The sequence below is a fragment of the Struthio camelus genome, chromosome 32 (assembly GCF_040807025.1).
Source record: "Struthio camelus isolate bStrCam1 chromosome 32, bStrCam1.hap1, whole genome shotgun sequence".
NCBI classification, from domain to species: domain Eukaryota; kingdom Metazoa; phylum Chordata; class Aves; order Struthioniformes; family Struthionidae; genus Struthio; species Struthio camelus.
This window is the reverse complement of record NC_090973.1, coordinates 2,817,647-2,886,782: the sequence shown is the minus strand read 5'-3', so window position 1 is coordinate 2,886,782 and position 69,136 is coordinate 2,817,647. Positions and strand designations below refer to the sequence as shown.

At 58.2% G+C, this 69,136-nt stretch overlaps 2 long non-coding RNA genes across 2 annotated transcripts; one reads left to right on the top strand and one right to left on the bottom strand.

Annotated features, from left to right (window-relative positions):
- The first annotated feature begins 34,755 nt into the window (after window positions 1-34,755).
- LOC138063496 (uncharacterized) lies at window positions 34,756-35,293 on the top strand. Its single transcript, XR_011137075.1, has 3 exons — window positions 34,756-34,815; window positions 35,064-35,170; window positions 35,249-35,293. It is a non-coding gene; the product is annotated as an uncharacterized lncRNA (long non-coding RNA).
- Window positions 35,294-46,430: 11,137 nt separating this feature from the next.
- On the bottom strand, window positions 46,431-56,619 carry LOC138063552 (uncharacterized). Its single transcript, XR_011137088.1, has 3 exons — window positions 56,367-56,619; window positions 52,210-52,273; window positions 46,431-46,597 (listed from the first exon to the last, which is right to left on the bottom strand). It is a non-coding gene; the product is annotated as an uncharacterized lncRNA (long non-coding RNA).
- Between the last annotated feature and the right edge of the window lie 12,517 nt (window positions 56,620-69,136).

Below are 69,136 nucleotides of genomic sequence, written 5' to 3'. Positions count from 1 at the left end.
GTGGGTGGCAGAAGGGGGCTGGCTCGCTGGGTGTGGGAGGGGGCTGCTGCTGGGGTCACCCCTTCCCTCCTCGCTCTGCATCCAGGCCCCAGGGCTGACCGCAGTGCAGGCGTTGGAGGGGACATCAGCCCTGGGCCTTGGGCACTTGGAAACAGAGAGCACCAGGCAGCTCCCCCATGGCAGATATCGCAGAGGGCAAAGGCCTGAGGGTGACAGCTTGGCACCATGGGCAGGGGGGTCCCACGGGACGGGGCAGCTCTCTGCACCCACCCTGCACACCCCAGACACAGCTCACACAGCAGACCCCTTTGATGGTGGAGACCAATGATGTGCTCCTTGCTCACCTGGGGAGGAGGGCCTCCACACAAGGCAGAAGCCACTGCTTTTCTTCCCTCGGGCAGTGGTGCTTTGAGAGGCAGGCTGTCGCTCTCCTCGCAAGGGCCTCCAGCCAAGAGATGGGCCTCTGGCACAGCTTCTGCTGCAGAGGCAGGCACTTTTTCCTCTGCCTCCTGAGGGTCTCCAGCTGCAGGCCAGGCCTCTGGCTTTGTTTCTGGTCTCTCTGATGGCGCCAGAGACACGCTGTCCCCTGCCTCCTGAAAGCCATCCCCCAAAGCACATGCCCCTGCTTCGGCTCCTCCGAGCACTGCTGGCTCCAGAGGCATGTTCTCCATGTCACCGGCTGCCTCCCTGGCAGTGTCTCCGGCCTTGACGCTGGGCGAACAAGGCACCTTCTGGGGGCACGTTTCCTCGTCTGCTAAGAGGCTCCTGAGGCTAGGTCTGACCCAGATCTCGCGCAAGGACGTGTTTTCCTCCAGCTCCTCCCTTTGCAGAAGCTCTTCATCTGCCTCCTCCTCCTCTTCCTCAGGGCTCCAGTCCCCTTGCTCTTCCTGCGCCGCTCCCAGCACTCTCTTCCTGGCTCCCACCTCCCGCTCCCTCCTGGGGGCATGGGCATACAGCCGCTCCAGCACCTCCCACTTGCACCTGGCATCCTTCAGCAGCTCCACTCGCGTTATCTCTGGTTTCCACAAGTTGTAGAAGGAATTTCTGGCGAGCAGCTAAAAGAAGAGAGGCACATTTGTGAAGGGCGCTGCTTTTCCCACCACAAAAGGCCTCCCGGGGCCCTGCTCCCACTGGGACAGTCGCACTGCTGCAGTGTGGCCCAGCAGCTGGCCCCAGCGCAGGCAGGGTTACCACCTGGCCCAGCCCATCCTTGGCACTCACCTCCTTGCGTTTGACGTTGAGGGATCCTGACGCTGTCAGGGAGAAACGTTTCCCCTTGGCCTCCTCGCCCTCGCTCTCCTGCAGGCTCAGCTTCTTCCTCTGGAAACAGGCTTCTCGCAGCTGGGCCAAGGTGTGCCCGGTGCGCGCCAGGCTGCTCCTCTCGAGCTCCTCCAGCGGCTCTGTTTTGATGGAGAGCACCGCGAGATACTGCGAGGTGTTGTCGGGGTGCACGCGCAGAGGCTGTCCTTGCACATGGCAGATGATGCCCAAAGGCTGCTGTTTTGGGCCCTGCCCTGCCCGGGGGCATCGTGGTGTCCCTGGCGCACCGCCCTTGCCTGGGGAAGCGGGTGCACCGGCCCCGCTGACCTCCCTTTTGCCCCCACCAGCACGGGCATCAGGTCCTTGCTGAGCTGCAGGGGCTGTGCTTTTGTCCTGCTCTGTGGGCTCGTCCTGGCCTGGGCTTGCTGGTATCGCTGGACTGCTGGTTTGTGCTGATGATGTCCTTTTGGGCACGGCTGCACTGAGCTCCTTCGTGGCTTCGTTCACATCAGGCTGTGCTGGATGCCAGCCAGGTCCAGGGCTCCTGTCATCAGGACGGCTCAAGGCAGCAGACTCCAGCCCCAGGCCTGCACCCTGCACAGCCCCAGCAGGCGGGGCAGGGCCCTGTGGGGCAGGGCCCTGGCTCTCAGCCATCATTTCCAGGCCTACTCCTCCAGGGATGTTCTGCACAAGGCTGGCAGGCTCAGGCACGGAAGGCGATGGTGGGGCCATGTCACTGTGGGAGATGGCAGGGATGTCTTCTTCAAAGCCAGGTGACACCTCTGCACAGCAGCGGATGGGGAGTCCAGCTTCCTCTGAAACACCTGTGGCTGTTGTCGCACACTGCAGGGCATCACCCAGGGCAGGAGAGGCTGTTTCTCCCTGGCACGTCTCAGTGCGGGGCACTTGCAGCTCACGAGGCTGCAGGTCTGCACCTTGGGACACTGAGGACTTGCTTAGCACCAAGTCCTGCCTCTGCACCAGCGTGCCTGAACAGTGTGCCTTGACCTCCTGCCCACAGGCATCTCCGGGAGCAGAAAGCAGCTCGTCCCGCTCCTTGTATGCTGGTGTGCTTCGCATCTCCCTTTCAGGAATGGCCTGTGCTGCTGGGACAAAGGAGGAGCTTCCGGAGAGTTGCTGGCTTGTCAGGGGAAGAGTTGTCCTGGTACTGTTGTCTAGCAAGAGCCTTGCTTTTCCCAGGGCTGATGCACAAGAGCCAGGCCTGGGCTCAGGCAAGCAGTGGACGAGCTCTTGCATTGCCCGGGTGGGACCGTGAGCTTCCTGCTTGCGTTTTGGAAGGGGAGGCAAGGAAAGAGGGCATGGCTTTAGCTCTTCCTCTGCCAGGCTCTTCCCTGAGTCCACAGCCTTCCCAGCAGCACTAACAGGTGGGAAGGGTTCCCTGGCAGCAGCTGTGCTGGAATTCACTGCCAGCTTCTCTAATCCTTTGGTCTCTCTCTCCAGGGTTCTCCTGGCCACCCCTTTGGTGTCCATGGCATTGGCCCTGCCTCGGGGAGAAGACCTGCAGGATGCTTCTAGAGCAGGCAGCTTGCTTTGCCTTGTAGATCCTGCAGTTTTAGCTGCAGAGGTCTCCAGGCCTCCATGGGCCTGCTGAGCTGCCTTGGTTGGGAGAGGTGGTAAGCCAGGCAGATGTGGTGTCCCTGCTCTTGCGCGAGTTCTGCCAGGCGCTGTCTCCCTGTGCCCCAGAGGAGCCTTCCTTACAAGGCCGGTGGAGGGATGCAGAGCTTGTGCCACAGTGGGAACGTCCCTGGCAGTGTCCTCCACCACCTGCAATCAAAGCCCATGGGAAAGGCTAAGTTCCTGCCATCCTCCCCCCTGCCCTCCATCCTTCCCACATGGAAACTTCCTGTGGCCCCGATGCCCTCGCCAATGGCTGCACTCTCCCATGTGGGCGGCTGCTGCTCTGCTCCCAAAGGCCAGGTGGGGAGAGGGTTTGTCACTGTGGGGCAAGAGACAGGCAAAGGCAGCTCCCTCGGACACCCCAAGGCATCTCTTTGCAGACTGCTGTGCAGAGCAGGTGATCAGCCTGCTGGGGGCAGAGACCTCCCAGTCTCTCCCAGCACTTCCCACCCGCTTCTTGGCACCTCCGGGGAGTCAGGCAGAGGCTTTGCCACCATCGCCGCTCAGCTCTGTACCTTTGCAACGATGCCGTGTTCAGAGGCCCACGAGCTCTGTGGGCCGGGGAGCGAAGGCAGCCTGTCCCTTTGGTGGGACGAAGCCGGGGTCCGGCTGCGCTGCACCACTGTGTGCAGCTCCTGCTGGCCCACCTGCGGGAAGAAGGGGGCACATGATGGAGGTGGTTGTGTTGGTACGAGCAGCCCCTGCAGCACAGGAAACCCCAGCCCCATGTCAAAGGAAACCTCATGGCCACGCATGGCCCAGCTGCGCTTGGCCCACAGCTTCTCCCTGCCCCTCAGTGCAGAGCTTACAGGGTCCCTGTGGGCCTTGGAGTATCCAGGCTGGTGTGTGCTTTATCTGAGAGAAAATCCCCAGGGCCACGAATAAATGCCCCCTCGCTGGGCGAGCTCATGCCTGGCTGTCTTGCCCCACCTCCCCTTCCCCACCATCCTCGTGCTCTCCACGCAGGTCCCAGCCCTGCTGCCTGCCTCTCCCTCCAGCCCCACCACTCACCTTCCTCCTGCACTCCTGTGTGCCTGGGTGTCCGTCCGTGGACTGGGAGCAGGCGTTCGCCTGCCGCTCTTTGTCCATCTCCGGGATCCACTCGTGAGGACTTGCTACTCTGGCACCAAGGGGAGGTGCTCCCTCCTGGTCGAGCTGCTCTCCTCAGAGTGGCCACCCCTGGGGGCTCTGGTCTCAGTAGGGACACGGTCACCATGGGGACCGCCCCATCACAATGGCCTTGTGGCCATGATGCCACCTCCATCACAAAGCCCTGGTGGTCGCCGTGGGGACCCCATCACAGTGCCTTGGTGGTTGCCATAGAGACCCCCATCACAATGCCATGGCGGTCCCCCTGGGGACACACAGCACCATGCTATTGCCTCCATGCCTCCGGTCTCAGTTTCTGAGCCTGGCTGAGAGCTGGTGTCTGGGGAGCAGGAAGAGTTTTCTTCTCCTCAACTCTACACTCCTCAGGCCTTGCAGAGGCTGCCCCTCTTCAGGCAGTCCATAGCACACATCCACTACAGGGCTCCACCCCTCTTGGTCTGCCTGCTAATCCTCACTCATAGCTCTCGACAGGCCCATCGTCCATCCCTAGGCAGAGCTCCCTGCATTCCCACTGCTCTCTCTCTGGTGTTTCTCTTGTCCACATCACCCTGCACCTTTTCCTTGCCAGCCCAGGCCAGCATTTCCTCCCTCTTTTTTGACTCACCCTCTCCCCGCAGTTGCTCCCACTTTAAGGCTTTCCTCACCAGCTCCGCCACCTGGTTGACCATCAGGTCAGCAGATGGGAACAGTCTCCTTCCAAATCAAGTGAGACAACCCGCAGCCTCAGTCCCTTGCTGTGGGCTCGGCTTTCAGCACCTCCTCCAGCTGCTAGAACCCCAGGCCAGATGGGGAGCTGCCCTCTCCTCTCTCTTCCTGCTCGTGGGGCTTTTTTTCAGCTAGAAATCCCTCTCACCACAAAACTGCAAGGACTGTCACAAGCTAAGAGCAGGACTGTAGGCAACAGACCATGCACTGCTGCAGCATGCCTTTACCTCCCCTCAGCCCCATGTGACACCAACCCCTAACCCGACACCATAACAACAGACAAAAAAGCTCATCTCTAGTGCAGAGGTTCATGGAGCTGTTTCTCCCCACACTCCTTTACTACCCCCAGCCCCCTGCCCTGGGGCTGCACTCAAGAGCCAGCCCAAAGCCCCTTCACTCTGCCCTTTCCCATCGGGCCCCTGGCACACTCCGAACGAAAGTCAGCCCTGGAGTGTGAAGGACGGGGGAATGGAGTTAATACCATGAATTAATTGCAATTAATAGGCAACCTACTGACTTTCCTTTCAGAAAAAAAGGTTCTTTTCTGTTCTGCCCCTCAATTTCCTGCTGTGTCCCATAACAAGAAAGCAGAAAATCGGGATCTTTGAACAGGATTCCCCAGTTTTAAATAGCTGCCTTCTGCTCCTTTTAAGCAGCCCCCCTCTCCCCTGCCTCCCACACACACACACACCAACCCGAGTTTCTTTCCTTTGCTTCAGCAGCATGCTAAGGTTCAGAAAGCATACATGGGGGGGGCGTGGGGGGAAAAGAGACACAGGAACGAAGAGCAGAGGGAAGAGAAAAGAACATGATGTAAGACAAGGCTTGCAAGCCGTGTCAGACACACACAAGTCAGGAGGCACCTGCTCTGTGGCCAGACCTCCGGCAGAGGAGAGGGGCATCGCTCCTGCTGCGGGCCTGGCTCCCGCCGCCCCAGCACGGGGCTGAGAGCGACGGCCCTCGACGGCTCCGCGGGGAGCTGGGGGGCGCTGCGGGGGGGGGCCCGGCTGTCCCGAGGGCCTGTCTGCCTCTGCCCCGGGCTTCCCCCAGCAGCAGCATCCCAGCGCTTCCCCTCGCTCCTCCCTGGCTGCGCTGCTCGGGGGCTTCCTCTGGAAATCTCTACTGCAAAATACTACCTGCAAATCTCGCCAATCAGGATTATGATTTTCTATTACTGTTTCTAAAACTTTAACTACTTAATCTGGATCCTCCCTATGGTTTCCTGCCATTTCCTTCCAAGACCCTCAATCCATTGTGGAAAAAGGGACTTTCACATGCACTGCATTTCCGCTGGGTCCTCCAGCCTGTCTCCGGAGTGCTAGCAGAACCGCACCTCCTCTCCGAGGACGCCTTGCTACAGGGCTAGACAAATCATCCTCCCCATCAGGATCACTCTTCTCTGCAGGAGGGCGGTGGCGCCGCTTCCTCCTCTTCCTTTTCTCCACCAACCCCGGCTCTGCCCCTTCTTCTCGGAGCTACCAGGAATTCAACATCCTCTTCCTCCTCGGGATGGTCTTTCAGCTTTTTACACCTTTTCCCAATACTGCATGCAGAACAACAACGCTTTGCCATTCCTCTGTCTCCTTCGTTCTCTAAAACTAACACATTCGTCTCTTTTGCCATTAATCCACATTTTTTCCTGCTCTTGTAATCATTTCGTAACTCAAAGAACATATCAACATACGGTACTTCATCCCATTTTCCTCTCTGTCTATAGAACAACATCAACTGTAAAATGGTATTATAAGTCCAAGCTCCATTTTTAGGCCATTTCTCCTGATCTTCCACAGCGGCTATAACGGCCACCATTGATTACAATAAGTAAGTAATTTTCTACAATTCCACAAACCAGGCACACCTCATTACTACACAGCCGACACTTCATACAGTTTGAGCTACGGTTATCAGGACATTTTACAACTCCATTCAGTCATCCTCTTTCCCATTGGTTCCTGCTACGTCTCATCTTCCTTTAACATTACAGTATCCTCCTTTTCTGCTACGCACGCATGCTCCATGGGGAAGGGGCTTTGGTTGTTAGGGGGGCTTCCCTGCTCCTGGATGGGTGCTTTACTATGCTAATTCGGAGAGTTCCCCCGCAGTTCAAGCAGTTTTCTTTGGTTTATCAGCTGTCTTTGTTCTCTTCAAGCTCATGTGGATACTCCCTTATCTGGCCGACTTATGGTGTCATCTTGCTGCTTTCTTCAAGGCCTTGTTTTGTTAACTCTCTGTGAAAGACTGAGTAATGAGCTTCTTCCTGGAGCTGTGGGTGCTCAGCCAAGCATTATCTACAACAATTACACCTGGTTACATCCTCAGGTCTTTCAAATGGCATTTCTCACACAGACGCATCACTGGGAAGCCAAGCTCCAGTTGCTGCCTCGTGGCTTGCTCCGTGTTTGGAGGGTTCTGGATGTGGCAGTGGAGAAGGCTGCGAGGCCTCTCTGGTCGCCCGCTGCCTGGGGGGGTTTGGCTGCTGCTAGAGCAATGCCTTGTGGTGCCCCGCTCTGCAGTGGGGTCTTTGGCGTTGCCCTTGCTGATCCCTTGGGCTCACAGGCAGTCCCAGGAGACAAAGTGTGACGCAAAGTGGCTGTTCTCTCTGTGGTGGAAAGCACTCGTGTTGGTGCCGGTTACGTGTGGGCAGCCTGCAAGGGGTTTGTGGAGTGCTTTTGGCCTGTGCAGGTGAGAGAGAAGCGTGGAGGGCAGGGGGAGATGTTCCTTGCCTGCACCATCACTCGGAGCCTCGCAGCAGTCCAGGGTCAGGTTAAGCCATGGTGTACGTGCTCTGCCTGCCTGCTTGCAGAGCTGCTTGGTTTCTCTTCACAGTTTCACTGAACAGAGCAGGGGTTTGGGACCAAGGTCGTGCCCATGTGTGGCCAAGGCAAGGCGAGCTGCGGGTGCTCGACCTTTAGAGCTCTCGGCTCTTGCCTGGGGTGTGCAGACTTTGCTTCAGAGATGCCGGACTCTTCCTTAAGGTTTTTTTGGGGGGAGGGGCAGGGTTGAGGGGTTGGGGGGTGAAAAGAGTGAAAATGTGACTCTGCCATCTTAAAAGTGAATATGGGAATGGCGTTAGAAATCATCTGAGGATGAGCTCTCCTCCTCAGCTGGGCCTTTGGGCTTTGGGGGTTGGGTTTTTTAGGGGGGGGAAGGAGGTGGTGGTGACGGGGGAGCAGTTAATGCCTGAAACTCCTTCTTCCAACCAGTGATTCCCCTCTGCCATTTCTTCCCAGCCTGCATGTTTCCGGTGAGTGCTGCAGCAGAGGGCTGGAAGGGAGCCAGGGGATTTTGTTCCCCTGCCAGCAGAAGGGAAGGTGCGTTTTTTTTGTCCCTCTCTTTAGCTCTGGAGAGTCAAGTCCCACCTGCAGCAGTGCTGCTGTTGCTGTGCACAGTGAGACCTGCAGCTAGAAAGCAAGAGCGCTGGACTCGGCCCGCACTATCCTGCAAGGCCAAGAGGAAGGAGAGGAGGAAGGGTGGTGCTTTGGGGCAGGGGCTTCCCTGAGGCCCAGCCAGACGTGTCCTACCTGCGGCTCGCTCAGGTGTGCTGTGTTCTTGCTGCCCTGCCTGGAGGTGCTGTGCTGGGAGCAGAGGTGGTGCCTCAGCTTCTCCCTGGCTCAGCTCTGCCAGGCACGGGCGGCCAGCTGGCTGACGGGCAGGCCTGCCATGGCGAATGGTCTTGGAGCAGCCGGGAGCGCGGGTGCTGGAGCAGGGCTCGTGCCTGCAGGAGCCCCTCTGGCAGGCAGGGTCCCCCTACTGCAGCATCCCCATCCTGCCGGCTGAGCCCCTGCAGAGGAGTGAGGGCTCGGGAGAGAGGCAGTGATGTGCTCAGGACATCTGTTTGCTCTTTTCAGCCAGCTTCCCTTACTTCAGAGAAGGTGCCCTGCACCTCCTTGTCCTCAGCAGCCCTTCCTTATCCTCATGAGCATAGGGCAGGCAGAGTGATTTCAATGCTTCCTGAGCCACCTGTGTTCAGGGCTAGGAGCATGCTGGAGAAGTGCCTGTCAGCAACAACAGGGTTCACGCACCTGCAAGACTCCTCCGAGGTGTCATACAAACCATGGTTACGTGCCTGAGCAGCCTGACGGCTCGGTCCCAGGCCTGGCAGGACAGCAAAGGTCGACTACAGGTTGGTTTTGGGGTTTGCCTGGCGCCTGGTATGTGCAAGGGAACGTGCAGTGTGAGAGCCCCTGGGACCTGGTTCAGGGTCCTGCTTAAGGCCTGGTTCAGTGTAAAGGACAGGCCAAGTGGCAGGGAAGTGCTGAACATGCAGCTCCATAGCCCTACTGAGCCGAGATGAGGGAGGCAGTGAGGAAGAGCTGAACTCTTGGGCCCTGCTGGCTGGGCCATTGCAGAAACTGCTCCAGCTCGAACCTAAGGAGAGTGGGCCTGAACCTGGCGACTGATCTGAAGGGGAAAGACAACTGAGGTGAGTATGTGGGACAGGGGAAAACAGAGGGGAGGGGGGGGATGAAAGGGGTCAGTGGTGTGGAAGCAGCTGCTGGTGTTACTCTTGTCCGACTGAGGCCTGAGCCTGATCCCTGCAGTCTCTCCTCTGCTCTTAAACTCTTTGTGGAAGAGTGTTTTCCTGTGTAACCTCACTCTCTCCCATGTGAGAGTGCTGCAAGGTCTCAGTGCCAGCAACAGGCCTGGTGGCCTGACAGAGCAGCTGGTGCTTTGCAGCAGAGACAAAGTGTGTGAGGATGTGTTGTGCTGTGCCGGGCTGCGGGGAAGAGCGGAGGGCTCCTGCCCCTTTCAGGGCGATGCTAGTTTGTTGCAGGGCTGCATTGTGCCCCTTGCCTTTGTCTCCCTAAAGAAATGACAAGCCCACGTGGTAAAGAAACAGGGCTGCTTCTCTGTGGAAAGCACAAAAGCCAAGGGGTGAAGGGGGAGCTTGGTGATGGGGCGGGATGTGCCTGCGGCATGCCGCTGTCCTGTGGGCAGGGCGAGATGCCAGCCAGGAGCCAGTGTGCCCAGCACAGGGAGCCAGTGTGTCCCAGCGGGCAGCAGCAGGGCATCAGGAGCAGAACGGTGCCACCTGTCCCACCCTCTCTGGATCCAGGAGCGCAGGGCTTGCAGCTTGGATCCTGATGGGGACTTTTTCCCTGGAGATGTCAGGATCAGGATGGTCTGTGTCGCCAGGGAACGCATGGCGGGTTGGCTGTCGTTCTCGAGGGGCTGGAGGACTGAGAGAGAAAGCCACGGAGCAGAGCTCAGCCACCTGTCTCTGCAGAGAGCTCAGCCAGCCCCTCCACACAGGGTCAGCCCCAGCCAGCTCTTCCCATGGGGAGGAGGGAGCAGGTGGCACAGATGGATCAGCTGGAAGTTGCTGGGCAGGAATGCCCCAAATGCCCCCCAAATGCCCCTGCCCCCTCCACCCAGGCAGCCCAAGCCTTCCTTGCTTGGGGCAGGCCAGGGAATTGGAGCTCACTGCCCAGGCTCCTTCCTCCTCCCCGCCAGCCCCAGCTGATGCACCACTGTCCACGCTCACCCTTGCAGATGTTCTGCAGCTTCTCCTCGCTCCAGGTCTTCACTTGCCTCCCGGCGAGCCCTAAGCGCACACCGCGAAGGGGAGGGTGGGGAGAGGATGGAGCCAGACCCTTCCCGAGGTGCCTGGGGACAGGACGAGGGGCCACGACACAAGTGGCAGCAGGGAAGATTGCCCTGAGAGAGGACCAAAAGCCTGTGAAGCCTGAGGGTGGTGCAACAGAGACAGAGCTTGACCCTGCCGGGCCCTGGGAAACCCCTGCTGGCCGCCTCCACCTGCAGCAGGACGTTGGAGCCGAGACCTCCAGAAGCCCCTTCCCACCGCAGCTGCTCTCTGACTCTGTGACTGCTTGAACGGCTTTCTCTCCAGACCTGCCTGGCTTCAGTGGCATTGCCTGCACTAGTCTTGCCATGGAGATTTGCCTGACACCAGGTAACAAAGGGGGAAAAAAAGCTTCCGAGGGTTTTATTCAAAGCAGGAAAAAGGCTGTCAGCAACTAGGGTTGGTGTGGGCCCATGGGTGCTATGGGACACAATGGAGCAGCATTTTTGTAGCAGCCGGGACAGTCTCCGTCGCTCTGCCTCTCTGCTCTGTGCCAGCCCCCATCTCAGGGCACCTGCCGGGCACTGGCCTCCTGGCGCCGTTGCTCTCACTGCCCCGTGGCACAGCTGCAGCAGAAAGCTCTGCTCAGAGCCCGAAGCACCGTCCTGAGCAGCGAGGGCCGTCGCCTGGGAGCTGCGGTGTCCGGGAGGGTGGTGATGCCTGTGGGGGAAGGAGAGCCGTGGGTGAGGGGCTGTGCGGGTGCAGGACCTGCCTGTCGCCACCACCAAGGCCTTTCCCGAGGGGTCATGGCCTCGGCACGGCCAGCCCCTGAGCGCTTGCTGCTGCCGGCCCCGGTGCCGCTCGCTGTGCTGGGACGGGCCCGCCGTGCCCAGAAGGGCTCTTGACTTGGGTACACACCTGGGTCCACCTCTGGTGCTTGTCTGAAGATAGGGGATGACTTCTCCTCTTTGGGCTCAGAGGCAACCTGCACGGGGAGAGCAAGCCCACACACCACGTGCCATCAGCTGGTGATGCTCAGGACACTGGTGCCCCGGGATGGATGTGCGGAAGGGTTTGGGGTTGTGGGATGCTGCCAAGAGCTGTGAGTCCCAAGGGAAGGGACCTGCGGGTGGCACAGAGACGGGATAAGGCTTGTCGTGGGGCTGTAGCAGCAGGGCTGGGCTGGGGGCTGTGACGGGCAGGGGGGAAGAGAGGTGGCCAGGTGGGTGGCAGAAGGGGGCTGGCTCGCTGGGTGTGGGAGGGGGCTGCTGCTGGGGTCACCCCTTCCCTCCTCGCTCTGCATCCAGGGCCCAGGGCTGACCGCAGTGCAGGCGTTGGAGGGGACCTCAGCCCTGGGCCTTGGGCACTTGGAAACGGAGAGCACCAGGCAGCTCCCCCATGGCAGATATCGCAGAGGGCAAAGGCCTGAGGGGGACAGCTTGGCGCCATGGGAAGAGGGGTCCCACGGGACGGGGCAGCTCTCTGCACCCACCCTGCACACCCCAGACACAGCTCACACAGCAGACCCCTTTGATGGGGGGGAGACCGATGATGTGCTCCTTGCTCACCTGGGGAGGAGGGCCTCCACACAAGGCAGAAGCCACTGCTTTTCTTCCCTCGGGCAGTGGTGCTTCGAGAGGCAGGCTGACGCTCTCCTCGCAAGGGCCTCCAGCCAAGAGATGGGCCTCCGGCACAGCTTCTGCTGCAGAGGCAGGCACTTTTTCCTCTGCCTCCTGAGGGTCTCGGGCTGCAGGCCAGGCCTCTGGCTTTGTTTCTGGTCTCTCTGATGGGGACACAGACACGCTGTCCCCTGCCTCCTGAAAGCCATCCCCCAAAGCACATGCCCCTGCTTCGGCTCCTCCGAGCACTGCTGGCTCCAGAGGCATGTTCTCCATGTCACCGGCTGCCTCCCTGGCAGTGTCTCCGGCCTTGACGCTGGGCGAGCAAGGCACCTTCTGGGGGCACGTTTCCTCGTCTGCTAAGAGGCTCCTGAGGCTAGGTCTGACCCAGATCTCGCGCAAGGACGTGTTTTCCTCCAGCTCCTCGCTTTGCAGAAGCTCTTCATCTGCCTCCTCCTCCTCTTCCTCAGGGCTCCAGTCCCCTTGCTCTTCCTGCGCCGCTCCCAGCACTCTCTTCCTGGCTCCCACCTCCCGCTCCCTCCTGGGGGCATGGGCATACAGCCGCTCCAGCACCTCCCACTTGCACCTGGCATCCTTCAGCAGCTCCACTCGCGTTATCTCTGGTTTCCACAAGTTGTAGAAGGAATTTCTGGCGAGCAGCTAAAAGAAGAGAGGCACATTTGTGAAGGGCGCTGCTTTTCCCACCACAAAAGGCCTCCCGGGGCCCTGCTCCCACTGGGACAGTCGCACTGCTGCAGTGTGGCCCAGCAGCTGGCCCCAGCGCAGGCAGGGTTACCACCTGGCCCAGCCCATCCTTGGCACTCACCTCCTTGCGTTTGACGTTGAGGGATCCTGACGCTGTCAGGGAGAAACGTTTCCCCTTGGCCTCCTCGCCCTCGCTCTCCTGCAGGCTCAGCTTCTTCCTCTGGAAACAGGCTTCTCGCAGCTGGGCCAAGGTGTGCCCGGTGCGCGCCAGGCTGCTCCTCTCGAGCTCCTCCAGCGGCTCTGTTTTGATGGAGAGCACCGCGAGATACTGCGAGGTGTTGTCGGGGTGCACGCGCAGAGGCTGTCCTTGCACATGGCAGATGATGCCCAAAGGCTGCTGTTTTGGGCCCTGCCCTGCCCGGGGGCATCGTGGTGTCCCTGGCGCACCGCCCTTGCCTGGGGAAGCGGGTGCACCGGCCCCGCTGACCTCCCTTTTGCCCCCACCAGCACGGGCATCAGGTCCTTGCTGAGCTGCAGGGGCTGTGCTTTTGTCCTGCTCTGTGGGCTCGTCCTGGCCTGGGCTTGCTGGTATCGCTGGACTGCTGGTTTGTGCTGATGATGTCCTTTTGGGCACGGCTGCACTGAGCTCCTTCGTGGCTTCGTTCACATCAGGCTGTGCTGGATGCCAGCCAGGTCCAGGGCTCCTGTCATCAGGACGGCTCAAGGCAGCAGACTCCAGCCCCAGGCCTGCACCCTGCACAGCCCCAGCAGGCGGGGCAGGGCCCTGTGGGGCAGGGCCCTGGCTCTCAGCCATCATTTCCAGGCCTACTCCTCCAGGGATGTTCTGCACAAGGCTGGCAGGCTCAGGCACGGAAGGCGATGGTGGGGCCATGTCACTGTGGGAGATGGCAGGGATGTCTTCTTCAAAGCCAGGTGACACCTCAGCACAGCAGCGGATGGGGAGTCCAGCTTCCTCTGAAACACCTGTGGCTGTTGTCGCACACTGCAGGGCATCACCCAGGGCAGGAGAGGCTGTTTCTCCCTGGCACGTCTCAGTGCGGGGCACTTGCAGCTCACGAGGCTGCAGGTCTGCACCTTGGGACACTGAGGACTTGCTTAGCACCAAGTCCTGCCTCTGCACCAGCGTGCCTGAACAGTGTGCCTTGACCTCCTGCCCACAGGCATCTCCGGGAGCAGAAAGCAGCTCGTCCCGCTCCTTGTATGCTGGTGTGCTTCGCATCTCCCTTTCAGGAATGGCCTGTGCTGCTGGGACAAAGGAGGAGCTTCCGGAGAGTTGCTGGCTTGTCAGGGGAAGAGTTGTCCTGGTACTGTTGTCTAGCAAGAGCCTTGCTTTTCCCAGGGCTGATGCACAAGAGCCAGGCCTGGGCTCAGGCAAGCAGTGGACGAGCTCTTGCATTGCCCGGGTGGGACCGTGAGCTTCCTGCTTGCGTTTTGGAAGGGGAGGCAAGGAAAGAGGGCATGGCTTTAGCTCTTCCTCTGCCAGGCTCTTCCCTGAGTCCACAGCCTTCCCAGCAGCACTAACAGGTGGGAAGGGTTCCCTGGCAGCAGCTGTGCTGGAATTCACTGCCAGCTTCTCTAATCCTTTGGTCTCTCTCTCCAGGGTTCTCCTGGCCACCCCTTTGGTGTCCATGGCATTGGCCCTGCCTCGGGGAGAAGACCTGCAGGATGCTTCTAGAGCAGGCAGCTTGCTTTGCCTTGTAGATCCTGCAGTTTTAGCTGCAGAGGTCTCCAGGCCTCCATGGGCCTGCTGAGCTGCCTTGGTTGGGAGAGGTGGTAAGCCAGGCAGATGTGGTGTCCCTGCTCTTGCGCGAGTTCTGCCAGGCGCTGTCTCCCTGTGCCCCAGAGGAGCCTTCCTTACAAGGCCGGTGGAGGGATGCAGAGCTTGTGCCACAGTGGGAACGTCCCTGGCAGTGTCCTCCACCACCTGCAATCAAAGCCCATGGGAAAGGCTAAGTTCCTGCCATCCTCCCCCCTGCCCTCCATCCTTCCCACATGGAAACTTCCTGTGGCCCCGATGCCCTCGCCAATGGCTGCACTCTCCCATGTGGGCGGCTGCTGCTCTGCTCCCAAAGGCCAGGTGGGGAGAGGGTTTGTCACTGTGGGGCAAGAGACAGGCAAAGGCAGCTCCCTCGGACACCCCAAGGCATCTCTTTGCAGACTGCTGTGCAGAGCAGGTGATCAGCCTGCTGGGGGCAGAGACCTCCCAGTCTCTCCCAGCACTTCCCACCCACTTCTTGGCACCTCCGGGGAGTCAGGCAGAGGCTTTGCCACCATCGCCGCTCAGCTCTGTACCTTTGCAACGATGCCGTGTTCAGAGGCCCACGAGCTCTGTGGGCCGGGGAGCGAAGGCAGCCTGTCCCTTTGGTGGGACGAAGCCGGGGTCCGGCTGCGCTGCACCACTGTGTGCAGCTCCTGCTGGCCCACCTGCGGGAAGAAGGGGGCACATGATGGAGGTGGTTGTGTTGGTACGAGCAGCCCCTGCAGCACAGGAAACCCCAGCCCCATGTCAAAGGAAACCTCATGGCCACGCATGGCCCAGCTGCACTTAGCCCACAGCTTCTCTCTGCCCCTCAGTGCAGAGCTTACAGGGTCCCTGTGGGCCTTGGAGTATCCAGGTCGGTGTGTGCTTTATCTGAGAGAAAATCCCCAGGGCCACGAATAAATGCCCCCTCGCTGGGCGAGCTCATGCCTGGCTGTCTTGCCCCACCTCCCCTTCCCCACCATCCTCGTGCTCTCCACGCAGGTCCCAGCCCTGCTGCCTGCCTCTCCCTCCAGCCCCACCACTCACCTTCCTCCTGCACTCCTGCGTGCCTGGGTGCCCGTCCGTGGACTGGGAGCAGGCGTTCGCCTGCCGCTCTTTGTCCATCTCCGGGATCCACTCGTGAGGACTTGCTACTCTGGCACCAAGGGGAGGTGCTCCCTCCTGGTCGAGCTGCTCTCCTCAGAGTGGCCACCCCTGGGGGCTCTGGTCTCAGTAGGGACACGGTCACCATGGGGACCGCCCCATCACAATGGCCTTGTGGCCATGATGCCACCTCCATCACAAAGCCCTGGTGGTCGCCGTGGGGACCCCATCACAGTGCCTTGGTGGTTGCCATAGAGACCCCCATCACAATGCCATGGCGGTCCCCCTGGGGACACACAGCACCATGGTGTTGCCTCCATGCCTCTGGTCTCAGTTTCTGAGCCTGGCTGAGAGCTGGTGTCTGGGGAGCAGGAAGAGTTTTCTTCTCCTCAACTCTACACTCCTCAGGCCTTGCAGAGGCTGCCCCTCTTCAGGCAGTCCATAGCACACATCCACTACAGGGCTCCACCCCTCTTGGTCTGCCTGCTAATCCTCACTCATAGCTCTCGACAGGCCCATCGTCCATCCCTAGGCAGAGCTCCCTGCATTCCCACTGCTCTCTCTCTGGTGTTTCTCTTGTCCACATCACCCTGCACCTTTTCCTTGCCAGCCCAGGCCAGCATTTCCTCCCTCTTTTTTGACTCACCCTCTCCCCGCAGTTGCTCCCACTTTAAGGCTTTCCTCACCAGCTCCGCCACCTGGTTGACCATCAGGTCAGCAGATGGGAACAGTCTCCTTCCAAATGAAGTGAGACAACCCGCAGCCTCAGTCCCTTGCTGTGGGCTCGGCTTTCAGCACCTCCTCCAGCTGCTAGAACCCCAGGCCAGATGGGGAGCTGCCCTCTCCTCTCTCTTCCTGCTCGTGGGGCTTTTTTTCAGCTAGAAATCCCTCTCACCACAAAACTGCAAGGACTGTCACAAGCTAAGAGCAGGACTGTAGGCAACAGACCATGCACTGCTGCAGCATGCCTTTACCTCCCCTCAGCCCCATGTGACACCAACCCCTAACCCGACACCATAACAACAGACAAAAAAGCTCATCTCTAGTGCAGAGGTTCATGGAGCTGTTTCTCCCCACACTCCTTTACTACCCCCAGCCCCCTGCCCTGGGGCTGCACTCAAGAGCCAGCCCAAAGCCCCTTCACTCTGCCCTTTCCCATCGGGCCCCTGGCACACTCCGAACGAAAGTCAGCCCTGGAGTGTGAAGGACGGGGGAATGGAGTTAATACCATGAATTAATTGCAATTAATAGGCAACCTACTGACTTTCCTTTCAGAAAAAAAGGTTCTTTTCTGTTCTGCCCCTCAATTTCCTGCTGTGTCCCATAACAAGAAAGCAGAAAATCGGGATCTTTGAACAGGATTCCCCAGTTTTAAATAGCTGCCTTCTGCTCCTTTTAAGCAGCCCCTCTCTCCCCTGCCTCCCACACACACACACACCAACCCTAGTTTCTTTCCTTTGCTTCAGCAGCATGCTAAGGTTCAGAAAGCATACATGGGGGGGTGGGGGGAAAAGAGACACAGGAACAAAGAGCAGAGGGAAGAGAAAAGAACATGATGTAAGACAAGGCTTGCAAGCCGTGTCAGACACACACAAGTCAGGAGGCACCTGCTCTGCGGCCAGACCTCCGGCAGAGGAGAGGGGCATCGCTCCTGCCGCGGGCCTGGCTCCCGCCGCCCCAGCACGGGGCTGAGAGCGACGGCCCTCGACGACTCCGCGGGGAGCTGGGGGGCGCTGCGGGGGGGGGGGCACGGCTGTCCCGAGGGCCTGTCTGCCTCTGCCCCGGGCTTCCCCCAGCAGCAGCATCCCAGCGCTTCCCCTCGCTCCTCCCTGGCTGCACTGCTCGGGGGCTTCCTCTGGAAATCTCTACTGCAAAATACTACCTGCAAATCTCGCCAATCAGGATTATGATTTTCTATTACTGTTTCTAAAACTTTAACTACTTAATCTGGATCCTCCCTATGGTTTCCTGCCATTTCCTTCCAAGACCCTCAATCCATTGTGGAAAAAGGGACTTTCACATGCACTGCATTTCCGCTGGGTCCTCCAGCCTGTCTCCGGAGTGCTAGCAGAACCGCACCTCCTCTCCGAGGACGCCTTGCTACAGGGCTAGACAAATCATCCTCCCCATCAGGATCACTCTTCTCTGCAGGAGGGCGGTGGCGCCGCTTCCTCCTCTTCCTTTTCTCCACCAACCCCGGCTCTGCCCCTTCTTCTCGGAGCTACCAGGAATTCAACATCCTCTTCCTCCTCGGGATGGTCTTTCAGCTTTTTACACCTTTTCCCAATACTGCATGCAGAACAACAACGCTTTGCCATTCCTCTGTCTCCTTCGTTCTCTAAAACTAACACATTCGTCTCTTTTGCCATTAATCCACATTTTTTCCTGCTCTTGTAATCATTTCGTAACTCAAAGAACATATCAACATACGGTACTTCATCCCATTTTCCTCTCTGTCTATAGAACAACATCAACTGTAAAATGGTATTATAAGTCCAAGCTCCATTTTTAGGCCATTTCTCCTGATCTTCCACAGCGGCTATAACGGCCACCATTGATTACAATAAGTAAGTAATTTTCTACAATTCCACAAACCAGGCACACCTCATTACTACACAGCCGACACTTCATACAGTTTGAGCTACGGTTATCAGGACATTTTACAACTCCATTCAGTCATCCTCTTTCCCATTGGTTCCTGCTACGTCTCATCTTCCTTTAACATTACAGTATCCTCCTTTTCTGCTACGCACGCATGCTCCATGGGGAAGGGGCTTTGGTTGTTAGGGGGGCTTCCCTGCTCCTGGATGGGTGCTTTACTATGCTAATTCGGAGAGTTCCCCCGCAGTTCAAGCAGTTTTCTTTGGTTTATCAGCTGTCTTTGTTCTCTTCAAGCTCATGTGGATACTCCCTTATCTGGCCGACTTATAGTGTCATCTTGCTGCTTTCTTCAAGGCCTTGTTTTGTTAACTCTCTGTGAAAGACTGAGTAATGAGCTTCCTCCTGGAACTGTGGGTGCTCAGCCAAGCATTATCTACAACAATTACACCTGGTTACATCCTCAGGTCTTTCAAATGGCATTTCTCACACAGACGCATCACTGGGAAGCCAAGCTCCAGTTGCTGCCTCGTGGCTTGCTCCGTGTTTGGAGGGTTCTGGATGTGGCAGTGGAGAAGGCTGCGAGGCCTCTCTGGTCGCCCGCTGCCTGGGGGGGTTTGGCTGCTGCTAGAGCAATGCCTTGTGGTGCCCCGCTCTGCAGTGGGGTCTTTGGCGTTGCCCTTGCTGATCCCTTGGGCTCACAGGCAGTCCCAGGAGACAAAGTGTGACGCAAAGTGGCTGTTCTCTCTGTGGTGGAAAGCACTCGTGTTGGTGCCGGTTACGTGTGGGCAGCCTGCAAGGGGTTTGTGGAGTGCTTTTGGCCTGTGCAGGTGAGAGAGAAGCGTGGAGGGCAGGGGGAGATGTTCCTTGCCTGCACCATCACTCGGAGCCTCGCAGCAGTCCAGGGTCAGGTTAAGCCATGGTGTACGTGCTCTGCCTGCCTGCTTGCAGAGCTGCTCGGTTTCTCTTCACAGTTTCACTGAACAGAGCAGGGGTTTGGGACCAAGGTCGTGCCCATGTGTGGCCAAGGCAAGGCGAGCTGCGGGTGCTCGACCTTTAGAGCTCTCGGCTCTTGCCTGGGGTGTGCAGACTTTGCTTCAGAGATGCCGGACTCTTCCTTAAGGTTTTTTGGGGGGAGGGGCAGGGTTGAGGGGTTGGGGGGTGAAAAGAGTGAAAATGTGACTCTGCCATCTTAAAAGTGAATATGGGAATGGCGTTAGAAATCATCTGAGGATGAGCTCTCCTCCTCAGCTGGGCCTTTGGGCTTTGGGGGTTGGGTTTTTTAGGGGGGGGAAGGAGGTGGTGGTGACGGGGGAGCAGTTAATGCCTGAAACTCCTTCTTCCAACCAGTGATTCCCCTCTGCCATTTCTTCCCAGCCTGCATGTTTCCGGTGAGTGCTGCAGCAGAGGGCTGGAAGGGAGCCAGGGGATTTTGTTCCCCTGCCAGCAGAAGGGAAGGTGCGTTTTTTTTGTCCCTCTCTTTAGCTCTGGAGAGTCAAGTCCCACCTGCAGCAGTGCTGCTGTTGCTGTGCACAGGGAGACCTGCAGCTAGAAAGCAAGAGCGCTGGACTCGGCCCGCACTATCCTGCAAGGCCAAGAGGAAGGAGAGGAGGAAGGGTGGTGCTTTGGGGCAGGGGCTTCCCTGAGGCCCAGCCAGACGTGTCCTACCTGCGGCTCGCTCAGGTGTGCTGTGTTCTTGCTGCCCTGCCTGGAGGTGCTGTGCTGGGAGCAGAGGTGGTGCCTCAGCTTCTCCCTGGCTCAGCTCTGCCAGGCACGGGCGGCCAGCTGGCTGACGGGCAGGCCTGCCATGGCGAATGGTCTTGGAGCAGCCAGGAGCGCAGGTGCTGGAGCAGGGCCCGTGCCTGCAGGAGCCCCTCTGGCAGGCAGGGTCCCCCTACTGCAGCATCCCCATCCTGCCGGCTGAGCCCCTGCAGAGGAGTGAGGGCTCGGGAGAGAGGCAGTGATGTGCTCAGGACATCTGTTTGCTCTTTTCAGCCAGCTTCCCTTACTTCAGAGAAGGTGCCCTGCACCTCCTTGTCCTCAGCAGCCCTTCCTTATCCTCATGAGCATAGGGCAGGCAGAGTGATTTCAATGCTTCCTGAGCCACCTGTGTTCAGGGCTAGGAGCATGCTGGAGAAGTGCCTGTCAGCAACAACAGGGTTCACGCACCTGCAAGACTCCTCCGAGGTGTCATACAAACCATGGTTACGTGCCTGAGCAGCCTGACGGCTCGGTCCCAGGCCTGGCAGGACAGCAAAGGTCGACTACAGGTTGGTTTTGGGGTTTGCCTGGCGCCTGGTATGTGCAAGGGAACGTGCAGTGTGAGAGCCCCTGGGACCTGGTTCAGGGTCCTGCTTAAGGCCTGGTTCAGTGTAAAGGACAGGCCAAGTGGCAGGGAAGTGCTGAACATGCAGCTCCATAGCCCTACTGAGCCGAGATGAGGGAGGCAGTGAGGAAGAGCTGAACTCTTGGGCCCTGCTGGCTGGGCCATTGCAGAAACTGCTCCAGCTCGAACCTAAGGAGAGTGGGCCTGAACCTGGCGACTGATCTGAAGGGGAAAGACAACTGAGGTGAGTATGTGGGACAGGGGAAAACAGAGGGGGGGGGGATGAAAGGGGTCAGTGGTGTGGAAGCAGCTGCTGGTGTTACTCTTGTCCGACTGAGGCCTGAGCCTGATCCCTGCAGTCTCTCCTCTGCTCTTAAACTCTTTGTGGAAGAGTGTTTTCCTGTGTAACCTCACTCTCTCCCATGTGAGAGTGCTGCAAGGTCTCAGTGCCAGCAACAGGCCTGGTGGCCTGACAGAGCAGCTGGTGCTTTGCAGCAGAGACAAAGTGTGTGAGGATGTGTTGTGCTGTGCCGGGCTGCGGGGAAGAGCGGAGGGCTCCTGCCCCTTTCAGGGCGATGCTAGTTTGTTGCAGGGCTGCATTGTGCCCCTTGCCTTTGTCTCCCTAAAGAAATGACAAGCCCACGTGGTAAAGAAACAGGGCTGCTTCTCTGTGGAAAGCACAAAAGCCAAGGGGTGAAGGGGGAGCTTGGTGATGGGGCGGGATGTGCCTGCGGCATGCCGCTGTCCTGTGGGCAGGGCGAGATGCCAGCCAGGAGCCAGTGTGCCCAGCACAGGGAGCCAGTGTGTCCCAGCGGGCAGCAGCAGGGCATCAGGAGCAGAACGGTGCCACCTGTCCCACCCTCTCTGGATCCAGGAGCGCAGGGCTTGCAGCTTGGATCCTGATGGGGACTTTTTCCCTGGAGATGTCAGGATCAGGATGGTCTGTGTCGCCAGGGAACGCATGGCGGGTTGGCTGTCGTTCTCGAGGGGCTGGAGGACTGAGAGAGAAAGCCACGGAGCAGAGCTCAGCCACCTGTCTCTGCAGAGAGCTCAGCCAGCCCCTCCACACAGGGTCAGCCCCAGCCAGCTCTTCCCATGGGGAGGAGGGAGCAGGTGGCACAGATGGATCAGCTGGAAGTTGCTGGGCAGGAATGCCCCAAATGCCCCCCCCCGTCCCCTCCACCCAGGCAGCCCAAGCCTTCCTTGCTTGGGGCAGGCCAGGGAATTGGAGCTCACTGCCCAGGCTCCTTCCTCCTCCCCGCCAGCCCCAGCTGATGCACCACTGTCCACGCTCACCCTTGCACATGTTCTGCAGCTTCTCCTCGCTCCAGGTCTTCACTTGCCTCCCAGCGAGCCCTAAGCGCACATCGTGAAGGGGAGGGTGGGGAGAGGATGGAGCCAGACCCTTCCCGAGGTGCCTGGGGACAGGACGAGGGGCCACGACACAAGTGGCAGCAGGGAAAATTCCCCTCAGAGAGGACCAAAAGCCTGTGAAGCCTGAGGGTGGTGCAACAGAGACAGAGCTTGACCCTGCCAGGCCCTGGGAAACCCCTGCTGGCCGCCTCCAGCTGCCAAGACCTCCAGAAGCCCTTTCCAAACCCCAGCTGCTCTCTGACTCTGTGACTGCTTCAACGGCTTTCTCTGCAGACCTGCCTGGCTTCAGTGGCATTGCCTGCACTAGTCTTGCCATGGAGATTTGCCTGACACCAGGTAACAAAGGGGGGAAAAAAGCTTCCGAGGGTTTTATTCAAAGCAGGAAAAAGGCTGTCAGCAACTAGGGTTGGTGTGGGCCCATGGGTGCTATGGGACACGATGGGGCAGCATTTTTGTAGCAGCCGGGACAGTCTCCGTCGCTCTGCCTCTCTGCTCTGTGCCAGCCCCCATCTCAGGGGACCTGCCGGGCACTGGCCTCCTGGCGCCGTTGCTCTCGCTGCCCCGTGGCACAGCTGCAGCAGAAAGCTCTGCGCAGAGCCCGAAGCACCGTCCTGAGCAGCGAGGGCCGTCGCCTGGGCACTGCGGTGTCCGGGAGGGTGGTGATGCCTGTGGGGGAAGGAGAGGCGTGGGCGAGGGGCTGTGGGGGTGCAGGACCTGCCTGTCCCCACCACCAAGGCCTTTCCCGAGGGGTCGTGGCCTCGGCACGGCCAGCCCCTGAGCGCTTACTGCTGCCGACCTCGGTGCCGCTCGCTGTGCTGGGATGGGCTCACCGTGCCCAGAAGGGCTCTTGACTTGGGTACACACCTGGGTCCACCTCTGGTGCTTGTCTGAAGATAGGGGATGACTTCTCCTCTTTGGGCTCAGAGGCAACCTGCACGGGGAGAGCAAGCCCACACACCACGTGCCATCAGCTGGTGATGCTCAGGACACTGGTGCCCCGGGATGGATGTGCGGAAGGGTTTGGGGTTGTGGGATGCTGCCAAGAGCTGTGAGTCCCAAGGCAAGGGACCTGCGGGTGGCACAGAGACGGGATAAGGCTTGTCGTGGGGCTGTAGCAGCAGGGCTGGGCTGGGGGCTGTGACGGGCAGGAGGGAAGAGAGGTGGCCGGGTGGGTGGCAGAAGGGGGCTGGCTCGCTGGGTGTGGGAGGGGGCTGCTGCTGGGGTCACCCCTTCCCTCCTCGCTCTGCATCCAGGCCCCAGGGCTGACCGCAGTGCAGGCGTTGGAGGGGACATCAGCCCTGGGCCTTGGGCACTTGGAAACAGAGAGCACCAGGCAGCTCCCCCATGGCAGATATCGCAGAGGGCAAAGGCCTGAGGGTGACAGCTTGGCACCATGGGCAGGGGGGTCCCACGGGACGGGGCAGCTCTCTGCACCCACCCTGCACACCCCAGACACAGCTCACACAGCAGACCCCTTTGATGGTGGAGACCAATGATGTGCTCCTTGCTCACCTGGGGAGGAGGGCCTCCACACAAGGCAGAAGCCACTGCTTTTCTTCCCTCGGGCAGTGGTGCTTTGAGAGGCAGGCTGTCGCTCTCCTCGCAAGGGCCTCCAGCCAAGAGATGGGCCTCTGGCACAGCTTCTGCTGCAGAGGCAGGCACTTTTTCCTCTGCCTCCTGAGGGTCTCCAGCTGCAGGCCAGGCCTCTGGCTTTGTTTCTGGTCTCTCTGATGGCGCCAGAGACACGCTGTCCCCTGCCTCCTGAAAGCCATCCCCCAAAGCACATGCCCCTGCTTCGGCTCCTCCGAGCACTGCTGGCTCCAGAGGCATGTTCTCCATGTCACCGGCTGCCTCCCTGGCAGTGTCTCCGGCCTTGACGCTGGGCGAGCAAGGCACCTTCTGGGGGCACGTTTCCTCGTCTGCTAAGAGGCTCCTGAGGCTAGGTCTGACCCAGATCTCGCGCAAGGACGTGTTTTCCTCCAGCTCCTCCCTTTGCAGAAGCTCTTCATCTGCCTCCTCCTCCTCTTCCTCAGGGCTCCAGTCCCCTTGCTCTTCCTGCGCCGCTCCCAGCACTCTCTTCCTGGCTCCCACCTCCCGCTCCCTCCTGGGGGCATGGGCATACAGCCGCTCCAGCACCTCCCACTTGCACCTGGCATCCTTCAGGAGCTCCACTCGCGTTATCTCTGGTTTCCACAAATTATAGAAAGAATTTCTGGCGAGCAGCTAAAAGAAAAGAGGCACATTTGTGAAGGGCGCTGCTTTTCCCACCACAAAAGGCCTCCCGGGGCCCTGCTCCCACTGGGACAGTCGCACTGCTGCAGTGGGGCCCAGCGGCTGGCCCCAGCGCAGGCAGGGTTACCACCTGGCCCAGCCCATCCTTGGCACTCACCTCCTTGCGTTTGACGTTGAGGGATCCTGACGCTGTCAGGGAGAAACGTTTCCCCTTGGCCTCCTCGCCCTCGCTCTCCTGCAGGCTCAGCTTCTTCCTTTGGAAACAGGCTTCTCGCAGCTGGGCCAAGGTGTGCCCGGTGCGCGCCAGGCTGCTCCTCTCGAGCTCCTCCAGCGGCTCTGTTTTGATGGAGAGCACCGCGAGATACTGCGAGGTGTTGTCGGGGTGCACGCGCAGAGGCTGTCCTTGCACATGGCAGATGATGCCCAAAGGCTGCTGGTTTGGGCCCTGCCCTGCCCGGGGGCATCGTGGTGTCCCTGGCGCACCGCCCTTGCCTGGGGAAGCGGGTGCACCGGCCCCGCTGACCTCCCTTTTGCCCCCACCAGCACGGGCATCAGGCCCTTGCGGAGCTGCAGGGACTGTGCTTTTGTCCTGCTCTGTGGGCTCGTCCTGGCCTGGGCTTGCTGGTACTGTCAGACTGCTGGTTTGTGCCGATGATGTCCTTTTTGGCACGGCTGCACTGAGCTCCTTCGTGGCTTCGTTCGCATCAGGCTGTGCTGGATGCCGGCCAGGTCCAGGGCTCCTGTCATCAGGACGGCTCAAGGCAGCAGACTCCAGCCCCAGGCCTGCACCCTGCACAGCCCCAGCAGGCGGGGCAGGGCCCTGTGGGGCAGGGCCCTGGCTCTCAGCCATCATTTCCAGGCCAGCTTCTCCAAGGACGTTCTGCACAAGGCTGGCAGGCTCAGGCACGGAAGGCGATGGTGGGGCCATGTCACTGTGGGAGATGGCAGGGATGTCTTCTTCAAAGCCAGGTGACACCTCTGCACAGCAGGGCATGGGGAGTCCAGCTTCCTCTGAAACACCTGTGGCTGTTGTCGCACACTGCAGGGCATCACCCAGGGCAGGAGAGGCTGTTTCTCCCTGGCGCGTCTCAGCAGGGGGCACTTGCAGTTCACGAGGCTGCAGGTCTGCACCTTGGGACACTGAGGACTTGCTTAGCACCAAGTCCTGCCTCTGCACCAGCGTGCCTGAACAGTGTGCCTTGACCTCCTGTGCACAGGCATCTCCGGGAGCAGAAAGCAGCTCGTCCCGCTCCTTGTATGCTGGCGTGCTTCGCATCTCCCTTTCAGGAATGGCCTGTGCTCCTGGGACAAAGGAGGAGCTTCCAGAGAGTTGCTGGCTTGTCAGGGGAAGAGTTGTCCTGGTACTGTCGTCTAGCAAGAGCCTTGCTTTTCCCAGGGCTGATGCACAAGAGCCAGGCCTGGGCTCAGGCAAGCAGTGGACGACTTCTTGCATTGCCCAGGTGGGACCGTGAGCTTCCTGCTTGTGTTTTGGAAGGGGAGGCAAGGAAAGAGGGCATGGCTTTAGCTCTTCCTCTGCCAGGCTCTTCCCTGAGTCCACAGCCTTCCCAGCAGCACTATCAGGTGGGAAGGGTTCCCTGGCAGCAGCTGTGCTGGAATTCACTGCCAGCTTCTCTAATCCCTTGGTCTCTCTCTCCAGGGTTCTCCTGGCCACCCCTTTGGTGTCCATGGCATTGGCCCTGCCTCGGGGAGAAGACCTGCAGGATGCTTCTAGAGCAGGCAGCTTGCTTTGCCTTGTAGATCCTGCAGCTTTACCTGCAGAGGTCTCCAGGCCTCCATGGGCCTGCCGAGCTGCCTTGGTTGGGAGAGGTGGTAAGCCAGGCAGATGTGGTGTCCCTGCTCTTGCATGAGTCCTGCCAGGCGCTGTCTCCCTGTGCCCCAGAGGAGCCTTCCTTACAAGGCCGGTGGAGGGATGCAGAGCTTGTGCCACAGTGGGAACGTCCCTGGCAGTGTCCTCCACCACCTGCAATCAAAGCCCATGGGAAAGGCTAAGTTCCTGCCATCCTCCCCCCTACCCTCCATCCTTCCCACATGGAAACTTCCTGTGGCCCCGATGCCCTCGCCAATGGCTGCACTCTCCCATGTGGGCGGCTGCTGCTCTGCTCCCAAAGGCCGGGTGGGGAGAGGGTTTGTCACCGTGGGGCAAGAGACAGGCAAAGGCAGCTCCCTCGGACACCCCAAGGCATGTCCTTGCAGACTGCTGTGCAGAGCAGGCAGTCAGCCTGCTGGGGGCAGAGACCTCCCGGTCTCTCCCAGCACTTCCCACCCGCTTCTTGGCACCTCCGGGGAGTCAGGCAGAGGCTTTGCCACCATCGCTGCTCAGCTCTGTACCTTTGCAACGATGCCACGTTCAGAGGCCCACGAGCTCTGTGGGCCGGGGAGCGAAGGCAGCCTGTCCCTTTGGTGGGACGAAGCCGGGGTCCGGCTGCGCTGCACCACTGTGTGCAGCTCCTGCTGGCCCACCTGCGGGAAGAAGGGGGCACATGATGGAGGTGGTTGTGTTGGTACGAGCAGCCCCTGAAGCACAGGAAATCCCAGCCCCACGTCAAAGGGAACCTCATGGCCGCGCATGGCCCAGCTGCACTTAGCCCACAGCTTCTCTCTGCCCCTCAGTGCAGAGCTCACGGGGTCCCTGTGGGCCTTGGAGTATCCAGGCTGGTGTGTGCTTTATCTGAGAGAAAATCCCCAGGGCCACGAATAAATGCCCCCTCACTGGGCGAGCTCATGCCTGGCTGTCTTGCCCCACCTCCCCTTCCCCACCATCCTCGTGCTCTCCACGCAGGTCCCATCCCTGCTGCCTGCCTCTCCCTCCAGCCCCACCACTCACCTTCCTCCTGCACTCCTGCGTGCCTGGGTGCCCGTCCGTGGACTGGGAGCAGGCGTTCGCCTGCCGCTCCTTGTCCATCTCTGGGATCCACTCGTGAGGACTTGCTACTCTGGCACCAAGGGGGAGCGGCTCCCTCCTGGTCGAGCTGCTCTCCTCAGAGTGGGGACCCCTGGGGGCTCTGGTCCCAGTAGGGATACGGTCACCATGGGGACCGCCCCATCACAATGGCCTTGTGGGCACGATGCCACCTCCATCACAAAGCCCTGGTGGTCACCGTGGGGACCCCATCACAGTGCCTTGGTGGTCGCCATAGAGACCCCCATCACAATGCCATGGCGGTCCCCCTGGGGACACACAGCACCATGCTATTGCCTCCATGCCTCTGGTCTCAGTTTCTGAGCCTGGCTGAGAGCTGGTGTCTGGGGAGCAGGAAGAGTTTTCTTCTCCTCAACTCTACACTCCTCAGGCCTTGCAGAGGCTGCCCTTCTTCAGGCAGTCCATAGCACACATCCACTACAAGGCCACCCCTCTTGGTCTGCCTGCTAATCCTCACTCATAGCTCTCGACAGGCCCATCGTCCATCCCTAGGCAGAGCTCCCTGCATTCCCACTGCTCTCTCTCTGGGGTTTCTCTTGTCCACATCTCCCTGCACCTTTTCCTTGCCAGCCCAGGCCAGCACTTCCTCCCTCTTTTTTGACTCACCCTCTCCCCGCAGTTGCTCCCACTTTAAGGCTTCCCTCACCACCTTGGATGCCTGGTCAGCCATCAGGTCAGCAGATGGGAACAGTCTCCTTCCAAATCAAGTGAGACAACCCGCAGCCTCAGTCCCTTGCTGTGGGCTCGGCTTTCAGCACCTCCTCCAGCTGCTAGAACCCCAGGCCAGATGGGGAGCTGCCCTCTCCTCTCTCTTCCTGCTCGTGGGGCTTTTTTTCAGCTAGAAATCCCTCTCACCACAAAACTGCAAGGACTGTCACAAGCTAAGAGCAGGACTGTAGGCAACAGACCATGCACTGCTGCAGCATGCCTTTACCTCCCCTCAGCCCCATGTGACACCAACCCCTAACCCGACACCATAACAACAGACAAAAAAGCTCATCTCTAGTGCAGAGGTTCATGGACCTGTTTCTCCCCATGCTCCTTTACTACCCCCAGCCCCCTGCCCTGGGGATGCACTCAAGAGCCAGCCCGAAGCCCCTTCACTCTGCCCTTTCCCATCGGGCCCCTGGCACACTCAGAATGAAAGTCAGCCCTGGAGCGGGAAGGGTGGGGGAACGGAGTTAATACCATGAATTAATTGCAATTAATAGCCAACTTATTGACTTTCATTTCAGAAAAAAAGGTTCTTTTCTCCTCTTCTTCTCGATTTCCTGCTTTTTCCCATTACAGGAAAGTATAGCGTATGTATTTTTTAACAGGGTTCCCCAGTTATAAATACCTGCCTGCTGCTCCTTTTAAACACTTCCCCCTGCAACATACACATACACACACACACACACCCCACCCCCTAGGCTGCAGCAGACCACTTCCAGGACCAGGACAGAGCAAGGCCGGCAGCTTTATTGTGCTGCCCTGTAATGAGCAGGAAAGATTGCTTTTATCCTAAAAAACCCCTAATTTTTAATACAGTCATCCCAGACAAATTTCTGCTTGAGTTCACATGAGGTTAGCTGTTTTGCTTTTGTAAAACACAGGTAACATGTTGTAAGTTTTACAACAATTTTTTAGACAACGGACAGACATCTTTTTCCAATTCTAACCATGCTGGCTGAATAGGCCAACATCCTCCTACTTATATTAGTAGAGGGCTTAATTTATACACTGCGTAACGTGCTTCCACCTGAATCAGTCCAGTCTGCTCCTCAGCTCTTTGACCTAAGCTAAGTCTGTTTGAAGCCCATTTGGGAGCCCTCCCTTGACCCTGGTTGCCAGCAGAACTCCCAGGGCAATAATCTCTCCAGCACAGAGATGGCAACAGATTCCTGGGGGGATGATACTGCCTGAACCTGGTGGAGCTCTGGGCAGAGCGAACTGCTGTCTGCAACCCCCTTTTCTTCACAGAGCGCAGCTGCGGTTTCTGTTTTGATTGAGCAGCTCATGCAAACGTTCACCGTTAGGGCACGGCAGAGCTGTTACTGTGTGGCATGTTTTCCTGCTGGACTTTGTCGTTTCGCAGGAGCTTGATCATGGAGATCCTCAAGCAGTCGAGCATGCGTTCAGCGTGTTGAGACGGTATCAGCGCTGACTCCCTCCCTGAAGTCTGGGCTCCCCGAATCATCAGTTCCAGCGAGTCTGAAGTTAATCAGCGCTGCGTTTCATCGTTTGGCTGTGAGAGGCAGAAGGAAGTGAAGAGGCCTCAGGACTTGGCCAGCAGGAGCTGGGGAAAAGGCTCGCTGAAGGCCAAGGCCGGCTGAGGTGGCCGGGGCGGCGGGTCGGAGCTCCCTGCTGGGCTGGGTCAGGGGAGGCTCCGGGAGGGTCCGGCTCTGCGCAGGGTCTCTGGGGAGCGGTGCGGCCCGGGCTGAGGGCGAGGGCCGGGCCGAGGGCCGGGGCGAGCGGGAAGGGGGCCAGCTGCGGGGCGGCTCCGCGGCCGGGCAGGGCCGGGCCGGGGCAGGGCTGGGGGCGGGTCGGGCTGCGGCCGGGGCCGGGCTCCAGGGCGGCGGCGCCAGGCCGGGCCGGGCCTGACAGCAGCGCTCCGCCTGCGCCCCGCCTGCCCCGCCCTCTGCGCTGGCGGGCCAATCAGCTGGCGAGGGCAGGCCGCGGGCCAACGGCAGGGCCGGGGTGAGCCGTGAGCGACACGCAGGCCGCCCAATGGCCGCCGCGCCTGGCCGTGGCGCAGCCCGTCTGCCCGCCCCCCCGCCGGGCCTCGGCCCCGGCCCGGGAGTTTGGTGCTGCCGCGGGCGAAGTCCTGGCTCTGCAGCTGCCCGGCCCGAAGGTCTCGGCCGCGGGGAGGGAGGCGTCGCGGGGCCGTGCTGGTGCCCCGCCGAGGCAGCTGCCGGGCGGGAGCTCTGGGCGCCAAGGCCGGAGGCTTTGGGGCAGCGCCGGCTCCGGCGTGCTCGGGGCTGGGGCTCGCCCAGAGGGATCGTCTCTCGGTGCCGAGCCCTGAGGAGCGGTTTGTCCTGGGCGTGCAGGTCCAGCCCCACCGCGGTGTCCGCGGGGCACCCGCGGGGGGATGGCTGTGGTGGTGGTGGGTGTCAAGGAGGTTGGTGTGGTGGGTCACAAGGATGGCTGAAGGGCTGGAGCGTCTCCCGTCGGAGAGAGGCTGAGGGAGCCGGGAGTGTTTTGCCTGGAAACCAGAGTGGTGGTGGGATGTTTTCCGGGTGTCCAAACAGGTGATGTAGGGAGGGTGTAAGGGGGACGGAGACCGTGGTTCGGAGTGGTTGTCAGTGGTGTGGAGTGAGAGGAGGAGAGGGAATGGGCACCAAGTGGCCAAGCAGGAAATTCCACCTTGTTCACTGTGAGGGTGGTCAGAGAGTGGAGCAGGTTCCCCGAGTGTCTGTGGGGTCTTGACTGTGTGAGATACTGCAAACCATCCTGACCTGGTCCTGGGCAACCTGCTGTAGGTGCCCCTGGTTGAGCAGGGGTTTGGAGAAGGGGATCTCCAGAGGTCCCTGCCAACATCATCTATTCTGTCACTCTGAAAACAACAAACTCAGAACAAAAGCAACCATTCAAAGAAAAAAATGAAGTAGCTGGAGAGTTACGAGCAGCAGGTAGATTGGCTCAGTTGTTTTCAGTGCTTGTGGATGGGGGGAGGGAAAAGAAATAGGATTTTCAGTTCCAAGCTCTGTTGTCTTCATATCATGCTCATTAAGAAGAAAGAAAGAAAACTCATGAGTTGGGCTTTCAGGATGGAGGCAGCTGTGATGTTGTTGATGGGAGGTGGAAGGACTACAGGAGAGGGGCCTGGAGGCAGCAGCCCCCTCATCTGCCTCCTGCAGCAGAATTTATCCACGTGCTGGTGGCCAGGACTTCCCTGGGGAAAGGCTCTCGCCCTCTCTGCTGAGTGGGAGAGCCTGGGAAAAGGAGTTTCTGAGCTGAGATGCCGAGCACCAAGTGCTGGGGAGTCTCGCTTGGTCTGCTCCAAGAACTGGACGCATTGGGACGGTGGTTTTCTTTCTTTTGAGGGAACAATTTCCTCATGGGAAGAAGCAAAGACTAGTCCTAGACTAGAAGTGCCTAGGATGAATGCCCATGAGTCTGTTTGGCACCTTCCTTAGTCCTGGCGTTTCTATTTCTGTGAGGCCAGATGCAAGGGCCCTTGGTACTTCCTTTTCCTCCTTTGGACACCTCATCTGATAGTGGTGGACCGTTTTCTCTACAGGGCCATGTTGGCCAAATCCTTGGCTCCCAGCAATCAATGTGCTGCCATCAGTTCCTGCCTCCAGTCCCACCTCTCTCAGTGTGCCCTTGTATGAGAGATGCTCCAGAGCCGTAGTCATCTTTATGGCCCTTTCCTGGAGTCTGTGCAGCAGGCCCATGTCTTTCTTGTACAGGAGAGCCCAGATTTGGACACAACCCTCCAGGTGCAGCCTCACCAGTGCTGAGCAGGAGGGAAGGATCTCTTTTCTTGACCTGCTGGCAAGGCTCTTGCTACTGCAGCCCAGGATACTGTTGGCCTCCTTTGCCATGAGGGTGCATTGCTGGCTGATGACCAGCTTGTCCACCAGGACCCGCAGGTGCTTTCTCTGGAAAGCTGCTCCTCAGCTGGTCAGTCCACAGCCTGTTGTGGTGCATGGGGATATTTCTTCCCATGTGCAGGACTTGGCGCTTTCGTTTGGTGACCTTCATGAGGTTTCTGTCTGCCCATTTCTCAGGTCCCTCTGAGTGACGGCACAATCATGTGCTGAATCAGCCACTCCTCCCAATTTTCTGTCATCCACCAGCTTGCCTCGGATTCCTTTGGCCCCATCATCCAGGTCATGAATGAAGATCTTAAACAAGGTTTGCTACATTGCTCCCAGGATCCTTTCTGGACTGCCTCCATTCGGCTGTGCTCCCACACAAACCCAAGAGGTACCTGAAGGCAGAATTAGTCCACGTCCTGCTCTAATGAATGATGTGACTGGGATTTTATGGCATCGCCTTCCTCCAGTTTTCCCAGTCCTTGCAAAGGATTCCTTGCTCTTGCCCCTCCCTCACTCCCAAACTAGACGCATGGGCGCACAACACGTGTCTTCAGGACAGTGTTCCAAATGCACCTCAGGCTCCGAGGAAACTGTCTTGCCATCTTGGGCACATAGGAAAGAACTACCACTGCTACAAAACACTGGAAATGTCTTGCAATGTCATAAATGTAGAGACTACATAGGATGAAGAAGAAAGCTAGGAATTTGTTCCACACTACCGTAGTCCCAAAGAAAGTAAACATCTCCCTGGCCACCCGCAAGGAGGTCGCAGGCTGCTTCTTGCTGACAGATTTGAAGAGTGCCACTCAGCAGACTCACACCCAGTCCCCAAAGGAGAGACACGGGCAGTCCCTGGAGGAGAATCAGCCTGGTGCTGAGGTAAATGTGGACCAGGCAGCAGTCGTGTATGTTATGGGTAGCGGGCTGGGGAGGGCTCTGGGGAAGGAGGTGCAAAGGCCAGAGGGGGAAATGCTGAGCTGTGGGTCTGTCCAAGTGCTGTGTGGGGCTGGTGTGTGCACATCAGCAGAGCTGCTTAGGCAAGAGCAATGCAGGCCTGAGCCCCTTGTGGCTAGTTGTAGGGGTCAGAAGGGATTGCTTGTTGGAGCACATCACAAGGCAGCTACAGGCACCGCTCCTGTGCGCGAGGCTCCTGCCTGCCCTTTTTGGGAAAGCAGGTACTGGGACGCCCGGCACAGACGCTCACTGCGAGCTCGCTGGGAAAGGTCAGCACTTTCTCTCCCGTTATGGCCAGAGGAGGAAGGCAGCTTTTCCCTGTCAACAGGGTAGTGCGAGCACTGTGCATGCAACTGCGGAAACATTAGTTAAATGTGAAAACAGAAGCTGCCCCCGAAAGCGCTGTGTGTTCTGCTGCAGCCTGCCTGTTGCCTTGGGAGTTGCCTTCCAGGTGGAAAGTAGAGGGCAGCCGGGAGAGTAAATACAAAGCAGGCAAAGTAAGAGCTGGTCAAGGCCACCCCTTTCTCTGTCCCTCTTAGGATCACTTGAGTGAGCTTTAATTTTGGAGGTGTTTGAGAAGGAGGCATTTTAAATAGCCCTGCAAACTTAGGAAAATGTCACCTTCAAAAACTAAGAAGCCAACTTGCCCTCTTTTCTCTGTTCTTCAGATGATTACCTTCATTTGGAAGGGTACTTAATTTTTGGAGTGGGATATGCTCTTCTGGGACTGACTTTTGTGTGTGTTTGAATCTCCTCACAGCTTAGGTACTAGATTTATTCATTGATGATCAATAATTGCAGAGAAGTTTTAATGCCCTGTTGTCTAATAAGGCAAGAGAGATAAAAATTTGGAAGAGTTTCTTTAAAATGCAGCTCTTAACCCTCTGGCATCCAAACAGAAAGCAGGTGAAGATCTTCTCCAATTCCAAGTGTGCTAAGTGCATTTTGAACCAAGGAGGAGCTCCCTGGGAAGCACAACCCCATGAGAAGCCTGTAACAGCCCCCCATCCCGCGTGGGGACCAGGCCAGGGCAGCATCTCCCACGGGGCGGGCTGCGACGGGGGTCGAGCGGGGCTGCGGTGCCCCCCGTCAGGGGGTCCCGGCCTCCCCCCACAGAGGCGTCCCGGGAGGACGGTGGCAGCAGGGCCGAGGTTGGGCGCCATCAGGGAGGGGACTCTGCCCGTTTTGGAGGCTGGACAGCATGGGGAGCCCCCGTCCTGTCCCCGAGGGGAGGCTCTGGGTCCCCCTGGGCCCATGGTTCAGCCCGGCCCCGATTCCATCCCGGGAACGCGGATGCAGCGGGCTCCAGACGCATTGCCCAGCACTGCGTGGGGCAGCAGGAGGATCTGGGCTCTCCCCGGAGCAGGCACTGCGCGGGGCAGCAGGAGGATCTGGGCTCTCCCCGGAGCAGGCACAGGATCCCACCGCCCCTCGGCGCGAGCCATGGGGAGGCAAGTCAGAGTGCAGAGTTGGGTGCCGCAGCCGGTAGGAGGCGCTGGGTGGGATGGGAGGCAGGTCAGGGCCGTGGGGCTGGGAGCCGGGGTCGGTCCTCGTGGTGTTTCCAGACCCCCGACGGGGGTGGTAGGCAGGGACCAAAGTGGTACCTTGGATGGTGTTGCCACGACAGCCGTCCCGTGCTGGGTCCCCACAGCTCTTCAGAGCTGACGGCCACAGACATCCCCTCCCTGTCCCCTCCCCATCCCCATCCCCATCCCCATCCCGGGAGAGCTCTTGGGGAAGGGTTTTTACGCTCCTGCTGGCCAGGGTCCCGGTGGCACACACACAAAGCTGATGCTCTTTCAAATCCAAACAGCCCCTTTGGGTCCAGGCAGGTGGCAAGAGTACCCTTAGGGCAGGAGCTGTCTGTATCAAAAGAGGAAGAGCTTTTCCTTCAGTCCTAAAATCCCAGAAACTGCCTGGCCTCAGGCACACAAAGCCTCTGTGTGATGATAAGGCTGACATGAAGGTGAAAGGTGGCCACAGACCACTGCCAAGAGCCCTGGCACAAGTTGCAGCCGCCAGGGCTGGGACAGCACAGGGGCTGGAGCCCCAGGCACACAGTCCCTCGCACAGTGCCAGCCCCTTCGGGGGGCTGGGGGTCACGGGACAGGGTTCCCTCCCTGGTGACCGCACACTTGGGGCTGGCAGCTCCATTGCGCAAGGGGCTCTGCCCTGCCCACCTGGGTCAGCGCTTCCCCTGCCCTGTCCTTGAGCAAGGCCACCGCACATGCACAGAGCAAGGCCACAGCTGAGGCATGGAGACACTCAGTTCTGCCTTGTGCCATTTCCCAGCAGGGCATCATGAGACGGTTTCTCACCTTCGTGGGGACCATCCTTTGGAACTTGTGGCCGGGGTGTCTCATCCAGCTGAAGACGTGGGGGAGAGGCAAGCCGCAAGCCAGCCAAGGAAGAACAAAGCTCCAGTGTACCCAACTGGGTAAGAGCCTCGTGGCCAGAAGTACCCTCAGCTTCTGGCAGCAGAGGCAATGGGGAAGGTGCCCTCCAGGTTCCTGACACAGGGTCTGGGGTCAGACTGTGGCATGGTCCTTGGGGACACGAGCCTGTTCCATTGTATTGAACATGGCCCAGCACCTCCCACAAGGACAGACCCTTGTGGGGAAAGCCAGGTGTGGCAGCTGGGAGCCATGGCAGCCTCATCACATAGCACCCTGGTGTGTCTTGCAGGAGCCACATCCGACCGCCGTGTGCAGCCCCTCATCAACAGACCAAGAGCTGCTCTCTCCTACAAGAAAGGGACAGGCTCCTTCGTGGCACAAGTCATCTCCGCCTTGGTGAGTGCCAGCCTTGTGTGGGCTCTGGTGCCCCACCAGTGCCCCATCACTGATGCCAGCTCACTTGGTTTCCCACAGACCTGGGCTCCTGCCTCTGCTCAGAGGCAAAAACGCACACAGGCTTTTGGCATGCTGTGGCGAAGACCGCCAGATACCCGTGTTCCCTGTGAGGTAGGGGAAAAGGCTGTTTTGTGCACTTGTTCCTCCATCTTGGGGCCTTGGTGCCCTCCGTGCCTCAGTTTCCCCATCCTGGATCTAGCACTGGCCCACTGGTAGCCTGTGGGCTAAGTCAGAGAAGAGGCAAGCTGGAGGCTCTGCAAGCAGCAGGGTTTGAGAGAAAGGTGCTGGTCGAAGGCCAGGCGAGAGTGGGGCTCCTTGGGGTGTCTCTGGGGAGTTCATCTTGGGGCAGTGGTGGTATTGGAGAGGAGGGGGACAATGCAGTGTAACAGTCTGAGAAGAGCGTGGGCAAAGGGGCTCTCTCTGGAGCTGTCATGGGCAGGAAAGAACAGGCTCTGCCCAGGCATGTGTGGGATGAGGACTGTACTGCTAAAGGCCCGTTGGAGCAGGACAGGGACCAGGAGTGGGGTGGGGAGCAGGCTGAAGATTGTGAGGAGGCTGGAGAGTGGGATGAGGTGCTGAGGGCAGCCTGACAGCAGCAGTTAGGGACAATCTCCCCCTGGTGCAGCAGGGGAGGCTGGGGTGAGGGCAGCCCCCCGGGGCAGGACAGGCTGCTTGTCCGTGGAGTCAGGGGAGGAGAGCCCAGGCATGCACAGCGTGATGTGGGGTATAAGTACAAAACTAGGAGCTCGGGAAATATGTGTCTCTTCCTAAAAAGTCCTGAATCGTCCCTCACAAAGGAACCTTTTGGGTGGGTGGCTCAACACCATTGCATTGAAAGTGGAAATAAGGTGGGTGCTTTGAGTGGATTGGAAAAGGGGGCTGAGGGAGCAGCTGCCTGTGTCCGTGGGAAGGCCTGGGGCTGCCATGGGGCAGCATGCAGAGCACTGGGGCCCCTTGTGAGAGCTGTGTGGGATGAGAGGGCTGTCATGGGGCAGCATGTGGAGTGAGAGCTGTGTGGTGCCGCCTGGGGAATGAGAGGGTTGTGGGCGTTGCCAGGGCTGGCAGCTGCCCTTAGGGCAGCATGTCCTGCAACCCCCGCATGTGGGGCCCTGCTTGGAGGGAGCCCTATCCCTCTGCCTCCCCACATCCCCCTTTGCTCAGGGTGGGGAACCGCGTGTCATTGCAGTCCGTGACAGCGAGCAGTGAGACGCCGAAGCCCAGGAGGACAACCGGCCGATGGGGAAACCTGGGGGGTGCCGTGGTGTTGAGCACCAAAGCGCTGCCTCATCCCGTCTGTGTAAGAGGAGCACTCTGGGGCCAGGCTCAGTGGCAGCATGTGCCACTGTGCTGAGGAAGGGCTGTGGGAGTGGGGAGATGGGAGGCTGGACACAGTCCAGGAGCAAAGGGGTGAGCTAGCTCAGGGTGTTTTCGGGATACTTCTCGCCCCTGCTGCTTTGGTTGGTGAGCAGGTTTTGTGCAGCCTTCCCCATGGGCAGAGGTCAATAGGTAATAGAAAGGCAGGGTTTCACTCCCTTCTTGCCCGCTGGCAAGCAGCCCACTGGCACGCCAGGGGTGAATGTGCCCAGGCAAGTCCTTTGGAAAGCCAGGGTCAGGGGAGGTTTCCCCAGAGGTGGGTGGGAAGGGGGATGTTATGTGCAGGGTGTTGGTCCCGTGCCTCGTTCGTGTGCAGTGCAGGAGTAGATAAAAGCCTTTATTTTGATGGGGCCTGCCAGAGATATGCGAGGAAGATGAGGGACATGACCACGGGCCCCAGACCAGCAGCTTTGCCGAGTCGAGCCAGGATCCCACAGCAGATTGCAGAGTGGACAAGGAGTCCTCAGCCACAGGCCTGCTCACCCGAGCCGATCGTCGTTGACACCGCCCCGGGGACAGGCGACGCTTGGGACACCATTCGGTGCTGGACCCAGGACATGAGCCAGAGCCTGGAGAAGCCTTCAGCCTCGCTTCAGGTGAAGGGGTTTCTCTGTCTTGATGGGACAGGTGGTGGGCAGCAGTGTGTGGAAGGGATCGGGACATAGAGGAAAGGCCAGGCTCCAGCAGCCCGAAGCAGCAGGGAAAGCAGGAGGGCAATGGGAGCAGTTTGGGGGGAGTCCTGAGAGACTTAGGGGTTCTTGGGTTATAGCTTGTGGTTATTGCCTTGAGGTTGTACTCCTTAGAGGTTATTGCTTTGAGGTGGGCGAGGCAAGTTGTCCCTGGGAGCTCCCCGCCAATCTGCAAAAGGGCCGAAGAAGGCTCCTTCGGACTCACTGTACCACCAATGTCTTCTGTTGTAGAGCCCGGAGAGCATCCCAGTGCTGATCCCAATCCCGGAAACAAGCAACAACGACGTAAGCACCGCTCGCAGCCCCCCACATGCTCACCGCCATGCTGCTCTGTGTCCACGTGCAGCTTGGCCAGGTTCTGCAGATGGGATTGTTGGTGCAGGCTTTCTAGGCCACGTGAGAAAACAGGCCTGTTGAAAAGAGGGCGAAAAGTGCAGGCTGTGCAGCTGGTCTTCCTGTTAGAGGGAGGGCAAGAGCCCAAACCTAGGACTAGGAAATAGTCCAGGGGCCCCTTTCGTGGTGGATCTGAAGGAGAGGTGCAGAAGGTGGGCCCAGTGGGTGCCCCCAGCCCGCCAGTGTGATGGGGCTCGGAGCTAGTGTGTGCGTGGAGCTGTAGAAGGCTGTGTGGGGGTGCTGGAGGCCCAGAAGGCTGTGCGGTGGCCACAGCACCTTGAGGGCTGTGCCGCGGCAGTGGGAGGGGCTGGGAGAGGCAAGGATGGGGCAGCGACTGTAGGAGTTGGCCAGGTGGGGCAAGTGGTGCTGTTGGGGGTGCGGGAGGTCTTTGAGAGAGGAGCCTTTGCGTAGGCGTAGGGCAAATGTGGGCTGAGGCGTTGCTAGTGGAGTTGTGGAGGGAAGAGGCTGGGAGGTGAGAGCGGGGCTGCCTTGAGCGCAGCACCACCGATGGCCCCTTTGTCCCTGGAAGCGCTTGATGGCCAGGAGGGGTGTTGCCTGGAGGAGTAGGCGCCATGGTGGGAGGAGGGAGGTGGGAGCAAGGTGTCTTTGTGTGGAGAGGAGGGCGAGTGGGTTGCGGGGAGGTGGGCCCGATGGGTGGGCCAGGGGTGGCAGTGGTGGTGGCAGTGCCACGTGCCTGGCACCTGCGAGGGCACTCAGCACCACAGGGAAGGCACTGCTTGTGGTGGGAAGGTGCAAGCTGCCAAGTTGGTGTGGAGCAAAGGGAAGAAAGAGAGGCTGTAGTTGGCGTGGGAGCAGAGGGGTGGGCTGGCTGTGGTGCGTGCTCCCTTGTGGGCCCTTGGAAAGTGAGTGAGGCGAGGTGGGAGGCTGCTGAGCAGAGGGGCGCTGTTGCTGCTTGGCACCACGTTGGCCAGGAGTAGGGCTGGCGTGCTGTGTTGCGCTGCAAAGGTCTCCATTCCTTTGTCAGGCTGTGGAGAGGGCCAGCAGGGCTGCCTCGGACCCCAGGAGAGAGCAGGAGGCGGCGAGCAGCAGCGGCGGCATCGGTGCTCCGGTATGAGCTAAGGAGCGATCTGAGGTGCGAGAGGTTGTGAGGAAGGGCTTTGTTGGGGCTCTGTTGGTGGGCAGAGGTGGTGGTCTGCTGGGGGAGGGCGGTGTGAGGTTGAGCTGCTGCCCCCAAAAATGCTCCTGAGCTGAGGAGCCCTGGCGTGGGCAGAGAAGAAGCCCATGTTTACTTCTCTCCCGGCTCCACCAAGCAGACCCATGATTCCCCTGCTTGGCCACTGGCTCCCCGAGATGGCAGCTTGGCCGCAGGCTTGGGGCAGGCGTGTGGTGCATGCAGGCCTTCCCGAAAGGAGCAGCTGCCTTTGCCGCTGGGGCCTGGCCGTGCAGCTGGGGCCCCCATTAGGCCCTCTGGGGAAAGGTGGCGCAAAGGCTGTGCGCCAGCATGGTCTTCAGCCCCGCGTGCTGCCAGGCAGCTGCCCTGTGATGCAGGGAGCCCCTCAGGCAAGGCATCTGTTGTGCTCGCAAGGCTTTGCAGGGGGGCTACTTGGGAGCAGGCAGGCGGCAGAGGCCCGAGGCGAGGGCCAAGCAGGGTGGTGGGTGGGAGCCCTTTGTGGTGGGAGTCAGGGCAAAGGAGTCGGGGCTCTTGGGCTCTTGGCTTGTGACTCTTGCCTGAAGGATTTGGGTGCCTTGAGGCCTGTTGTGCGCGGGAGCTGCCTGGCAATGTGCCCCCAAAGGGCCAAAGGAGGCTCCTTCTGAGTGCCTGTGCCACCAATTTGTTCTCTTGTAGAGCCTGGAAACTGTGCCACCACCGGTCCCAGTCTCCGCACCCAGCAGCAAGGACGTAAGTGCCACTCCTAAGCCCCATATGCTCAGCCGGGTGCTGCTGTCTGTGCACTCGGAGCTTGTCCAGGGTGTGCCCACGGGTTGCTCGGTGCAGGTTTTCTAGGCCCACAGGAAAAAGAGGCCTGTTGAAAAGAGGGCGAAAAGTGCAGGCTGTGCAGCTGGTGCGTGTGTTAGAGGGAGGGTAGGAGGCAAGAGTAGAGGCGGCGGTGGGCGAGTGCTGCATGGGTGTGGGGAAGGGCTGTGTTTGGGGGTGAAGTGGCGAGGCCGTTGGTGCTGTGGGGTGTGAGGCCTTTGGAGGGTGAGGCTGGGCGGGTGGAGGTGGGAGCAGGGCCGTGTTGTGGTGGGTGGCGGGAAGTGGGCGAGGAGGAGTTGGTGGTGGGTGGGTGGGAGTGTTGGAGCGGGTAGGGGAAGAGGAGGTTTGCTGAGAGTTGTTGGGAAAGGGTGTGTGTGTGTGTGTGGGGAGAGGTGGGCATGGTGGTGAGCGTAGGAGGGCGGCTGTATTGGGTGGCCGTGGTGGAACCCCGTTGGCCCGAGCAGCACGAGGTGTAGGCAGGTAGGGAGGGGCCACGCATGCAGCCTGATCAGCAAGTGCACGTGGCGAAGGTGCGTCCGCTGTGCGGGGCTTGTGCCGAGGCCACAGTGGTGCTGGGGATGTAGCAGCAGGTTGCCGTCCCTGCGTGGGTGATGCTCGGTGACAGTGTGCCCTTGGTGGCTTTGCAGGTGGCCGCCAGAGCAGCTGCGAGCACGGCCAGGGAGAAACCGCGGCGGTTCCTGAGGGCGCAGCGGCGGGGAAAGCCTCCTGGCGTGGAGCCACCAGAGCTGGTGAGGGCTTGGGCCAGGGCAGGGCAGTGTGGTGGCAGCTGTGTGCCAGTGCTGTGTCAGGAAATGGCCTGGGGGCTCCTTTGGTGGTGGCTCTGAAGGAGGGGCGCCCAAGGCAGGCCCAGTGGGTGACCCCGCACCGGCAGCGTGCTGGGGCTCGGAGCTAGCATCTGAGCGGCCATGGAGAAGGCCGTGTGAGGGTGGGTGTTGGAGGCACAAAAGGCTCTGCAGTGGCCACAGCACGTTGGCAGCTGTGCGCCAGCAGTGGGCCGGGCCGGGCCAGGCGAGGATGGGGCAGTGGCTCTTGGAGTTTGCCAGCAAGGCTGGTGGGCAGTGCTGGCGGTGGGGGTGCGGGAGGTCTTTGAGGAAGGAGCTTCTGAGCATGCATAGGGCAAATGTGGGCTGAGGCTGGTGAAGTCGTTGCTAGTGGAGTTGTGGAGGGAAGAGGCTGGGAGGTGAGAGCGGGGCTGCCTTGAGCGCAGCACTACCGATGGCCCCTTTGTCCCTGGAAGCGCTTGATGGCCAGGAGGGGTGTTGCCTGGAGGAGTAGGGGCGGGGGGCTGCTAAGGGCACTGGGGCGGGTTGTTGTGCGGTGGGCAAGCAGGCGGTGCTGGAAGTGGTGGTGGGTGGCAGGCAGCAGGAGGAGGGAGCGGCAGTGTCGGTGGGGGCATGGGTGCCATGGTGGGAGGAGGGAGGAGGGAGAGAGGCTGGTGTGTGGGTGTGTGGGGAGAGGAGGGCGAGTGGGTTGCGGGGAGGTGGGCCCGATGGGTGGGCCAGGGGTGGCAGTGGCGGTGGCAGCGCCACGTGCCTGGCACCTGCGAGGGCGCTCGGCACCGCGGGGAAGGCACTGCTTGCGGTGGGAAGGTGCAGGGCAAAAGCTGCCAAGTTGGTGTGGAGGGAAGGGAAGAGAGAGAGGCTGTAGTTGGCGTGGGAGCAGAGGGGTGGGCTGGCTGTGGTGCGGGCTCCCTTGTGGGCCCTTGCGAAGTGAGTGAGGCGAGGTGGGAGGCTGCTGAGCAGAGGGGTGCTGTTGCTGCTTGGCACCACGTTGGCCAGGAGTAGGGCTGGCGTGCTGTGTTGCGCTGCAAAGGCCTCCTTTGCTTTGTCAGGCTGTGGAGAGGGCCAGCACAGCTGCCTCGGACCCCGCGAGAGAGCAGGAGGCGGTTGAGCAGCAGCGGCGGCATCGGTGCTCCGGTATGAGCTAAGGAGCGATCTGAGGTGCGAGAGGTTGTGAGGAAGGGCTTTGTTGGGGCTCTGTTGGTGGGCAGAGGTGGTGGTCTGCTGGGGGAGGGCGGTGTGAAGTTGAGCTGCTGCCCCCAAAAATGCTCCTGAGCTGAGGAGCCCTGGCGTGGGCAGAGAAGGAGCCCATGTTTGCTTCTCTCCCGGCTCCACCAAGCAGACCCATGATTCCCCCGCTTGCCCACTGGCTCCCTGAGACGGCAGCTTGGCTGCAGGCTTGGGGCAGGCGTGTGGTGCATGCAGGCCTTCCTGAAAGGAGCAGCTGCCTTTGCAGCTGGGGCCTGGCCGTGCAGCTGGGGCCCCCATTACACTCTGGGGAAAGGTGGCGCAAAGGCTGTGCGCCAGCATGGTCTTCAGCCCCGCGTGCTGCCAGGCAGCTGCCCTGTGATGCAGGGAAGCCTCTGAGGCAAGGCGTCTGTTGTGCTCGCAAGGCTTTGCAGGGGGGCTACTTGGGAGCAGGCAGGCGGCAGAGGCCCGAGGCGACGGCCAAGCAGGGTGGTGGGTGGGAGCCCTTTGTGGTGGGAGTCAGGGCAAAGGGGTCAGGGCTCTTGGGCTCTTGGCTTGTGACTCTTGCCTGAAGGATTTGCATGCCTTGAGGTGGGCTAGGCATGTTGTGCGTGGGAGCTGCATGCCAAAGGGCCAAAGGAGGCTCCTCCTGAGTGCCTGTGCCACCAATTTCTTCCGTTGTAGAGCCTGGAAAGCGTCCCACTTCCAGTCCCGGTCTCCGCACCCAGCAGCAAGGACGTAAGTGCCGCTGCTAACCCCCACATGCTCACCCTGGTGCTGCTCTGTGTGCACGCGTAGCTTGTCCAGGTTGTGGCCATGGGTTCCTCGGTGCAGGTTTTCCAGGCACACAGGGAAAACGGGCAGGCCTCTGGAAAAGGCATGCAGCCTGAGCAGCAAGTGCCTGTCCCGAAGGTGTGGCACTTCCTGTGTGGGGCTTGTCGTGTGCCCACAGTGGTGCTGAGGATGCAGCAGCCCCTTTGCCCTCGCTCTGCTGGTGATGCTCGGTGACAATGTGCCCTTGGTGGCTTTGCAGGTGGCGCAGAAGCAAGCTGCGAGCATGGCCAGGGAGAAAGCGCAGAGGGTCCTGAAAAAGCAGTGCCCGGGAAGGTCTTCTGCCCAGGAGAGAGCAGAGCTGGTGAGGGCTGGGGCCAGGGCGGCAGAGTGTGGTGGCAGCTGTGTGCCACTGCTGTGGCAGGAAGTGGGAGCAGGGCCCCTTTGCTGTGGATCGGTAGGAGAGGTGGCCAAGCTGGGTGCAGAGGGTGCCAGCACATTGGCAGCATGCTGGGGCTCGGAGCCAGTGTGTGCACAGACATGCAGAAGGCTGTGTGGGGGTGTTGGAGGCCCAGAAGGCTGTGCAGTGGCTACAGCACCTTGACAGCTGAGTATGCGGCATGTTCCACTGCATGCCTGCAGTTCTGGAAGCAACCATGGTGTGGGCAGAGGAGGAGACCATCTTTGCTTCTCTCACAGCCCCACCAACCAGACCCATCCTTCCTCTACTTCCCCACTGAGACACCCCCTTCACCTCAGGCTTGGGGCAGGCGTGTGGTGCATGCAGCCCTTCCCGAAAGGAGCGCCTGCCTTTTCAGCTGGGGCCCATGACACTCTGGGAAAAGGCTGGGCCACAAAGACTGTGCGCCAGCGTGGTCTTCAGCCCCATGTGCCAGCCAGCTCACATCTGAGGTGGGGAACCCCACAGCCAAGGCATCTGTTGCCCTTGTAGGCTTTTGCAGCCTCCCTCCTTTGGGCTCCCTTTGGGGCAATGGGCTACTGCCCTGACGTAGGAGAAAAAAGGAGAAAACTGAGAGGTCACTACCTGCCCAAGGAAGCCAAGAAGGTGAGAGCCTGCATATTGCAGCCATCAAGTGTACGCAGGGCTGTGAGAGCTTCCCAGACACTCCTGTCCCTTTCCTGAGCCTGTCAATCCCCTACACTGCTCACAGGACAGGGATGGACCAGGGTTGGCAGTTACCGGCGACACAGGTCCCCTGGTAAGCAAGCACTGTGAGGCAGGGACTAGCCCCTATGCAGCCTGCAGTGAGACAGGCCCAGCACTGGCACACTCCAGGTTGCTCCTTCTCCCAAGGGCCGTGTCACATAGAAGCCTGGCTGTGCTCGCCCAGCTCCTGGCACCAAGGCTGTGCTGCTGCCTGCGTGGTGGCAGTGGGCCTCAGAGGGACATGGGGGGACTGTGCTAGGCTCCTTCCCCAGTGCTGAGCCCAGCACTTGTGACGCACCTGGCGCTGATTTGTTTCTGCTGTAATTGTGAATACACTTCATGTACCTGCTTCCCAGCTAGCCTAAACACAGTATTTGTTCCAAAGCTACATTGCAACAGGAAAATATTACAACTCAGCTTGCTATTTCTCAGATCAGGTGACAGCAATCTGCTCAGGTTGGGAGTCTATCTCCTGAATGCATCTACTTTGTGCAGATCACTTAACCTTATCTTTCTTGGACTGAAGACACACATTCAGACAAATGCGTGCATGCATATTTAAATGCATCTTTTCTATCATGATATGAAAGACAGAAAAGAGCCGGCTGGGGATGGGATTACCAATGGCAACCTGAGCATCTTGATTAGAAGAGGCAGGGCTGTGTAAAAGACAGAAAACCCTTTGCTAGGGTTTGTCAGGGTGCTGGGTTTTGGTAAGAGATACACAGTGACCAGGCTGCTGCAGAAAGTTCTTTCTACAGTGAGGTGGAAGGAGATGGCTGAGAAAGTCTTTCTGTGGCAGAAGGGGTTCCCAATCTCATGAATAGCATACTAACACATCCTATCCCTGGCAGGATTGAAAGGACCAGGAATGCTGCTCCGCAGTCACCAGCACAAAAACGTGGATATTCCCAAGGAGAATCATCATACAGATAACTAGAACCAGCAGGAAGAGGAAGGCCTGAAATTCTGGGACATCAGTGCACCCTGGAAGGCTACATTTCATAACAGACGTCCCACTGTCCCACACATATTACATGGGATAGCACTAGATCGCCACTGGAAAAGGACATTCATGAAGTTCATTTGAAACACGTTAGCATAACTTTGTTAGGCTTAAACATGAGAAACAAATGAAACCAGATTACATCACGTGCTCATTAAAAACTTTGTACTTAACAACACTCTTAAGTTCTCCTACTAGCCACCCTGCAGATTAGAGGCAATGACAAGCTCACTGTGGTTCCCACAATCTTACAAGCTCCCAGGGGAAAGTCACACAGTGTGAAGTGAAATCACAGGAATAAAGTGTCTTGGAGGTTTAACGGGGCTTGCTGAGGGCTGTTAGAGATGGAGCTGGTGCCAGAAATCCATGTCCCTCCCCAGGCACTGATTAGACCAAAGCATCACAGGCACTGCTTGCAGGAAGATGAAAGGGACAAACGGCTCTGCCCTCAAGTAGCACTTTTGATGTGTGGCGGCTCTTCCATTAATGACACACACAGACACACACAGCTTTAATGGTTTGCTTCAGTGCAGTCGACACATCCCTGCTGCCCCAGCCCTGCGTAACTCTCCCCACATCATCCTCCATCCTCAAGCACTGCCTCGCAGTGCTGATATACAATCTCTGTAACCTCAACTTTCCTGATATTCCTCAGGCCTAGCCTGCAGCACCCTGAAACCTGACCCCATTTGTTGGGGCCCAACGTCTTCACCAGGAACCCCATGCAAGAGCAAAAAACTGATCCCCAGCCCCCAAGTCCCGCTGTTTCAGTGGTGCCTCTTCAGCATAAATCACAAGCCACACTACACAACTCCTGCTCCCCTTATCCCTGAACTTCCCACTCACCACCTGCTGCAACAGCTAGATAACAGGTTGGACATCCTAGGAAATGTAAAATGGCACTCGATAGCTGCTGAAGCAATGGAAGCAATGGTCTCTGGAATTACTCCCCACTCCTCTGCACTGAGTACATTTCCAGGTGAGATTACTATCCAGCTCACAGGGAGGTACCTCCACACCAGCACCCACAGTTAGGTGTCCAGCTCTCTGCACTGAATCTCCTCCTAGGCATCTTCCTCAGGATGAATTGCATCCCACTGGGAAACCAACTTATTCTCTTCAGGGATGGCAAGGGCACTCCAACCTGTGGCTCTCTGCACTTCAAACACCTCAGTTTAGCCAAGGCAGAGCCTCTTCCTGGGGTCTTCATTTTTCCAAGGACACAGAACACCTTTTCTGCCCAAAACCTCCACCTCCCTGCAGAAAATAAAATATATATAAGAAACAAGATTTGAGAGCTGGAGGAAATGCTTTGCTGTGAGGGCTTCAGATTCTGCCACAGACACATGAACTTCCTCCCACAGAGCCACCTCCCCAGCTAGCAGGCAAGGGCAGGGACACGGTGGAGTAAGGAAATGTAGCTTGTGAGCTGTATGGTAGGAGCTGTGAGAAGGGCTCAGATACCCGTGTCCTGTTTAATAAACTACAGTCACAAAACCATCAAGGAGACATTTTACCCTGAAGAACTTCAAAACATGAGCCCTGAAGACAGCGGAATCTACAAAATTGAGAAGATCATTCCTGTAAAGGAAGAAAGAAACAGCTGCTGGTAAAGTGGCACGGCTGGTCCAGCAATTTATCAGTTACATTGAAGCCTCCCAAGTCTGCACGTCTAGCTTTTGGGCTTGGAGCTGGGGGAAATAAAAGGAGAGAGGACAGTGTTTGAGGACATCATACTGCCCAGCAATGACAGCCCCAGGATTTGCCACCAAACACAGCTCAGACTTTGTTGTAGAGCAGGTGAGGCCCCCGGAGCACTCAGGCGAGTGAGACCTGGGGCTGGCAGAAGTACAATACCTGCACAGATGGGAAAAACATCAAAGGGAAACTTCCTTTGAAACTGCACTGCTGGGTATGACATGGCACTATCCTTCGCAGAGAGGCTGTTCACCACTCCTCTCCAGCTTGATGGAAAGTAGGAACAATCTTCTTAGCTCCCACAGCAAAGCTCCAACCATTGACTTCCCAGCCATAGTCCTGGTCTATGATTAAGAAAACAAAGCTTAAAACAGACAACAGTCTTCAAAGCTTGTGTACAGCCAGGGGCCTAGTGCAGGGGAATTAGCTGCCTGATTCAGAGATTAGGTCTCAGCTCAGACCTCAGCTTAGATTAAGCTCACACCTAAGCTTTAGACACTCTGACAACTGAAATTAGGTGGAACATATTCACCTTTGTAGCTCTGAATTCCTATTTCCTTCTTTCTGGGGGCATCAGGACCTTCATATCCCACACCCACCTACTTGATCCTTCCAGTCTTTTCAAAGGCAGCCACTTCTGGCTTTTTCCCCGAATGCCACGCAACTGACGCGTGAGAGAACACTGAGTTACCTGCCAAGGCTTACACTGTGCAGCAGGCAGGAGCCAGAGGCAGGACCTACCAGGCACTTTTGGAGTTGCAGTATTGTTCCTCAAGTGTCCCACATGAACAGAGAGCAGCGTGACTCTCCAATAAGCGCATGGAACTACAAGGAGATCACACTCCCTATGATGCACTGAGGAGGAGTACTAAACTGTCTCTCCTGTGTGGGCAACGCGCAGTATGTTAACCACACTTGGAACCAGAACAAGATGATGCCCAGGATGAGACCAGAGCTGCTGCATTTCTGAGCAAGAACGGAACAATTTGGCCCAAGCTTTTGGCTTTGCAAAACTGAGTTCTTATCTATTTCTTTGCTCTATCCAAGCACTGCGTGAAGGGAAACTGGACAGAACTTGTCCTGAGTGAAAGCATGTTGAGCCCCATTTCTAGAGCTAGAAGGGCAGCTCTGATGGGGAATGACAAACAGAAGTGATAACTGCAAAGAGCTAAAGAACGGAGGGGGTGCTATCAGTCTCCGACAATTGTATACACCTTGCAGAAAGGTGCAGAGTCTAAGCTGTTCTTCTGCACTTCCCCTGTGGCCAATGCAGAGAGCCTTCCTGAAGGAAATCTATTGCTTTCTGATTCACTTGTGCAGAGCACCTCTGATAAATCACCCTCTTCCTCATTTTCCCCAGTGGCCAAGGGGACCATGTCTTCATCTGGAGGAAAGATGATGGTCCACAAAGGGAGCAGCCAACAGAGGCAGCGAACAGACGCAGCAGTTTGCGCAGCAGTTCGCGCAGAAGGGCGCCAGAAGGCAAAGAAGGCATCTCTCCATTTTGCACATTTTGCGCAGTGGTGTGTCCTTCCCTGGGGCATGGTCATGACACGCCACAGAGCACGTTCCCCAGTGGCTGCGGGAGGTGCTGCATTGGCTGTGTCTGAGGCCTCAACCCAGACAGACCCTCAGACAGCAGATGCAGCTCTGCAGGTGTCAGGCTGCAGGGAGTGCCTGGGGCCTCTCCGTGAGGCCTGGACTGACAGACAGCTCTCCTGTGTGAGGTGTGCTGTGGTTGACCAGTTGCGTCACCAGATAAAGGAGTTACAGGAGGAGGTTAGTAGGCTGCGTAGCATCCGAGAGGATGAGCGGGAGATTGACAGGGTGTTCTCGGAGACTGTTCAGCTCCGGAAGTCCCCTGCCCCCACTGCAGCGGAGGTGTCAGAGGGCTCAGCACCGTGTGTAAAGGTGCATCATAACGCTGTTGAAGAGGGCTGGAAGCTGGTGACCTCTCGTAGAAGGAGAAAGGCTCTTGCTCCTCCTCAAGACTTACCCTTGAAGAACAAGTTTAGCGCCCTCCAAGCTGAGGAGAGGCTGGGCATGGCTCCAAGGGAGGCAACTGGCCTGACAGACCCTGTGCCGTGCAGGAACCCCCGGAAGAAACGGCGAGTGATTGTTGTGGGTGACTCCATGCTGCAGGGGACAGAGGCACCTATCTGCCGACCTGATCTCTTGTCCAGAGAGGTTTGCTGCCTGCCAGGGGCTCGGATAAGAGATGTCGTGGAAAGACTGCCAAGGCTTGTCCACGCGTCGGACTACTACCCTCTGCTGATCTTCCATGTGGGTGCTAACGACACGAAAGGCAAACTGGAAACCATCAAACGGGACTTCAGAGCTCTGGGAATGGTGGTCAAGGGTCTGGGAGCCCAGGTGGTTTTCTCCTCAATCTTGCCTGTGAGGGGAAAGGACAGGAGGAGGAGTAGACGAGTTTTCCAAGTTAACAGCTGGCTGCGCCGCTGGTGTTGGCAATAGGGCTTTGGTTTCTATGACCATGGGACCCTGTTTGAAGATCAACAGCTGATGGGGAGCGATGGGATCCACCTTACCAAGCGGGGCATGCACGTCTTTGCCAACAGATTGGCCAGCCTGGTACGGAGGGCTTTAAACTAGGCAAGATGGGGGAAGGGGAGTGGTATAGTGGCAGGGGAGTCAGTGAAACACCGCTCAAGTCAGGATGCCTCCAGCGGGTGTATACAACCAGGGGAGACAGCATGGGACATGGCTATGGAGGATCTTCTTGCACCTCTTCTGGGAAGCTTACATGCTTGGCTGGCTCTCTCAAATGCCTGTATACCAATGCACGCAGCATGGGGAATAAGCAGGAAGAGTTAGAGATCTGTGTGCGGTCGCAGGGCCATGATCTCATTGCAGTGACAGAGACATGGTGGGATAGTTCACATGACTGGGATGCTGTCATGGATGGCTACGTGCTTTTTAGGAAAGACAGGCCAGGAAGGTGAGGTGGTGGAGTTGCTCTTTATGTGAGGGAGCAACTAGAATGTATGGAGCTCTGCCTCGGGGTGTATGAAGAGCAAGTTGAGAGCCTATGGGTAAGGATTAAAGGGCAGGGTAACATGGGTGACACTGTTGTGGGGGTCTACTACAGGCCACCTGATCAGGAGGAAGTCATCGATGAGGCCTTCTACCGACAGCTGGAAGTAGCCTCACGATCACAGGCCCTGGTTCTCATGGGAGACTTCAACCACCCTGACATCTGTTGGCAAGACAGCACAGCTAGGCACAAACAGTCGAGGAGGTTCCTGCAAAGCATTGATGATAATTTCTTGACCCAGGTGGTGGAGACGCCAACGAGGAGAGGTGCAATGCTAGACCTTGTACTAACGAACAAAGAAGGTCTAGTTGGAGATGTGAAGGTTGGAGGCAGCCTTGGCTGCAGTGACCATGAGATGGTGGAGTTCAGGATCCTGCGAGGAGGGAGCAGGGCAATGAGTAGGATTGCAACGCTGGACTTGAGGAGAGCTGACTTTGGCCTCTTCAGGGACCTACTTAGGGGAATCTCCTGGGGTAGAGCCCTAGAAGGAAGAGGGGTCCAAGAAAGCTGGTTAATATTCAAGCGTCACTTCCTCCAGGCTCAGGATCAGTGCATCCCTCTGAGGAAGAAGTCGAGCAAAGCGGGCAGGAGACCTGCCTGGCTGAGCAAGGAACTCCTGGCCAAACTCCAGCAGAAGAAGGAAGTGTACAGAATGTGGAAAAGGGGACAGGCCACTTGGGAGGAATACAGGGACGTTGTCAGAGCGTGCAGGGATGCGACAAGGAAGGCTAAGGCCCAGTTGGAATTAAATCTGGCAAGGGATGTCAAGGACAACAAGAAGGCCTTCTTCAAATACATCAGTAGCAAAAGGAAGACTAGGGAAAACGTGGGCCCGCTGCTGAATGGGGCATGTGCCCTGGTGACAAAAGATACAGACAAGGCAGAGTTATTGAATGCCTTCTTTGCTTCCGTCTTCACTGCTAAGGCCAGTCCTGAGGAATTCCAGACCTTGGAGACAAGAGAGGAAGGCTGGAGAAAGGAAGACTCTCCCTTGGTGGAGGAGGATCAGGTTAGAGATCTTTTGTCCAAACTTGACATCCACAAATCCATGGGCCCCGATGGGATGCAGCCACGAGTGCTGAGGGAGCTGGCGGATGTTATTGCTAGGCCACTCTCCATCATCTTTGAAAGGTCCTGGAGATCAGGAGAGGTGCCTGAGGACTGGAAGAAAGCCAATGTCACGCCAGTCTTCAAAAAGGGCAAGAAGGAGGAGCCAGGAAACTACAGGCCTGTCAGCCTCACCTCCATCCCTGGAAAGGTGATGGAACAGCTCCTCTTGAAGGTCATCACTAAGCATCTGGAGGACAAGAAGGTGATCAGGAGTAGTCAGCATGGATTCACCAAAGGGAAATCATGCTTGACCAATCTGATAGCCTTCTATGACGGAATGACTGGCTGGGTAGATGAGGGCAGAGCAGTGGATGTTGTCTACCTGGACTTCAGCAAGGCTTTGGACACTGTCTCCCATCCCATCCTCCTAGGTAAGCTCAGGAAGTGTGGGCTAGATGAGTGGACGGTGAGGTGGCTTGAGAACTGGCTGGATGGCTGAGCTCCGAGGGTTGTGGTGAATGGCGCAGAGTCAAGTTGGAGGCCTGTGGCTAGTGGTGTCCCCCAGGGGTCAGTCCTGGGTCCAGTCTTGTTCAATATATTCATCAATGACCTGGAGGAAGGGACAGAGTGCACCCTCAGCAAGTTTGCTGATGATACTAAACTGGGGGGAGAGGCTAACACACCAGAAGACTGTGCTGCCATTCAGAGGGACCTGGACAGGCTGGAGAGGTGGGCGGAGAGGAACCTCATGAAGTTCAACAAAGGCAAGTGCAAGGTCCTGCACCTAGGCAGGAATAATCCCATGCACCAGTACAGGCTGGGGACTGACCTGCTGGAAAGTAGCTCTGCTGAGAAGGACCTGGGAGTGCTGGTGGACAACAAGTTAAACATGAGGCAGCAGTGTGGCCTTGTGGCCAAGAAGGCCAATGGGATCCTGGGGTGCATTAGGCAGAGTGTTGCCAGCAGGTCGAGGGAGGTGATCCTGCCCCTCTATTCAGCCCTGGGGAGGCCTCACCTGGAGGACTGTGTCCAGTTCTGGGCTCCCCAGTACAAGAGAGACATGGCACTCCTGGAGAGAGTCCAGCGGAGGGCTACCAAGATGATTAGAGGGCTGGAGCACCTCTCCTAGGAAGAAAGACTGCAAGAGCTGGGCCTGTTCAGCCTGGAGAAGAGAAGATTGAGAGGCGATCTCATAAATGTGTACAAGTATCTGAAGGGGGAGTGTCAAGAGGATGAGGCCAGTCTCTTCTCCGTGGTGCCCAGCAACAGGACAAGAGGCAATGGGCAGAAACTGAACCACAGGAAGTTCCACCTGAACCTGAGAAAAAACTTCTTCACTGTGAGGGTGACAGAGCATTGGAACAGGTTGTCCAGAGAGGTGGTGGAGTCTCCTTCGCTGGAGATATTCAAAAGCCGTCTGGATGTGATCCTGGGCAATATGCTCTAGAGGACCCTTGTTGAGCAGGGAGGTTGGACTAGATGATCTCCAGAGGTCCCTTCCAACCTAAACGATTCTGTGATTCTGTGATTCTGTGATTCTTCTTTAGACTGTTTTCTGCTGCCCAGATGAAGTGGGATAAGTCATGCCTCCTAAATACTGCTTTTTCTTCCCACGGAACCAGAAGAGAGAGTGCAGAATATTCACAATGGCGCAGAAACAAAATACATGACAGCACAAGACCTCTGGGAAAGTGCCATTTGTTGAAGAATGCTCCCCCTTCCCCTGGGAATAACACCTGGCATGAGAGCATTCTTCACTCAACAGCATACAGGGAAGAGTGCAGGTATTTCTGGCTGAAAACAGTCAATCAGCTTTCCCTAAAAAGGAAATAAGAAACAACACAAGCTTACCCCTGCACTGGCTTGCTTCACTGGTTGATCCTGGTCACAAGCATTTTCTGCTGCTCTGTAATGCCTGAGAGAAGTAGAGAAAGACAGAAATGGGCTGTTTCCATGTTGTCACATTCAATTGTGAAGAAGCCACCTCCTGGTTAAGAAAGGCTTTTTGAAGAGCTGAATCTGGCTACCACCTCTGCTGCACACATGAACAAGGGAAAACATCCCATCAGCTTGCAGCACCACTCTTCTGGAGCAGCAAGACTGGGAGAGGAGGGAGAGCTGGGGTCCTTCCCCACTTCCTTCCACCTACACATGGCAGAAGCCCTTTCCTTTCTCTGCATCAGTTTCACTAGCTGGAAGATGGGGAAGCCACCAGCTCCTCCTCTGTAAAGTGCTTGGTGACCTATTGGGGAGCAATAGTTAGGTGCTAACCTGCAAGGGAAAACATGAACATTTGCAACCATATCTGCATCCACGCAGAGCTAGCCCACTCAAACTAAACACCAGCACACTGAACTACAAATGGACGTCTTCAAGATGTTCACTGGCAGTTTAGAGGCTAGTCAGAAGACCGTCTCCATTTGGGAAGGAGTCCCCATTAAAACAACACAGGCTCTGAAGATCAAGAAAACACACAGACATTGAAGGTCTCCTCATATACATCCCTTTTCCTCCAAAAACTAATATCTTCATTGTCACCAAAGATCCACCTTTTCAAGGGGCAGACCTACAACCGACCCCCACGGTATCCCATGCTCATTGTGCTTTAAAGCCATTCAATCCAGGATGGTAATAGAGACTCTGTACCCGATCAGATCATTTCTCTGAAACCACTCTGGGCCCCAAGTTTCACCTCCCTTGATACCTGCACTGACAGATGGGAAAGTGATAAGAGAAAAACCACCAGTCAACTTTCAGGGACAATTAAATGCATGGGTCTCCGTGATAATGCAGACAACTTCCTAACACTACCTGCCTGAGTACAAAGTCTGAACTCTGGCAAACAGGCCCTTCAAACAGCATGTGAAAGTTTCTCAGAACGAAGCAAGCAACTGGCTAGAGTTTCAAGTCCAAGATTCCACACTTGCCCTCATTAGTCGTTTTCTTATGACATGTGCTGGTCGCAGGTCACAAGCAGAGCTTGTCGTTTTGCAACACAAAACAAGCTTTCCCCAAATTCCTGGACCTCCTCAAAAATAATTACAAAACTCCTATGTTTGCATAAGAATGTGACAGGCGTATTAAAAAAGGACTTGGGACCTCTTATTTCAGGAACAAGCTGGAAAAAAAAACCCATAGGGACAATAGTAACATGACATGACATTTGAACAAACTGATGGCTAGAGAAGAAACTTGTTTGTCAGCAAACCCGTTGAACCTGGCCTCTCTGCAGGACACAGTTCAAAACACCTTCAAAAGATACATGCCTTCAACTTTCTAGAGAAGCTTCGTAAAGGAAACAACCTTGATGTAAACAACGGAACTGAGCTTGTCCAGAAATGGTGCAATTTGCCTCCTTGATTTGAACATTCTGCCATCATTACAAACAAAACAAAAGAAAACAAAGCACACCAAAACAAAGCAAAGACATAGTTACAAAGGGATTCTTTAAGAGTCTTGTCTAAACTCTACATTCAGTTAACTAAAGGGCACCTAAGGGTGCACAAAGAATTGATTAACTGACATTACTGCAAAAAGCCAGACGCTACAAAGGTCACCCCTAGGAGAACAGACTTCCGCCTACACCTCAGAAAGTCACTGGCACACCAAAGGCTCTCTTATTCACTTGTAACATGCATCTTCACTTTCACAAAAACCTTACAAAGCCACTTCAGCCAGGAACTAGCCGACAGGGTTTTGGGGTTTGTTGTCATTCTTTCCAGAAAGAGCTTGCTTAATTCCATAGATCCCGACAGAAGCTTGTTAGAGAAGAGAATTGTAGCTGATTTAGCTTCAGCTTAGCCCAAGTCTGACTCTTGCTTAGTATTAGTGCCCGAAGTAGATGAAGCCGGCAGGCCTCAAGGCCCAACTGTCAGTGAACTCCAGAAACATTGCTGATGATGTGACTTTGCCCACCAGGTAACTGCAAAACAGATTACAATCAGCTAATACAAATACAAAACTAGCTAGTGAGGATACAAAGTAGAATGCAGGGGACAAGATGGGATGCACCTGGGTTGTGGTTGACCTTCCAGAAGGGAAGGGACTGTGGGAAACAAGGACATGGCAGCCAGCCTGGGATGAAGGCCTAGGCCAGACAGAAGGAGAGAGACACCAGTCAGAAGGAGAGAGACACCAGTCAGAAGGAGAGGGACCACCGACTCAGTAAAGAAGACTGGAGGAGATCTTCCCTGGCAGGCAGGGAAATAAAACTGTAAAGGGTCCCTTCCCAGAGGCACCCAACTCAAGCTGTCACTATGCTGTACTGTCATTTACATGAATCATTCATTTTGCTGCTATACGTGTGTGAGACTCTGCTCCTTGGAAACCTCGGGTCAAACTGTTCCCATAACAAGCTGTATTAGCAAAAAAGCTCTGGCTGATTTAGACATCCTCAACCAAAAGACTGGAGACTTTCAGCTGAAACTCTCGCTGCTGCCCATGGGCAGAGGCACACAACCAGAGAACACCACCTGGAGTCCAGGTCACTCTGCTGACATGGGACCTCAACCACTGGCAGGAGAAATAGTGTATCCTGTCACAGTCACTCAGCACAGACAACATCATGAATGAAAAGCCTCACCATTTCAGTAACAATGATTTAGGAGAAGAACCAGAGTTTTCCTCGGGACACAACACCCAAAAACAATAAGGCATACTAATTACTTGGAAAACATACAACTCCTGATGTTCTCTCCCTTGCCTCAGTCTGCCCAGGGTCCTCCACCCGTGCCTCGATGCCGAGGAAAGAACAGGCAGAACAGGGCTGGGCAGCCACACACACGTCTCACACAGACCGACTTCCCTGTGCAGCGCCCAGACTCCCAACGCTACGCATCAGGTCCTGAGTTCTCCCCTCCCAGCACCTCGCCCGATCATCTCCCCCACACACATGGCACAGTCTCTCCAGCAGCACCTCCTGCCACCGCGGCAGCATCTCAGCAACACCCCACACACCTCAACCAGGCAACAGACTGCTCACACACAGCTGCCTCTCCTACCACTGCGACTTTGGCCTCTTTCTCACATGCCTCCCACTAACACCCCCTTCTCGCACCCAACGTTTCTGGCTGTTACCAGCAACAACATACCACCCCGGCCTAGACGTAAAGCCTGCCTCCTTCCTCAAGGAAACAAAGAGACTAAAGAGTACTAAGCCATCTAAGGTCACAAGCAAACACACAAATCACTACCTTCTGGAAGCTCCAGAAAAAGACAAGCCCACACAGGTCACAAAATAAAAGACAGAAAAGCAACTCACAGGCACCCACTTAAATAACGTCCTGCTAAAGCAACACTCAGGAACTAGGTCTCACAACCAATTCTCAGCTGCACACTTCCTAACCAGGCAGGAGGCAGCAGTCAGGGGACAGAGTTTGTCAGTTGATACAAAGAGGGAGTCTGGCAAATACTTCTGCTTCAGGAACAGAAACTGCAGGTGGTTTCTAAGGTTTCTTCCTAGTCTTTTCGAAAGTAATTAGAAAACACTGGAAGGATTCTTCAGTCTTTCTTCAACCAAATCCCTTCTTCTCAACTCTCATCCTCCCACCAAGGTAGTACCACCGCTATTGGACCATCTCCCCTTTTGTGTCAGGTACACCCAAACTTCCTACAACAGAAATGATATCCTTCACAGAGCACACGATGTTTGCTCGCAATATACGACCAAAATCAAGCACAAAATATTGGGAGGGGGGGAGATGGCAAATGCCAATCTATTCATGTAAAAAAGCATTCTCATTCAGTACTTGCTCATATTTCAGAAGGTAAAACTCAAGAAGGCAAAACATCTCTGTGTCCTCCAGGTCAACCTTTAGCACAACGTTCGTTTCAGTCGAGCCGTCTTCAGGCACAACTTGCCAGCAGCAGCCTTCCAGCAGACACAAAGTACAACTCAACCTTCCCAGTGTGACCTTCAGGGATAACTACCACTTAAATACCTGGCTACAGTAACAACACCCGCTCTTGAACAGAAGCACATCCTGCTCCAGGTTTAGGAGAGCACTCACCATCCGCGAGAGTGCTGTCCTGTCCTTTCTCAAACCCTTCGGGGTCAGATGTAGTTTGATCACACAGGAGGAGCCATTTTCTCTACATAATTCAGTAATAAACGAGGAAAGCTCAGATTTGCTAAAGCAGCCAGAGGCAGGGAGCACGGATGGACACAAGGCAGAAGCAAGGAAAAATGCAGCTATGCTTAGATGCCTCCATCTCCAACAGCAACACCCACCTCGATGAGAGGGTGACGCTCTGCCTTTACAACTGGGGTTTAGCCAAGGGCCTGGGAGAAAGCAATGAGGACAGTGGCGTCGAGGAATACTGGAAACACCCGGAAAACCCGGGCCCTGACCCGTGAGTCCCCTGACAACGCTCCCCCCGCCAGGCCGCGCTCCCGGCCTGCTCCTCGGCCCGGCGAGGACAGCGCCCGCTCGGGGCCGCCCCTTCCCTTTCCCCCTCACACCCGCCGGAAGAACGGCAGCTCCCACACGAGGTGTCTCGCTCCACACACACTTCCCTCCGCCCAGGCCCTGCTCTGTCCCCAGCCCTCTGTCCCCGGCCCCGCACACGGCAGCTCCTCAGCCTCCAGCACCGGCAGCTGCAGCACCCCCAGCCCCACCCCCCACTCCGGAAGTGACGCCTCCAGCCCCAAAGTCCCGCCCACCCCACACTCCCCCATTGGCTCCTGGGAGGTGGGGCGGGGCCTCCTGGGGTGGGACGGGAGAGGCAGGGGGTGGCAGTGCGCATGCGCACAAGGGGAGGTGAGGGGCGGGTGAGGCAGGGGAGCTGAGGGGCGGGGCCCTGAAAGGAGGGGTGGGGTGGGGCCTGATGGGGGCGGGGCCAGGCCGGAGCATGCGTACTGATGCAGAGGAGGGGTGGAGGGGTGGGCGGGGCCTGCGGGCAGGGCGGGGCCGAGAGGCGGGTGGTGCCGCGCGGGGCAGCGTCTGGCGGGGCCGGGGCCGCCCGGAGCCTGGAGCCGGAGCCGCGGGAGCTGCCGCGCCGGGGCCGAGGGCCGCGGGCCGGGGCCGGGGCTGGGGAGAGCGAGCAGCGGGGGGCGGGCGCGGGGGCAGCCGGAGCCCGGCCCGGCCCGGCTGTCTGCCAGCAGCTGCTGGGGAAGGCCCGGCCCGGCCTGGGCCCCTGCGGCCCGGGAGCCGCCCGCGTCGGCGCCCCTTCTGCTGGCGGCCCCTCGGCTCGGTGCCGGCAGCGGAGGCCATTTCCCAGCGCCGTCCCCGTGGCGAGGAGACCCTGAGCGTCAGTGTCGGCACAGGAGCTCCCCCCACCGCCGTTGTCCCCAGGGAGCCCCAGAGCACCCCCCGAGCAGCGCAGCCAGGGAGGAGCGAGGGGAAGTGCTGGGATGCTGCTGCTGGGGGAAGCCCGGGGCAGAGGCAGACAGGCCCTCGGGACAGCCGTGCCCCCCCCCACCCCCGCAGCGCCCCCCAGCTCCCCGCGGAGCCGTCGAGGGCCGTCGCTCTCAGCCCCGTGCTGGGGCGGCGGGAGCCAGGCCCGCGGCAGGAGCGATGCCCCTCTCCTCTGCCCGAGGTCTGGCCGCAGAGCAGGTGCCTCCTGACTTGTGTGTGTCTGACACGGCTTGCAAGCGTTGTCTTACATTGTGTTCCTTTCTCTTCCCTCTGCTCTTCGTTCCTGTGTCTCTTTTCCCCCCCACCCCCCCATGTATGCTTTCTGAACGTTAGCATGCTGCTGAAGCAAAGGAAAGAAACTAGGGTTGGTGTGTGTGTGGGAGGCAGGGGAGAGAGGGGCTGCTTAAAAGGAGCAGAAGGCAGGTATTTATAACTAGGGAACCCTGTTAAAAGATCCCGATTTTCTGCTTTCTTGTTATGGGACACAGCAGGAAATTGAGGGGCAGAACAGAAAAGAACCTTTTTTTCTGAAAGAAAAGTCATTAGGTTGCATGTTAATTGCAATTAATTCATGGTATTAACTCCATTCCCGCACCCTTCACGCTCCAGGGCTGACTTTCATTCTGAGTGTGCCAGGGGCCCGATGGGAAAGGGCAGAGTGAAGGGGCTTTGGGCTGGCTCTTGAGTGCAGCCCCAGGGCAGGGGGCTGGGGGTAGTAAAGGAGTGTGGGGAAAAACAGCTCCATGAACCTCTGCACTAGAGATCAGACTTTTTGTCTCTTGTTATGGTGTCGGGTTAGGGGTTGGTGTCACATGGGGCTGAGGGGAGGTAAAGGCATGCTGCAGCAGTGCATGGTCTGTTGCCTACAGTCCTGCTCTTAGCCCATGCCAGCCCTTGCAGTTTTGTGGTGAGAGGGATTTCTAGCTGAAAAAAGGCCCCATGAGCAGGAAGAGGATGAGAGGAGAGGGCAGCTCCTGCTTCCCCATCTGGCCTGGGGTTCCAGCAGCTGGAGGAGGTGCTGAAAGCCAAGCCCACAGCAAGGGACTGAGGCTGCAGGTTGTCTCACTTCATTTGGGAGGAGAGTGTTCCCATTGCTGACCTGATGGTCAACCAGGTGGCTGAGCTGGTGAGGAAAGCCTTAAAGTGGGAGCAACTGCGGGGAGAGGGTGACTCAAAGAAGAGTGAGAAAGTGCTGGCCTGGGCTGGCAAGGAAAAGGTGCAGGGTGATGTGGACAAGAGAAACCCCAGAGAGAGAGCAGTGGGAATGCAGGGAGCTCTGCCTAGGGATGGACGATGGGCCTGTCGAGAGCTATGAGTGAGGATTAACAGGCAGACCAAGAGGGGTGGAGCCTTGTAGTAGATGTGTGCTATGGAGTGCCTGAAGAGGGGCAGCCTCTGCAAGGCCTGAGGAGTGTAGAGTTGAGGAGAAGAAAACTCTTCCTGCTGCCTAGATACCAGCTCTCAGCTAGGCTCAAAAGCTGAGACCAGAGGCATGGAGGCAATAGCATGGTGCTGTGTGTCCCCAGGGGGACTGCCAAGGCTTTGTGATGGGGGTCTCCATGGCAACCACCAAGGCACTGTGATGGGGTCCCCACGGTGACCACCAGGGCTTTGTGATGGAGGTGGCATCATGCCCACAAGGCCATTGTGATGGGGCGGTCGCCATGGTGACCGTATCCCTACTGGGACCAGAGTCCCCAGGGGTCCCCAATCTGAGGAGAGCAGCTTGACCAGGAGGGAGCAGCTCCCCCTTGGTGCCAGAGTAGCAGGTCCTCACGAGTGGATCCCGGAGATGGACAAGGAGCGGCAGGCGAACGCCTGCTCCCAGTCCACGGACGGACACCCAGGCACGCAGGAGTGCAGGAGGAAGGTGAGTGGTGGGTCTGGAGGGAGAGGCAGGCAGCAGGGCTGGGACCTGCGTGCAGAGCACGAGGATGGTGGGGAAGGGGAGGTGGGGCAAGACAGCCAGGCATGAGCTCGCCCAGCGAGGGGGCACTTATTCGTGGCCCTGGGGATTTTCTCTCAGATAAAGCACACACCGACCTGGATACTCCAAGGCCCACAGGGACCCCATGAGCTCTGCACTGAGGGGCAGAGAGCAGCTGTGGGCTAAGTGCAGCTGGGCCATGCGCAGCCATGAGGTTCCCTTTGACATGGGGCTGGGGTTTCCTGTGCTTCAGGGGCTGCTCGTACCAACACAACCACCTCCATCATGTGCTTCCTCCTTCCCGCAGGTGGGCCAGCAGGAGCTGCATGCAGTGATGCAGCGCAGCCGGACCCCGGCTTCGTCCCACCAAAGGGACAGGCTGCCTTCGCTCCCCGGCCCACAGAGCTCGTGGGCCTCTGAACACGGCATCGTTGCAAAGGTACAGAGCTGAGCAGCGATGGTGGCAAAGCCTCTGCCTGACTCCCCGGAGGTGCCAAGAAGCGGGTGGGAAGTGCTGGGAGAGACCAGGAGGTCTCTGCCCCCAGCAGGCTGATCACCTGCTCTGCACAGCAGTCTGCAAGGACATGCCTTGGGGTGTCTGAGGGAGCTGCCTTTGCCTGTCTCTTGCCCCACGGTGACAAACCCTCTCCCCACCCGGCCTTTGGGAGCAGGGGGGAAGCTGCCCATATGGGAGAGTGCAGTCTTTGTCGAGGGCGTCAGGGGTGACAGGAAGTTTCCATGTGGGAAGGATGGAGGGTAGGGGGTAGGATGGCAGTAACTTAGCCTTTCCCATGGGCTTTGATTGCAGGTGGTGGAGGACACTGCCAGGGACGTTCCCACTGTGGCATAAGTTCTGCATCCCTCCGCCGGCCTTGTAAGGAAGGCTCCTCTGGGGCACAGGGAGACACTGCCTGGCAGGACTTGCGCCAGAGCAGGGCCACCACATCTGCCTGGCTTACCACCTCTCCCAACCAAGGCAGCTAGGCAGGCCCATGGAAGCCTGGAGACCTCTGCAGGTAGAACAGCAGGATCTACAAGGCAAAGCAAGCTGCCTGCTCTAGAAGCATCCTGCAGGTCTTCTCCCCGAGGCAGGGCCAATGCCATGGACACCAAAGGGGCGGCCAGGAGAACCCTGGAGAGAGAGACCAAGGGATTAGAGACGCTGGCAGTGAATTCCAGCACAGCTGCTGCCAGGGAACCCTTCCCACCTGTTAGTGCTGCTGGGAAGGCTGTGGACTCAGGGAAGAGCCTGGAAGAGGAAGAGCTACAGCCATGCCCTCTTTCCTTGCCTCCCCTTCCAAAACACAAGCAGGAAGCTCACAGTCCCACCCGGGCAATGCAAGAGCTCGTCCACTGCTTGCCTGAGCCCAGGCCTGGCTCTTGTGCATCAGCCCTGGGAAAAGCAAGGCTCTTGCTAGACGACAGTACCAGGACAACTCTTCCCCTGACAAGCCAGCAACTCTCCGGAAGCTCCTCCGTTGTCCCAGGAGCACAGGCCATTCCTGAAAGGGAGATGCGAAGCACACCAGCATACAAGGAGCGGGACGAGCTGCTTTCTGCTCCCGGAGATGCCTGTGGGCAGGAGGTCAAGGCAGACTGTTCAGGCACGCTGGTGCAGAGGCAGGACTTGGTGCTAAGCAAGTCCTCAGTGACCCAAGGTGCAGACCTGCAGCCTCGTGAACTGCAAGTGCCCCGCACTGAGACGTGCCAGGGAGAAACAGCCTCTTCTGCCCCGCATGATGCCCTGCAGTGTGCGACAACAGCCACAGGTGTTTCAGAGGAAGCTGGACTCCCCATGCCCTGCTGTGCAGAGGTGTCACCTGGCTTTGAAGAAGACATCCCTGCCATCTCCCACAGTGACATGGCCCCACCATCGCCTTCCGTGCCTGAGCCTGCCAGCCTTGTGCAGAACATCCTTGGAGAAGCTGGCCTGGAAATGATGGCTGAGAGCCAGGGCCCTGCCCCACAGGGCCCTGCCCCGCCTGCTGGGGCTGTGGAGGGTGCAGGCCTGGGGCTGGAGTCTGCTGCCTTGAGCCGTCCTGATGACAGGAGCCCTGGACCTGGCCGGCATCCAGCACAGCCTGATGCGAATGAAGCCACGAAGGAGCTCAGTGCAGCCGTGCCCAATAGGACATCATCGGCACAAACCAGCAGTCTAGCAAGCCCAGGCCAGGATGAGCCCACAGAGCAGGACAAAAGCACAGCCCCTGCAGCTCAGCAAGGGCCTGATGCCCGTGCTGGTGGGGGCAAAAGGGAGGTCAGCGGGGCCGGTGCACCCGCTTCCCCAGGCAAGGGCGGTGCGCGAGGGACACCACGATGCCCCCGGGCAGGGCAGGGCCCAAACCAGCAGTCTTTGGGCATCATCTGCCATGTGCAAGGACAGCCTCTGCGCGTGCACCCCGACAACACCTCGCAGTATCTCGCAGTGCTCTCCATCAAAACAGAGCCGCTGGAGGAGCTCGAGAGGAGCAGCCTGGCGCGCACTGGGCACACCTTGGCGCAGCTGCGAGAAGCCTGTTTCCAGAGGAAGAAGCTGAGCCTGAAGGAGAGCGAGGGTGAGGGCGAGGAGGCCAAGGGGAAAGGTTTCTCCCTGACAGCGTCAGGATCCCTCAACGTCAAACGCAAGGAGGTGAGTGCCAAGGATGGGCTGGGCCAGGTGGTAACCCTGCCTGCACTGGGGCCAGCCGCTGGGCCCCACTGCAGCAGCGTGACTGTCCCAGTGGGAGCAGGGCCCCGGGAGGCCTTTCGTGGTGGGAAAAGCAGCACCCTTCACAAATGTGCCTCTCTTCTTTTAGCTGCTTGCCAGAAATTCCTTCTATAACTTGTGGAAACCAGAGCTAACGCGAGTGGAGCTCCTGAAGGACGCCAGGTGCAAGTGGGAGGTGCTGGAGCGGCTGTATGCCCATGCCCCCAGGAGGGAGCGGGAGGTGGGAGCCAGGAAGAGAGTGCTGGGAGCGGCGCAGGAAGAGCAAGGGGACTGGAGCCCTGAGGAGGAGGAGGAGGACGCAGATGAAGAGCTTCTGCAAAGGGAGGAGCTGGAGGAAAACACGTCCTTGCGCGAGATCTGGGTCAGACCTAGCCTCAGGAGCCTCTTAGAAGACAAGGAAACGTGCCCCCAGAAGGTGCCTTGCTCGCCCAGCGTCAAGGCTGGAGACACTGCCAGGGAGGCAGCCGGTGACATGGAGAACATGCCTCTGGAGCCAGCAGTGCTCGGAGGAGCCGAAGCAGGGGCATGTGCTTTGGGGGATGGCTTTCAGGAGGCAGGGGACAGCGTGTCTCTGGCGCCATCAGAGAGACCAGAAACAAAGCCAGAGGCCTGGCCTGCAGCCCGAGACCCTCAGGAGGCAGAGGAAAAAGTGCCTGCCTCTGCAGCAGAAGCTGTGCCAGAGGCCCGTCTCTTGGCTGGAGGCCCTTGCCAGGAGACCATCAGCCTGCCTCTCGAAGCACCACTGCCCGAGGGAAGAAAAGCAGTGGCTTCTGCCTTGTGTGGAGGCCCTCCTCCCCAGGTGAGCAAGGAGCACATCATTGGTCTCCACCATCAAAGGGGTCTGCTGTGTGAGCTGTGTCTGGGGTGTGCAGGGTGGGGGCAGAGAGCTGCCCCGTCCCGTGGGACCCCCCTACCCATGGTGCCAAGCTGTCACCCTCAGGCAGTGGCCCTCTGCGATATCTGCCATGGGGGAGCTGCCTGGTGCTCTCCGTTTCCAAGTGCCCAAGGCCCAGGGCTGAGGTCCACTCCAACGCCTGCACTGCGTTCAGCCCTGGGGCCTGGATGCAGAGCGAGGAGGGAAGGAGCGACCCCAGCAGCAGCCCCCTCCCACACCCAGTGAGCCAGCCCCCTTCTGCCACCCACCTGGCCACCTCTGTTCCCCCCTGCCCGTCACAGCCCCCAGCCCAGCCCTGCTGCTATGGCCCCTCGACAAGCCTTATCCCGTCTCTGTGCCATCCGCAGGTCCCTTGCCTTGGGACTCAGAGCTCTTGGCAGCATCCCACAACCCCAAACCCTTCCCCACATCCATCCCGGGGCACCAGTGTCCTGAGCATCACCAGCTGATGGCACGTGGTGTGTGGGCTTGCTCTCCCCATGCAGGTGGCATCTGAGCCCAAAGAGAAGGAGAAGTCCTTCTCTTCCTTCAGACAAGCACCAGAGGTGGACCCAGGTACGTACCCAAGTCAAGAGCCCTTCTGGGGACAGCAGGCCCGTCCCAGCACAGCGAGCGGCACCGGGGCCGGCAGCAGTAAGCGCTCGGGGGCTGGCCGTGCCGAGGCCACGACCCCTCGGGAAAGGCCTTGGTGGTGGGGACAGGCAGGTCCTGCACCCACGCAGCCCCTCGCCCACGGCTCTCCTTCCCCCACAGGCATCACCACCCTCCCGGACACCGCAGCTCCCAGGCAACGGCCCTCGCTGCTCAGGACGGTGCTTCGGGCTCTGCGCAGAGCTTTCTGCTGCAGCTGTGCCACGGGGCAGTGAGAGGACCGGCGCCAGGAGGCCAGTGCCAGGCAGGTGCCCTGAGATGGGGGCTGGCACAGGGCAGAGAGGCAGAGCGACGGAGACTGTCCCGGCTGCTGCAGAAATGCTGCTGCATCATGTCCTGTAGCACCAAGGTGCCCACACCAACCCTAGTCGGTGACATCCATTTTCTTCTTCACATAAAACCCTTGGAAGCTTTTTCCCCCTGTGTTACTTGTTGTCAGGCAAATCTCCATAGCAAGACTAGTGCAGGCAATGGCAACGAAGCCAGGCAGGTCTGGAGAGAAACCTGGTCAAGCAGTCACAGAGTCAGAGAGCAGCTGGGGTGGGAAGGGGCTTCTGGAGGTCTCGGCTCCAAGGTCCTGCTGCAGGTGGAGGCAGCCAGCGGGGGTTTCCCAGGGCCTGGCAGGGTCGAGCTCTGTCTCTGTTGCACCACCCTCAGGCTTCACAGGCTCTTGGCCCTCTCTGCTGGGAATCTTCCCTGCTGCCACTTGTGTCATGGCCCCTCGTCCTGTCCCCAGGCACCTCGGGAAGGGTCTTGCTCCGTCCTCTCCCCACCCTCCCCTTCGGCAGCTGCAGGCAGCAGCGAGATCCCCCTGCGCCTTCTCTTGTCCCGGCTGAACAGACCCAGCACTCTTGGTCTCTCCTCATACGTCCTATGCTCCAGCTCCCGACCAGCTCGAGGGTGTCCACTGGGCTTGTGCCAGTGTGTCCATGTCTGTCTGGGAGTGGGGAGCCCTACCTGGACCCTGTGCCCAGACGTGGTCTCTCCCGAGCCGACCCCAGGGCAGGAATGCCTTCCCTCGCCCTGCTGGCTGCTCTCTGCTAACACAGCCAAGTGTGGGGCCGGCCTTGCTGCCCGGGCACGCTGCTGACCCCAGCTCAGCTTGTGCCCAGGACCTGCAGGACTTGATCTGCGGAGCTGCTCTCCAGGGACCAGGCCCCTGCCCAGCCTGCTGTGGGGCTTTTACTTTTCCCAGCAGCCCATTTCGGTGTCCTGTCAAGGTCCCTCGGAAGAACAGCCCTGGGTACCTGCTGCTGTTGTCACCACCCCCAAGAGTGCCCTGGCCCCCTTTGTGCTGTGAACTTCCCCCAAAAGTGTCCTAGCTCCACCCACTGCTGGGAGCTTCCTCAGACGGTGCCCTGCACCCACACGGTGTTTCCACCCAGGCTGGTTACCTGTCCAGGCCCCTCTACAGCAACAGCGACATGAGTCTCAGCTCCTCTGCTGTGGCATTATGTGCAGCAACATTTCCTTGGCCTCTGTGGAGGGCCGGATCGAGAGCTGTGCATGGACATCCTGGCTCTGCATGGCCTCACTTAAACCCCCCAGGGCTTGACACATGGCTGTGCTGCAAGCTCAGCTGCCACTTCTGCCCCCAGGAGCTCCCCCAATGGGGCTCTCCCACACCTGGGCTCCCCCACACCTGGGCACACCTTTGCATCCCAGGGCTCTCCTGACAGTGCTGGCTGTGACCCAGGCCACCCATGAGGGCCTCTGCTGAGGTACCTGTGAGACCTGGCCCTCCCATGGTGAGCCTGGGCCAGCACATCTGTGGGGACCTCCCCGGGCACTGTGAGCACCTGGAGAGCCCAGGAGACAAGCAGAACATCTGCCTGGGCAAGGCATGGGGGAGCACAGAGCTGGGGAGAGGAATGTTCTTCCTTTTCCCCACAAACCAGCTCCCAGCTGGGCTCAGAAACTGGGCCCAGAGGGCTGGAGGCAAAGACACCTAGATGGCGACCCCTTGCAGTCAAGCTCTGCCAGCCTCAGGGAGCAGCTGGTGCTGAGCACGGGGCTGGTCGACCCCTCCTTGCGTGTGCTGTCCTGCTGGGAGGGAGAAGAGCCTGTGTCCTCCCCAGGGAAGTGTGGGATTTTTTGGGGAGGAGGCTACTGCGCTGCAGCAGCACCAGCTGTGTCCCCTCCCTGCGTCCCCCGCAACAGCGCTGCCCATCCCTGCCGGGGCTGCTGCCCCCTCACTCCCAGCCCCCAGCCCCTCTCCTGCCACTGTGGGGACCAGCTCTACAGGCAGGAGCTCCCCAGCCCCTGGCCCTCCCCACCTCTCCCCACACCAGCGATCCAGCCCCAGCCAGCCAGAAGAATGACCACCTGCCCCAAAGGATGCCCACCTGCCCCTGGGTTGGGGTCTATCTATTCATGGAGTCCCAGAAGAGTTTTGGTGAGGAAGGACCTCTGGAGGTCTCCACTCCAACCTCCCATGCAAAACAGGGCTGCTTGGAGCCCTACGGTCTCATCTGGTGACCGCTGGGCTGTGCCTGACCCCGGTTACCATCCCCAAACCTGCTCTGCTCCTCTTGTCCACGCACTGCGGGACGGCAACCCTCATCGGTGGGGCTCTGCCCTCCTGCCTTGCCAACACCCTCAGCTCCTGCTTCCCCTTCCTGTATGAAGCAGCCCCACTCTTGCTGCTCCCAACAACAGACTCTTTGGAGCAAAAACATTTGACCCATGATACAGCAAAACCTGCCCTCCTGACTACCCATCATCAAATTAGTTCCCACGTGGCTGCCCTCCCCGCTAAGGCTCTGTGTGCAGTGTTACCTGGCTAGGGGGTCCAAATCTGAGGCACTCCTTACACCTTTCAACTGGCTGTCAGGCAAGGGTTGCTGTTTTGCATATATGGTCACCTTGGGGACCTACAACCTTCTGCTTGCATCCCAGCTTCCCTTGCCAGGGCTTTCTTGACTGTAGTGAGGGGGCAGGACCATGGTAGAGATGGGGAAAAAGGCCAGCACACCGGGGACAGGGTCAGGTCAGCACCCAAGAGATGCAGGGCTAGGCACAGGCATGTCCATGACATAACTCAGGCCAGGCCCAAGGACAAGGGCAGCAGCTCCCTGGCAAGAGGGAGGAGGCCCCACAAAGATGTCAATCACTCTCTTTTCTCCCCTGCTTTTGTGTCCAGGAGATTCCCCCTCCCTGTCAGCTTGCAGCCCCTCCATGCCCACCTCTCTCCCCAGGACAGCACAAGAGCTCTGGCTGGCCCTGAAGCCCCTCCACAGCTTCTGATGCCTCAGGAACAGAGCAGCCAATCCTGAACCTGCTGCACATAGACACCTGTTTCTTGTTCTCATTTTCTAACTCTAAATGCTGCCCTGCTTTTCTCCTCAGACAGCCCTGCTCCCCAGAGCACCTTTCCCCAGGTGAGTGTGTCTGTGCTGGCCTGGCCATCTGTTCCTGCACCCTTCTCCTGTGCTCCCCACATGCCCCTGGGCTGGTGGTGCTCCTCTGCAAAGTGAGTGGGCTCTAGGACCACAGGGTGACTCCTGAATCTGCCCTGGCTGTGCTGCTTGGGGCAGGAAGCAGACTCAGCCAGACAGAGAACACCACCACTGATACTACTGGCACATGTCTGTGCTCATAGATAGCGCTCAGAGTGACCCCAGGGTGTTCACAATGGCACAAGATGTATTCGGGTGTGCACTACCTCTAGCCTGTGGTATTTCACTACAGGTGCATCAACTACTCTCCAGTCCCCCTTCCCTGGGCCTCCTGGGTCTGCACTGCCTCTCCAGGGATTACAGAGCTGTCCCTGGAGATCCCCTGAGCTTTCCTGCTTCCTCAGGTTCCTCTCCAGAAGGATGGGCATCTGTCATCAGCGCTGTCACCTGTGGGACAGCCCCACACAAGTAACCCAGAGACCATTCACCATCTCCACTGACATTGGTCACCAAGAAATGAGCCCTGAATCCAGCTCTTGCTCCCTAACACAGTACACTGGGACTCTGAGCTCATCCCCTGGAGCCCACAGGGCTCACAGGCAGAGCAGCAGGCCCTTTTGTGGGGCAATCCCTTGCGGGTATTTTTGACCTCCGTTTCTGAAGAAAGCCCAGACTTCAGGCATGCCACTGAGGAGATCCTCTTTTATCATAGGAATGTTATTCTGGAGGCCAGGTCTGGCATAAGAGTGCCCATTGCCTTGTCCTGCCTGTATTTACAGGACACACACACACATGAAAGCACAACGCTACTACCACTAGGTTACTGGGCTGCATACCCACGTTAGAGTGCAGAAGGATAGCATGGGAACAACTCTAAAAAGAGAAATTCCTGTTGTTGATGGTGGACATGTCTCCAGGAAAGGTTCAGTCGCCATGTGAAGGGTACAGTGAGGAAATGCCTGCTGTGGCAGCATGGGGATGGTACTGTCAAGTATGGAGTCTGTCCCCACAAGCTGCTCCCTGACTCCCCTCCCCTCCACTCCCCCTCCACTTGTAGCTTTGGAACACTAGAGAGGGAAAAGACCAGCCCACAGTGACAGCTGGCAGCCACCCTCACAGGAGAGGGATGGGAGATCACACCCTGACTGTGGTCTGGAGAGCTGAGCTCTCCTAATGGACACAGGACCCATGGTCTCACCCCATCTTTACTCGTCGGAGCCAGACTGTCCCACTGAGCTCCCTTCGTGTCAGTGCCAAAAGAGACACTGTAGAAGGAAACTCTCCTCGTTGCACTGAGGGCATCCGAGGGAGCTCAGACTGGTGGGATCTGAGGTTTCCCCCATCTATGTTGATGAAGGGGAAAGCCTAGCCTCCTGCCTCAACACAGTCTTTTGGTCAAATTCAAGAGAGGGATTCCTGAGGACAATTGGCATGAACTGGAACTTTTTTTTTTTTCCATTAATGTAGGAGAGAAAAATAAGAAATAAGAAATGAACAGCACCTGGCCTGAATGCCAAATGACAGAAATGATGAGTGGATATACATGAGATGGCTATTGGTGCTGATATTGTACCCATTGAACCAGTTTTCCCAGTGCATCCTTGAGCTCCTTGTTCCTCATGCTGTAGATGAGAGGGTTCACTGCTGGAGGCACCACCATGTACAGGACAGCCACCACCAGATCCTGAGATGGGGAGGAGAAGGAGGGGGGCTTCAGGTAGGCAAACATGCCTGTACTGACAAACAGGGAGACCACAGCCAGGTGAGGGAGGCACATGGAAAAGGCTTTGTGCTGTCCCTGCTCAGAGGGGATCCTCAGCACAACTGTGAAGATCTGCACATAGG